This window comes from Phacochoerus africanus, chromosome 10 (assembly GCF_016906955.1).
Source record: "Phacochoerus africanus isolate WHEZ1 chromosome 10, ROS_Pafr_v1, whole genome shotgun sequence".
NCBI classification, from domain to species: domain Eukaryota; kingdom Metazoa; phylum Chordata; class Mammalia; order Artiodactyla; family Suidae; genus Phacochoerus; species Phacochoerus africanus.
This window is the reverse complement of record NC_062553.1, coordinates 72,567,458-72,639,546: the sequence shown is the minus strand read 5'-3', so window position 1 is coordinate 72,639,546 and position 72,089 is coordinate 72,567,458. Positions and strand designations below refer to the sequence as shown.

General features: G+C 41.3%; 1 protein-coding gene and 1 pseudogene across 2 annotated transcripts; both read left to right on the top strand.

Annotated features, from left to right (window-relative positions):
- The first annotated feature begins 8,509 nt into the window (after positions 1–8,509).
- Positions 8,510–8,811, top strand: LOC125137982 (peptidyl-prolyl cis-trans isomerase A-like; annotated as a pseudogene).
- Positions 8,812–37,224: 28,413 nt separating this feature from the next.
- CCNI (cyclin I) lies at positions 37,225–67,682 on the top strand. Of its 2 annotated transcripts, XM_047798780.1 has the most exons (7): positions 37,226–37,763; positions 46,613–46,769; positions 55,021–55,149; positions 58,016–58,090; positions 58,241–58,381; positions 58,671–58,901; positions 66,149–67,682. In XM_047798780.1, the coding sequence occupies exons 2-7, from the start codon at positions 46,656–46,658 to the stop codon at positions 66,590–66,592; spliced, it is 1,134 nt and encodes a 377-aa protein (XP_047654736.1). In that variant the 5' UTR covers positions 37,226–37,763; positions 46,613–46,655; the 3' UTR covers positions 66,593–67,682. The 2 variants fall into 2 exon arrangements, with proteins under 2 accessions (XP_047654737.1, XP_047654736.1); XM_047798781.1 differs by lacking the exon at positions 46,613–46,769 and having other exon boundaries at positions 37,225–37,763.
- Positions 67,683–72,089: the final 4,407 nt, after the last annotated feature.

Below are 72,089 nucleotides of genomic sequence, written 5' to 3'. Positions count from 1 at the left end.
TTAGGGGGAGAATTTCTGCCGTTGCACTGTGAGTGTGGATAACTGTGACGTCAGAGGGAAGTTGAGGTTGGGAGGCAGAATTACGAAGCAGAGGATACCTTTGAAATAAGCCAGCAGAAAGTTCACAGATCTCTAAACATAAATCTCAGAAAAATTTCCTACATTATTGTCTATTCTCTTCTCAAGGGCTAAGTTAGACATCAGAGTCTCTTCTTTAGAAACGGAGGCTCACAGGAGAAAACTGAACAATTCCCATTGTTACCCAGCAGCAGGACCAGATGGAGAGCTCTAGCACCCCATTTGTCAGACCACGGTAGGGCCACATGGCAAAGAGATTTAGGCAAAGAAAAACTGGTTTCTGGAGTTCCAGTCGTGGCTCAGTGGTTAACGAATCCGACTAGGAACGATGAGGTTGTGGGTTTGATCCCTGGCCTTGCTCAGTGGGTTAAGGATCCAGCGTTGCCATGAGCTGTGGTGTAGGTTGCAGACGCAGCTCGGATCTGGCATTGCCGTGACTGTGGCATAGGCCGGCGACTACAGCTCCCATTCGACCCCTAGCCTGGGAACCTCCATGTGCAGCAGGAGCGGCCCTGGAAAAGGCAAACCCCCCCCCCCCAAAAAAAAAGAAGAAGAAGAAGAAGAAAAAGAAAAACTGGTTTCTGCTGGCTTGCCCTGTCTCAAGCATGGAAATCTTACCCATGGAGAAATTTAGTTCCCTTCCTCATATCTCACCTACTATCTAGCCCTTCTCCTTTCTCAGGCTCTAACCTGCCTCAGAGAGCTTTCTCCTCAGGAAGGGGTATAGAGCTACCTACAGACTGCTCGAGGGTGTTCGCAGTCATTGATGCTGAGTGTAAGGGCTCCGGGGTAGAAAGAACACTAGGGAGAGATGGACGATGGTAGCATTGCAGCAGTGCTCATCCTCATGATTTTGCTTCTCATTCCTGGGCACACAGAACTCTTTCCAGCCTTCCTTGAAGTTATTTTGGGGCCACATGCAAGCTCGGGCCAATGAACTGGAAGTGGAAGTGATGCGTGTCATTTCTTTCTTTCTTTTTTTGTCTTTTTAGGACTGCACCCGCAGCATATGGATGTTCCCAGGCTAGGGGTTGAATCAGAGCTGTAGCTGCCAGCCTACCCTCCAGCCACAGCCACACCAGATCCTTAACCCACTGAGCAAGGCCAGGGATTGAACCTGCGTCCTCAGGGAGCCTAATCAGATTCGTTTCTGCTGAGCCTCGGTGGGAACTCTGATGTGTGTCATTTCTAGCCTACGGCAGTTGAAAGCACATAAAAATTCTCTTAAATTCTTCCTGCTTTAGACCCTGGAAGTCTCATATTTCCAGGTGGAGTAGCTGTAAGGTGAAAGCCACCTGAATTCCTAAGTCACCGCTTGGAAGGCGCTGCCCTGAAAAGCTGCTGAACCTCCAGCAGACTCTGCAAGAGTGAGCTGGGTGAGGCTCGAGGGTCTGTTCATCACTGTGACCCCGCAGATCCTCTCCTGCCTGATACAGGGAAGGATACAGAAAGGGATGTGAGCAGAAGCCCAGAGCCAGCCCTATTCTCCTCACCACTTCCAAGAGCCACAAAGAAATGGCCTCTGCTCTAGCAAAGGAGGTGGTCAAAAATCTTCAGGAAAGGCATCCTCCAAGTCTGTATGCTTCTGTATTGTCTTTGAAAATGACAGTGTATTTCTCATGTTATTTCTAAAAAGTTAGGAAGAAATAGGCTTTGGGCAAGTTTGAGGAGAAGGCTTGATGAGGAGGAGTTTGGAAGACCTTCACACCCCTCAGAAATGCTTCTTCCATTTTTAGAAGGATTTATTTGGGTTACCGAGTGCCCGTTTAAAAACAGTGACTCAGTGAGGCATCGTAAATGAGTGAATTCCTGCATTGGGATGATTTCAGCCACACATGCGGGTTGTTGCTGCCTGAAGACACTTGACCTGGGTCAGCTTCACGTGGCAGGTGGGTGGCGTAGAACACCAACCGGTTCTGTTGTCAAGCCTGACTTTTTTGTTCCCTCCCCATTGATGAGCAATAGGACCCAAGGCTCTTTCAGCAAAATAGGACGATTTCTGTTGATGAAGTGTGTTCCCTGCAAGAGCATGAAATGCTTTGTAGAAGGAGAATGTAAAGTAAAATAAGCAGAAACTAAAAAGTGCTGTTGGCTCCAAAAAATGCCCATGATCAGGAGTTCCCGTTGTGGCACAGTGGTTAACGAACCTGACTAGGAACCATGAAGTTGCAGGTTCGATCCCTGGCCTTGCTCAGTGGGTTAAGGATCTGGCGTTGCCGTGAGCTGTGGTGTAGGTTGCAGACTCAGCTTGGATCCCGAGTCACTCTGGCTCTGGAGTAGGCTGGCGGCTACAGCTCTGATTAGACCCCAGCCTGGGAACCTCCATATGCCCCAGGAGCGGCCCTGGAAAAGGCAAAAAGACAAAAACAAAACAACAACAACAACAACAACAAAAATGCCGATGATCACCCTTTTGAAGAAATCAGAGCAGTCAGTCTCATGCATCCATGAGATATCAGTCCACTGTCCTCTAAGAAAATGAGCTTTTTTTTGGGCTACATCTATGGCACATGGAAGCTCCCAGGTTAGAGGTCAAATAGGAGCTGCAGCTGCCAGGCACAGCCACAGCCACAGCCATGCCAGATCCAAGCTGCATCTGTGAACTACAACAGAGCTCACGGCAATGCCGGATCCTTAACCCACTGAGCAAGGCCAGGGATCGAACCTGCAACCTCATGGACATTAGTCAGGTTCATTACCACTGAGCCACAACAGGAACTCCAATGAGCTTCTTTAGCAATGTTGCTGGTGCCACTAGGAACTAAGACAATAAAATCTGCATCATAAATTCTGCTTTAAGACCTCATAGCACCATGGGGCTTAGCTGCTCTCATCAAGTCTCCTACATAAAAATACCTCCACAGAAACCTCTACTTGTCACCAAACACCAAGAGAAAGAGGCCCAGGCAGACTAGAGAAACTGGAGCTCTTCTCTCTCGCTCTGCTGCCTGCACTTCCCAAAAGTGAAAACCTCTCCCATGGGTCCCTGATTCTCCTCAGTGATAGACGCTTCCAGCGTGGGTGGGAACGCTCAGCTCATTTTCCCTGTAAGCCTTTTATCTCTCATTGTGGAACCGTGGCTCTTGGACCCACTGAAGGGATTTCACACATCAGCACTCAGACAGAATGTGCAGGGGATAAAGGGCCTATGAAATCATATGGGGATTATCAGCAGGTTGGTCTCCAAATGGAAACTAATCGAGATCATTTCATGCACTGAAGTGGGGTCAAAAAAATCACAGCTCTGCCCATTTCTCTTCTTTAAACGGTACCTGCTCTTCTAAAAGAAAGTTGAAAGTTAAAAGAAGGCTTCCGAGAGGCCTGTCTTCAAGAGCTCTCGGTGGGGGCCCTGGTTTTTGCTCCCACGCCACCCCTCCACCTGGCCTCTGCCTTGCCCCTGCATTGATTTCTCCAGAACACCCCTTCTCCCAGCTCCAGGCCCTCCCCTCTCTCAGATGCCTGAGCAGGAGTTTGGGCTCCCCAGCCTACTACCAAATTTCAATATTTCCCCTTCCTATGCTTAGAAGAACTGAGGCGAATACTTTACTTTTTCCACCAAAAAAAACCTTGATTTTATTTTCATTATAAAAGTATACTTTTATCCTGCCCCTTTTCTGAAATTTTGCTCTGATTTAATATGAAAATGTCCTTGGCTACTCAATATTAAAAAAATGAGTTTATTGTTATTATCTACCTATCTATCTATATAGATTTTTTTTTTTTTTTTTAGGGCCGCACCTGTGGCATATGGAAGATTCCAGGCTAGTGGTCAAATTGAAGCTGCAGCCTACACCAGTCACAGCCACACCAGATCTGAGCTGCGTCTGCCACCTACACCACAACTCACGGCAACACCAGATCATTAACCCACTGAGCAAGGCTAGGGATCGAACCTTCATCCTCATGGATACTAGTCAGATTCGCTTCTGCTGAGCCACGACGGGAACTCCAAAGTTTGTTATTATTTTTTAAAGCCCTGTTTTATTTTATTATTATTTTTTTTTTAATGGCTGCATCTGCAGAATATGGAAGTTCCCCTGCCAGGAACTGAATTTGAGCCACAGCTGCCATCTATGCCACAGCTACAGCAATGTTGGATCCTTTATCCTATTGCACTGGGCTGGGGATTGAACCCGTGCCTCTGCACCAACCTGAGATTCTTAACCTACTGCTCCACAGGGAGAACTCCTAAAGCCCATTTTAGCATCCATTCGTTATTGGAGGTCTCCAGAGCTCCCAAACACCTCAACCAAATGCGTATACATATCATCACACCTTTTTCACATATTGTGAGGTCTCCTTCATTAAGCCTGAGAAGTTAAATTGGTCTGAAAGAACAGAAACTGTGACTCACTCAGTGCTTAAATCCAATTCTTACTTTCATAAAACAAATATTTGTTTTTTGATTCTCCATCTGTTTCTGTGTTACATCTTCTTATCTCCAAAAATAATGTGAAAATTTTAGAAAAGTCTTCATAAGATTTCTATTGAGGAAATTTGATTTATTGCCTATGTTGTAAATTTTGAATTAATTGAAGCAACAAATCATGATTCCTTCAAGATTTCTAAGTATTTATGTTTGGAACTAAAATTCTCTAAATAAGATGGATTCATGGTTGAGTTGTTTGTTGGTTGGTTGGTTTTACTTAATGAATTGTATTACATTTATAGGTGTACAACAATCACCACAACCAAACCTACAGCATGTCCATCCTAAACCCTTAGTACATCCAATGGTTGGATTTTTAAACTTAAAATATCATAATAACCACTGAATGAATATAGCCACCCTGATGGTTTTCCTATTGTAGCTTTAAGTTGTTATGTTTATTTGAGTAGCTTAAAACCTTCATGAGTCTTAGGCAACATGCAATGCACTGTAGGTTGAACATTGATCTATGTAGTGTCATTTTAACCAAAAAGAGGCTGTGTTAAAATGTTTAGGGTCATGCAAAATAATACATATAGTTATGCAAGAACTTAGCCTAAAATTTCTTCCCCTCCAAAATCACACTAATAACCTGGAATGTTAATTAGGAGGTATAACAAAAGAACTGGATTTTAATACCTCTATGTCCCTCTCTTATTGTTTATGAGTATTAAAGAACATGAAATGGTCTAAAGGGAGATAGCAGGAGAGAAGTTAGAAGAAGCATAGAAGTCGCAAAAAATACAAATTGAATAGTCAGTCCCTTCGTGAATTGGTATTAATGATACTTTCAGCTATTGATTAACCAAATGAATGGAGTGGGGGGCCCTGTATTAGTTTGCTAGGGCTATCACACAAAATACCATAGACCAAGTGCCTTAAACAACAGAAAATTATTTTCTCACAGCCCTGGAGGCTAGATGTCTAAGATCCATGTTGGCAGGGCTGGTTTCTTTGGAGGCCCCTTTCCTTGGCTTGTACATGGCTGCCTCCTCCCTCTGTCTTCACACTGTTTCAGCTCTGTACATGTTTGTGTCCTCATTTCCCCCTTCTGAAAAGCACGCTAATAATACTTGATTAGAGCCCACTCTAATGACCTCATTTGAACAGTCACCCACTTAAAGACCTCTCTTTGAATACAGTCACATGTGAGGTACTGCAGCTTAGAACTTCAACATGTAAGTTTTAGGGGATCCTGAAATTCAGCCCATAACAGAGTTCTGACTAAGCCACCTGCTGAAAACCACCAAAAATTCCATTTATATTATAATATGCTTAGTATCTTTTTAAATGCATCAAAGAGCTGAGAGGGGGGAAAAAAAGATACACCCACAGGCCAAACCCAAGTTAAAATGGGAAACTAAGTAAATAAAGCAGTGAAACTGGTTATATTTTGAGGGCATTTGTCAAAACCTGGTGACCTTTTAAGCACATTAAATGTTTTTGTTTTTCTTTAGTTTGCAGAGAGCAGAGAACAGGAGATGAAACACAAGGTGAGGAATCTAATTAAAGCTCCCCTAAACCAGAGGGATCCACATTTAGGGTTAAGGGTGAGCTAGAAATAAGCCCATCCCCTACTCATACCACCAACCCTGGGATCACAAGAAAACTGTTACTCCTCAACCTTGGCATTGAGTAGAGGGAAAAATAGTCCTCTCAGTAATTCACAGACCAGCCTTGAGCAGATTTGTAGCCTGAATTTATACTGCTTTTGTTGCCCCCAAAGCCTTAAATCCCGGAATTTAAAGTAGTCTTGGAGTTCCCATTGTGGCTGAGTGGTAATGAACCCAACTAGTATCCATGAAGACAGGGGTTCGATCCATGGCCTCACTCAGTGAGTTAAGGATCCAGTGTTGCTGTGAGCTGCTGTGTGGGTCGCAGACATGGCTCGGATCTGGTGTTGCTGTGGCTGTGGTCTAGACTGGCAGCTACAGCTCTGATTTGACCCCTAGCCTGGGAACTTCCATAGGTCACAGACTTGGAGGTTAGGTGTGGGCCTAACAAGACAAAAAAATTAAAAAAAAAAAAAAATAGGAGTTCCCATCGTGGCTCAGTGGTTAACGAATCCGATAGGGAACCATGGGGTTGCAGGTTCGATCCCTGGCCTTGCTCAGTGGGTTGGGGATCTGGAGTTGCCATGGGCCGTGGTGTGGTTCACAGACACGGCTCAGATCCCACGTTGCTGTGGCTCTGGTGCGGGCCACCGTCTACGGCTCTGATTGGACCCCTAGCCTGGGAACCTCCGATATGCTGTGGGAAGCGGCCCTAGAAAAGGTAAAAAAAGACATAAATAAATAAATAAATAAAGTAGTCTTAGGTTGGTCTTGCCCCCAGGTATCTTTCAGAAGTGTTCTGGTTATTGACTGCTGGACAAAAAAAATCAATGCTCCCCCAAACTTAGCATCATAAAACAACAGGAATTTTATTATCCTCCTTGATTCTGTGGGTCAAGAATTTGGAAAGTGCATCACAGGGACAACGTATCTCTGTCCCAAGGTACTAGGTGCCTATCTGAGAAGACTTGAGGACTGGGAGGTGACTCAGGGGCTATAAGCTGTAATTACCTACAAGCTGGCTTACTCGCAGGGTGGTCAACACAGGCTGTTGGCTAGGACTGCAGCTTAGGCTATTGTGAGAAGACCCGCCATGACCTTTCCAGGTGGCTGCAAGGGCTTCCTCACAGCATGGTGGTGGTTCCAAGGGCAAAACATCTGAAGAGAAGTAGAGTTAAACTGCATGGCCTTTTATCTCCCAGCCTTGGAAACCTCTTCCATTCTAGTTACCAGCCCTCTCGGATTCGGGGAGCAGGAACACAGACCCCAGTTCTCCATGGGAGGAGCATCAAATCTACCTGTAAGAAGAGCATAGGGGGTGGGAGATGTGGTTGCCATATTGGAAACTACAATCCGCCATCCAGAAACATAGGCAAATTCTTTCTGGAAGAGGCTTTTTTCAACTCAGGTTTCAAAAATTTCACCCAGATATGGAGTTCTCATTGTGGCTCAGTGGTTAGTGAATCCGACTAGGAACCATGAGGTTGCAGGTTTGATTCCTGGCCTCACTCAGTGGGTAAGGATCTGGCTTTGCCGTGAGCTGTGGTGTAGGTCACAGACTCGCTCAGATTCGCCTTGCTGTGGCTGTGGTGTAGGCTGGCGGCTACAGTTCTGATTGGACCCCTACCCTGGGAACCTCCATATGCTACAGGTGTGGCTCTGAAAAGACAAAAAAAAAAAAAAAAAATTCCCCCCAGATAGAGTTTCAAAGTATAATAGCAGAAGAATCACAAAATACATAAAACTCATAAAGTAAGAAGGTATTTTATAAAACAGCCAGCAAAAACAACCAACAGAAGCATCAGACTCAAAAACCTTCAGATACTGGAATTATTAGTCACAGAAAATAACTATGCTTAACATGTTCAAAGGAATAGACATTTAAAAAGATGAATATGGAAGAAAAGACTCTAAAATTGACCAAGCAGATTTGAAAAAGAACCAGCAAGGATTCCAAATAATAAAAATAACAAGAATTAAAATTTAAAACTCAATGGATAAGCTAAACATAATCTGTTTAGCCACATTAAAGGAAAAAAATATGAACTGGACTATAGAACCAAGGAAATTATGTAGATTGCAGCACAGAGAGTCAAAGTGACAGAAAGTATGAACCAGAGATTAAATAACATGGAGGATCCCTGGCCTTGCTCAATGGGTTAAGTATCTGCTGTTGTCATGAGCATGTGGTGCAGGTCGCAGTCGAGGCTCGGATCTGGCATTGCTGTGGCTGTGGTGTAGGCCAGCAACTACAGCTCTGATTCAACTCCTAGGCTGGGGACTTGCACATGCCATGCATGCAGCCCTAAAAAGAAAAAAAAAAGTTATGCTCTGAATCTTATATCCATGCCATCCAAATCCCTCAGCATGACTTCCAAAGTGTTCTACAATCTGTCAAAAGAATTTGGTCATAAAGTTTCCTGTTTTTCACAGAATTATTCTGGGATTTATGTGCCAGGGTGGTGACTTCACATACCATAGTGGCACTGGCAGCAAGTCCACCTCTGAGGAGAAACTTGATGAGAGTTTCATCCTGAGTCATATTAGTCCTGGCATATTATCCATGCAAATGCTGGACCCAGCACCAATGGTTGCCAGGTTTTCATCTGCACTGCCAGGACTGAGCAGTTGAATGGCAAGCATGCCATCTTTGGCTAGATGAGCAAGAACATGAATATTGTGGAGGCCGTGGGGTGCAGGGAGAGGAAGCCCAGCAATAAAATTGCCATTGCTGACTGTGGACAAATCTAAGGCATTTGACTTATAGGAACAAACATTCTTCCACTTGTACAATTGTATATTTACAGGATTCTTCTGAGGATTAAAATAAAGACTCCATGTGAAAAAGAACTTAATATAGCAGCCAGCACAGAATATTCAGTGAATATTAATTGCTGATGTTGTGACTATTATTCATTGGAGCCACATTCTAAAACCACATGCTATTAGCAATATTCTAGAAATCTTTTTTTTTTTTTTTTTTTGGTCTTTTTGCCTTTTCTAGGGCCGCTCCTACAGCACATGGAGATTTCCAGGCTAGGGGTCTAATTGGAGCTGTAGCCCCTGGCCTACGTCAGAGCCACAGCAATGTGGGATCCGAGCCATGTCTGCAACCTACACCACAGCTCATGGCAACGCCGGATCCTTAACCCACTGAGCAAGGCCAGGGATCGAACCCGCAACCTCATGGTTCCTGGTCGGATTCGTTAACCACTGAGCCACGACAGGAACTCTGAGAACTCTTAATCCTTTTGTAGGAATGGGGAAACCTGAAATTTGAAGATAAGTTTGATAACTGTTGAAATAATCTTGGCCTATAGTGAAAAAAAAAGGATATTTGATTACAGCAGTGAGAATGGAAAGAACTCTAAGAAATGAGCTTAAGAAAAAAAATTAGAGAATTCAGAAAGTAATTACAGCTGTGGAGCACAGAAAATGGAGGCAGTAATACATAACTACAATCTTTTAAACTCTTGAGCTCAAGAAACAGATTCCATTGGGAAAAACACAGACACCAGGGGAAAAAAGATCTAATTGAAGGAAATGATATTAGATTTGAAGAGGAGATAATTGGAAATCCATGTAAAATATTTAGTCTGATTAGAGAGATAAAGGATTGGCTTAATTAAATGAATAGAAGAACAAGTAAATATTTGAAAAAGTATTTGAATATAAGCAATAAAGTAGTAAAAATTGATAAGCTTTCTTCTTTTAAAAAATTTTGTTGGAGTTCCAATTGTGGCTCAGTGGGTTAAGAACTCAACTAGTACCCACAAGGAGGTGGCTTCAATTCCTGGCCTCGACCAGTGGGTTTGGATCCAGTGTTGCCAAGAGCTGTGGTGTAGGTGAAGATGTGGCTTGGATCCGGCATTGCCATGGCGTGGTGGCCCTATTCGTCCCCTAGCCTGGGAACTTCCATCTGCCAAGGGTACGGTCCTAAAAAGAAAAGAAATTGTCATGGGGCAAAACCAAGATTTGACACATTGGGAATATCCAGTTAGATTATGGAAAGAAGTAGAAGAGCCAACAAAGGAAAACTGTTCTCAGAGGCAAGAGGACCTTAGGGTAGAGCCCTGAGATCCCCGATGTACGCTGAGAGGCAAGATGAGACATGAGAGCAGACTACTTGCAGGAACGTTGGCTAGACTACTTGCAGGAATGTGATAATGCATAGCAACCTGAGAAACTGTGGAGAAAGCTGGTACAAGAAGACCTTCTTAGTAAAAAATTAAAAAACGAATGAGGTGAGGTCATTTGCGGAGAGTGATGGAAGAAGGATGGGGCTAAGTGCTTCCCTGGGACCCTGGAAGAAAAGATATGGATCACTTGAACTGGGGGATTTGAGGAGAGTTTATAGCATTGTGGGCAAGGATTCGGAAGACCAAGGGAGGGTGCGTTATCCCAGGACTAGTGGTGGGAGAACTATTTCCACCCTTGGACCTGGAGAAGCAGGAGGAGGGACCACACTGTGGAATCTGGAGAAAGCTGTCTGGAGGGGACCATCTGGCAGGAGCTGTGGCCTTTTTGCCTTTTCTAGGGCCGCTCCCGTGGCATATGGAGGTTCCCAGACTAGGGGTCTAATTGGAGCTGTAGCTGTCAGCCTACACCAGAGCCACAGCAACGCGGGATCCGAGCCGCGTCTGCTGACCTACACCACAGCTCACCGCAATGCCAGATCCTTAACCCACTGACCAAGGCCAGGGATCGAACCCGCAACTTAATGGTTCCTAGTCGGATTCGTTAACCACTGCGCCACAATGGGAATTCCAAGCTGTGGCTTTTAGATGAAGGGACAGAGCCAATCTGCGGGGACTGGTAAGGCAGGTGCTGAGGGACTATGTAATCTGACTTAACTCTCCTCTTGTCTTCTAGATTTCAAAAAAGGCCACTAGCCACTAGCTGAACCAACTGGAAGCTAGAGGGCCGAAGCCAGATGGCTGCAAGCTCATGGAACAGCTTCCTATGGCACAGAGCAGGGTAGATACAATGGGGGATAGATCCAGCATGAGTGCTTAAAAAGAGTGGGAAAGGTTTGGCAATGCCACTGTCAGAAAAGGGGCGAGGAGCCAAGAGATGAAAAGGAAATGCCGAGCTTCTCTAGAAGATCTGCTTGAAGCTAGTCAGTACTTTAAAATAAAGGGACTTATTTTTATCTTATTACAAGGATCCTATGTAGTCATTGTAGAAAATTTCAGAATATTAAAATCAAAAAAGAAAATGAAAATTACCCCCAATCCCACTCTCCAATGGTAATCACTTCTAATTTTTCTTTAAATATACTTCTATTCTTTTTTATATGCACACACACACACACACACACACAAATCTTTTAAAAAACAAAATGAGATTACATTACACACGCCTGAAATTATCTAGGATTCTTTGGAAATAAGCAACGGAAACCAAATTGGATTAATTTAAGAATTAATAATTTTTGTTTTGGTTTGGTTTTTTGTTTTCCTATGGCCGTGCCCATGGCATATGGACATTTCTGGGCCCATGGATTGAATCTGAGCTGCAGCTGCGGCAATGCCAGATCCTTTAACACACTGTGCCAGCCAGGGACAGACCCCTCACCTCCGCAGCGACCCAAGCCACTACAGCCATCTTCTTAACCCAGTGCACCACAGTGGGAACTCCGATAATTATTTATTGACTGCCTACAATGTATAAGAATTTCATAGCACTTAAAACAGATTTAAGATTGTGACTTCATGGAATCTACATTCTAGTGTAAAGAGACAGGCAATAAGCAAATTATACATAATATTTTAGGGGGTCATAAATGCTGTAAAAAAATAAAGCTGGGTGAAGGGGTAGAGGCTAATGCAGTCATCTAGATGAGAAATAGTGGCTTGGATTAAGAAGGTACATATATAGAGAGAGTTGGATTCTGGATATATTTCAAGGCAGAGCTGACAAATTTGCCTGTGAGGGCACACAGGGATTCTGATTGTCTCTTTAGATCCACCCTCCACTCCTTCTAGGGACTTGTGAATTAAGAATATTGGAAGTTCCCTTTTGGCTCAGCGGTAACGAGCCCAACTAACATCCATGAGGATGAGGGTTCAATCCCTGGCCTCGATCAGTGGGTTAAGGATCTGGCATTGCCATGAGCTGTGGTGTAGGTCGCAGACTCGGCTTGGATCCCAAGTTGCTATGGCTGTGGTGTAGGCCGGCAGCCGTAGTTCTGAAGCCTTCACATTACAACTGCCCCAACCATGAGTTCTGAGGGAACCTCAGAACGGAAACAGGTTGCCTGCCATCTAGCAGTCAACTGCTGCAGTCCACCCTGATGGTGCACACTGAAGAGACTTCAGGATGAGAAAGCACGGGATACTGGTCCCAGGTAGCTGAGGTGCACATCAAAGGAATGATCTCAGTGAGCCCAGACACCTGGACCTTCTCATACATAGAAAAGAGCTGGAGTTCCCGTCATGGCTAAGTGGTTAAGGAATCCGACTAAGAACCATGAGGTTGTGGGTTCGATCCCTGGCCTCGCTCAGTGGGTTGGGGATCCAATGTTGCTGTGAGCTATGGTGTGGGTCGAAGACATGGCTCGGATCTTGCATTGCTGCGGCTCTGGCATAGGCCAGCAGCTACAGCTCTGATTAGACCCCTAGCCTGGGAACCTCCATATGCCGCAGGAAGCAGCCCTAGAAAAATACAAAAAAAAAAAAAAGTGCTATATTCTTCACTTGAGGTATTTGGTTTTCTCTTATTAACAGTAATCTTTTGACATATCTACTACCTGGTTTTTGTTGCAAAAACTCCCATATATCCTGTCCCCCCCCAACCCCAACCCCTACCTTCACCCCCACCGCCACCCCCTTGCCTTTTGAAACAGTTTCTCTGTGTTATCTGAGATGCTGTGTCCTGGGCTGAAGTTCTCAGATTTGTCCACTGAATAAAACATACTTCTCAACTTTTAGGTTGTGCCTATTTTTTTCAGTTGACAGCCTCACCTCCACAGACCACATGCCAGGATTCTTCTATTCTTGTTTGCTTGGGTCCAGTGAAATGAATGCACACAGGGGGAGCAAGACAGCAATATTTATTCTGGGCACCTGCCCCACAGGCTACAGCTTGACAATGGCTGCCCTCCTCTGTTGTCAGGCAGTGGTCTATTGTAGCTACTCTACAGCTCTTGGTGGTTCTGGTCAACCCTTCTCACCCCTGCCTCCTTCCAGCCTTGGAGTAGTAGTGGCTTCCCACTGTGATGACTTTTGGATATGCGTCACCATTTTTTACTGGTTTCCCTTAACCTGACCTCACATTTATAAATAATCCCTTGCATTTGCCTCAGATACCCGCTTCAGTGTGCCATCTGTATCCTGCTGGGACCCTAAGTAACACAGGATATGAGAAAAAAAAAGTCAAAGATGACTCCAAATTTCTGGTCTGAGCACCTGGAAGAATAGGGCTGCTATTTAGAGAATTGTATTGCGGGGTGGGGGGAAGGCACTTGAGAGTGTTCAATGAATTCATCAGAAGGATTTGGGATAGTTCACAGACTAGAATAAGAGGGATTTCAAGCGCCTGGCCTGCTGGGAGCTCAGGGTGGAATTTGGTGGTGACTGGTTAGAGCTTCTAAAGGGAAAATGGGCTCAAAGCCCTCTGTTGAAGGGAAGGGGCCAGAGATCACCAGGTGTTACTGCTGGAAGGTGGAAATAACCAAACTTTTGCTAGCTGCTGCCTGGGCTATAGCATTTAGTGTGCTTGAGGCCTCGGGGAACCAGCTATTGCTGAACGGCCTTCAATGCACAAGACAACTCTTTAACAAAGAATTGCTCAACGCCAAACCTCAACAGCACTGAGGCTGAGAAACCCTTCCCCGTGCGAAGTCTGCCTCATGCTTCAGTCTCTATCTTAGAAGACAAATCGGATTACACTAGATCCAGGGCCTCAGACTCTATGGGAAACCACTTTTTAAAATGACAGCGGCCCATGCATGGATACTGTCCCAACAGGCTCTGCAGGCACAGGCACGAGATTTGGAAATTTTTGTTTGCAAGCCTAGAGTTTAACTTGACGACACTACCACAAAGCGCAACTGTGGAAGGAACACAACTCCACTCAGTGCAGCCCAGGCTGACTCGGGGTTTAAACAGAGCATTCTGTATGTGCTCAAGTTTGCAACCAAAATTAATAAGGTTGTAAATCACGTTACAGCTTTAAAACTCAGGCAGGAATCTTTCCAGGACATGGAGAGCTATGGCATTGTCTAATGACAGGTTCTGAAGCAGCTGGCAAACAGGGCTGCATTCATTGGGCACAATGTGCTTTCTGTGTCCCGAAGATTCTCCTGGGACAACCTGACTTACCTGGCGTAGGTGGACAGACGCGCTGGAGAAGGTAGCCCACGCTCCAGACGTGCTTTTGTCCTCCGCACAAGGGGCAGGATCAGAACCCGGGTCTGGCCCGGGGTCAGGGAGGCGCGGAGAGCCAGCCAGTGAAGAGGCAATTAAGAAGGTGAACGTTGCAGAGGAGCCCCAGAGCCCCAGGGCTTGGATGGCTCAGTTGTTTCCTAACAGTCTGGCAGAGAGAAACATTTTTTTATAAAGTGAGAAGGATTTTTTTTTTTCTTTTTTCCATTTGGAGCTAGAAAGTTTTCGGTCTAAAATAAACATGATTCATGTCCCAAGAAAGCTCCGTTCTAGAGAACTCTGTATCCTTGGCTGACTTAACACCTCCCCAACCACTTAGAATTTGATTTCTGAGGGGGTAGCTTTTTATTTTCAAGGTCCAGGGAGACCAACGCCTTCTGGAGGAACCAGTCCTTCAGGGTAGAAATTATACAGCTCCAAGGAGTCTGAGTTCCATTTTCAGAAAAGTGAAAATTCTCTGGTTTTCCATACCTCATTTTGCTCCTTCTGGAAGTCCCATAAATGTATTGAACAGTATTTCCCTGGAGCTACAAAGTCAGACTATTTTTCTCCCTCAACTTGGGAATATTTTAATTGTAAATATGAATTCTACAGAGATGGTGTAGATGTCTATAAATTTTTTATTTTTGGAGTTCCCATTATGGCTCAGTGGTTAGCGAATCCAACTAGGAACCATGAGGTTGTGGGTTTGATCCTTGGCCTTGTTCAGAGGGTTAAGGATCCAGTGTTGCCGTGAGCTGTGGTGTAGGTCAAAGACATGGCTCGGATTCCGCCTTGCTGTGGCTGTGGTGTAGGCCGGGGGCTACAGCTCCGATTCCACCCCTAGCCTGGGAACCTCCATATGCCATGGGCGCGGTGTGAGAAAAGATAAAAAGACAAAAAAATTTTTTTTTCTTTCATACAGTGATGATAATTGATATTCCTAGGAAATGTACACACACAAAAATATATTAAAATCTTACCATAATTATTAAAAGACATTAATATTTTTTTAAAACCTTATTGATTCACGATAGTGTACACTTAGTTCATCTCAAAACATGGTTTTCATGAGGAAGGAGGTAGATGGGCTCCGGGAAAGACATTTGCCACTCTTATTTACACATCTTGAGGCAGGAGGTTGGTGGGCTCTGGGGCAAACATTTGCAACCAGCCACCTACCTACACTTCAAGGTAGAAATAGCAACAGGCACAAGGCAAGTAACTGGGACTTGCCTTCTGCGAACTTGTTAAACAATAGTAATGACAGGCTCAAAAGAGAGGCTGAGTCCCGCTTGGACAAAAGACCAAGAGGTCACGTACTCCCCATCCTCAGGATCGGGGAGACCCCCAACTACACAGGTGCAGAGAGACCCCTCTGGGTCAGAAAGGGTGGGGGTGCCAGACCATAATAAGTCTAGATAACCTTCCCGCCATGCTTTGCTTTGGAATCCATCTTGGCCAAAAGATGCTGCACACAGATCAGGGGAGGGCCCTGATAAAGGAAGACAAATTCCCAGAACTCTCCTATGTAAGAGAATTAAATCACTTCTCTGGTGTGCTTCTCATTGAGGGGCACGCCCACACCCTCAGTCCTTTCGGTTTGTATTCGTGCTTTGCTTCTGCCTTTAGTAAGTAAACTGCTTCTCTGTGTGCTCTCCTACATGTTGTACTGTGTTTCCAACAATAAACTTTGCACCTGTTTTTACAGTCTTCACCTCCTTGAGGCATTCTTGCTTTCAACAGGTGGCAAGAATCAGGGCAATCCGGCTTTCAGCCTCTAGCTAGTCTCGTGGCTAGGATTCTTGGTTTTCACTCAGGCTGCCCAGGTTCAATTCCTGAGCAGAGAATTAAGATCTTGCTTCAAGGAGACAGGATTAAGATGGCGGAATAGAAGGACTAGAGCTCACCTGCTCTCATAAAAACAACAAAATTACAACCAAATGCTGAACAACCTTCAACCAAATGGACTGGAAACTTTCAACAAGATATCCTACTCCAGAAGACAAAGAGGAGGCCACATCAAGAGGTAGGAGGGGTGATTACACTATATAAGCAACCTCATACCCACTGGGTGGGCAGCCCACAGACTGGAAAGTAACTGTATCACAGAGACTCACCTACAGGAGTGAGAGTTCTGAGCTCCACATTAGGTAGCTACACCTGGGGATCTAGCATTGGGAGAAAAAGCCCCCAGAGCATCTGGCATTGAAGGCCAGTGGGGCTTGTGTGCAGGAGCTCCACAGGACTGGGGAAACGGAGACCCCATTCTTTGAAAGATGCACACAGGCTTTCATGTGCACTGGGTCCCAGGGCAAAACAGAGGCTCCATAGGAATTTGGGCTGGACCTGACTTCAGTTCTTGGAGGATCTCCTGGGAAAATGGGGTGACTGTGGCTCATTGTGGGGGAAGAACATTGGAGTCAAAGCTCTCGGGAATATTCATCAGAGTATGTTCCTCTATAAGTGGCCGTTTTGGGAAAATCTGGCCCCACCCATCAGAACTAAGAAACCCAGAAAACAATAATCCTGGTGGGATCACAGCCCCACCCATCAGTAAACAGGCTGCCTAAAAAACCCCCCGGGCACACAGCTGCCTCTAATCTCACCCAGAGACAAAGCCCCACCTACCAATGGGCGGGCACTGGTCCCTCCCATCAGGAAGGCTACAGCAACCCCTGTAGCAACTTCAGCCACAAGGGGGGCAGACATTAGAAGTAAGAGAGGCTACAACTCTATTGCCTGCAAAAAAGAAGACCACACCAAAAACCCATAAAAATGAAAAGGCAGAGAACTCTAACTCAGATAAGGGAGCAAGAAAAAACCCCAGAAAAACAGCTAAGTGATCTGGAGATTATCAGCCTCCAGGAAAAAGACTTTAGACTGATGATGCAAGACACTGGAAATAACCTGGAGGCAAAGATGGATAATTTACAGCAAACATTGAGCAAAGAAATACAAGATATAAAACTTAAGCAGGCAGAGATGCAAAATACAATAACCGAAATAAAAAATTCATTAGAAGCAACCAACAGCAGAATACAGGAGGCAGAAGAATGAATAGGTGAGGTGGAGGACAGACTAGTGGAAGATACTGCTTCAAGCCATCACTCACTGCTGTCTCTCTGAAATCATTCAGACTACATGAGGATGCAGGTGCTATCCTGCAGGCTCTGGACCTCACTTAGAAATTCAGATTCAGTAGGTTGGGAGTGGACCCAAAAATCTCTTTTCTGGTTCCCCCCGCCTCCTCAATGTAATGCATGAATAGCACCCTTACAATGAGGATTTGTTTGTTCATTTTCCCAGCTTGGGGCATAAATGACACATAAAATTGTAATATAAAAGTGCAAGATATGATATACATTGTGAAAGGATTTCTACACTCAAGCAACACATCCATCACCTTACATATTCACCTTTTTCTGGCGGGGGAATGGGTAAGAACATTTAAGTCTCTTGGCAAATTTTAATTATACAATACAGTGTTTCAACTATGCTGGGCATGTTATAATTAGATCCTCACTCCATATTCATCTCATAACTGAACGTTTGGACTCTTTTACAAACTTCTCCTGTTTCCCCCACACTGAAGCCCCTGGCAACCACCATTCTACTCTCTGCTTCCATGGATTCGATTTTTATTTCTAGATTCCACAAAAAAATTATGCTATACAGTATTTGTCTTTCTCTACCTGGTTTATATCACTTAGCATAATTCCCTCTAGGTTCATTCAGGTTGTCACAAGCGGCAGAATCTCCCTTTTTTTTTTAAGGCTGAATAGTATTCCTCTGTGCGTGTGTGTGTGTGTCTGTGTGTGTGTTTATATTTTTATTACATATATAGTTATTTGAAGTATAGTTGATTTATAATGTGTTAATTTCTGCTGTATAGCAAAGTGATTCAGATATACATATGCATACACTCTTTTTTGAAAATATTCTTGGTTGGTGTTAGCAGATGTACGTACTACACATTTAAGGAGATAATCAAAAAGATCCTACAGAGAACTATATTAATTGTCCTATGATAATCCTCAATGGAAAAGAAGAAAAATACATTATATATTTGCATTTTCTTTATCCATCATCAGTTGATGGACACGTAGGTTGTTTCCGTACCTTGGCTATTGCAAAAAATGCTGAAATGCACATCAGAGGGCAGATACCTCTTCAAGATAGTGCTTTTGTTTCCTTTGCATATACATACCCAGAGTGGGATTGCTGGATCATATGGCAGTTCTATTTTTAATTTCTTGAGGAACCACCATTTTTGTTTTCTATATTAGTTGTACCAATTTAAATTCCCACCCATAGTGTACAAGCGTTCCCTTTTCTCCATACCCTCACTAGCATTTGTTATCTTGTCTTTTTTCTAATAACAGATGTCCTAACAGGTGTGAGATGATAGCTCACTGCGGTTTTGATTTGCATTTCCCTGATGATTAGTGATGCTGAATATGTTTTTCTCTACCTGTTGGCCATTTTTAGACCATTTCTTATTTGGAAAAAATATCTTTTTGGGTCTTTTGCCCATTTTTCAACTGGGTTATTTGGGGGGTTTCTTTCTTTTTTTCTTTTTTTTTTTTTTTGTCTTTTTAGGGCCACACCTGCAGCATATAGAGATTCCCAGGCTAGGGGTCAAATTGGAGCTGCGGCTGCTGGCCTACACTAAAGCCATAGCAGCACAGGATCTGAGCCGTGTCTGCGACCTACACCACAGTTCACAGCAACACCGGTTCCTTAACCCACTGAGCAAGGCCAGGGATTGAACCCGCAACCTCATGCTTCCTAGTCAGATTCTTCTCCACTGCACCACGAGGGGAACTCCATTGGGGGGGGGGTTCGATTGAGTTGAGTTCCTTATATATTTTGGATATTAATCCCTTATGCATAGGTACTTTACACGTATTTTCTCCCATTCTGTAGGTTGCCCTTTTATCTTGCTGCTGGTGTCTTTTGCTGTGAGGAAGCCTTTTAGTTTGATGCAGCCCCACTTGTTTATTTTTCCTTTTTTTGCCTTTGTTTTTGATATCAAATCACAAAATCATTGCCAAGACCGCCCTCAAGAAGATATCCCCCTATGTTTTCTTCTAAACGTTTTACAGTTTCAGCTCTTACATTTCAAGTCTTTAATCCCTCTTGAGTTGATTTTTGTGTGTGGTTTAAGAGAGTGGTCCAGTTTCACTCTTCTGCAAGTGGATATCCAGTTTTCCCAGCCTGACCTATTGAAAAACTACCCCTTTCCCATTCCACCATATTTTTAGTGACTTCAAGCCCCAGAGAAACTTCAATATACTCTTGCTGCAGGTATATTTGTAGTATCTATTTTTGTGGGGGGGTTTTTTTTTTTTTGGTCTTTTTTTTTGCTATTTCTTGGGCCGCTCCCTCGGCATATGGAGGTTCCCAGGCTAGGGGTCGAATTGGAGCTGGAGCCACCCGCCTACGCCAGAGCCACAGCAACGCAGGATCCGAGCCGCGTCTGCAACCTACACCACAGCTCACGGCAACGCCAGATCCTTAACCCACTGAGCAAGGGCAGGGACCGAACCCGCAACCTCATGGTTCCCAGTCGGATTCGTTAACCACTGCGCCACGACGGGAACTCCTATTTTTGTGTTTCTAAACGATGCCCACAGACTATGTAATGTAAAGGGATGTGATGGGAAACATGGAAAATTTCAAAAGTAGATGTGAAGATATGTCCCAAAGAAGATATAATCCAGGGATTTAAATACTCCATATTTCCAGAAGCTGATACCACTTTAGGAGAGTCTGCAGCTGCCAATCCTTATTTATTTATTTATTTATTTCTCTCTCTCTCTCTCTCTCTCTCTTTTTAGGGCTGCACTCACAGCAAACGGAGATTCCCAGGCTAGGGGTTGAACTGGAGCTGCGGCTGCCAGCCTACACCACAGCCACGGGTGGCAACGCAGGATCTAAGCCATGTCTGTGACCTACATACACTACAGCTCACAGCAATGCTGGATCCTTAACCCACTGAGCAAGGCCAGGGACCGAACCTACATCCTCATGGATACCAGTCAGATTCGTTTCCACTGAGCCACGACAGGAACTCCAGCTGCCAATCCTTGAACAAGAGAGCATGAAGGCAACAAGCAGCAAGTTATCTGGCTAGGGGAGCAGCTGACGTGCAATGCCCTTTGAGGGATCACCCCTGCTACCACTTATGGTATTTGGCCAGATAATATTTTGCAACTAACCAGTTGTTTATCTCTCATATCATTCCAGGACTAACTCTGCTCAGCCCAAATTTGGACTCAGGGTTAAAAACATGAAAAAGATTATATCTTTTCTAGATACATCAGTCATCTTCCCCCTCCCAGCCCATTTTAAGAGAATCTGCCCTCTATCCTTTGGGCATGTTTCCTGGTCACAACTAATTGGACCAGCAGTAAACACCTGATTCAGGCTGAGCCAATTAGATGTTCTCATTTCAGAAGCTGAGCCAAAATACAGAGGTTGAGGCTGTTCCTCTTGTTCAGAGGAGCTATCACCTATGGGAAGATTGGCGCAAACATGACACCATGGCCCATCAAAGCCTCAGGTGAGAATTGTGAGGAAGTGACCCTCACAAAGCCTGGGAAAAATCAGAAAGGGATGGAATGGAGGAGAAGGAACAAGTGGACACACCCAGAGAAGCAGAGATGAAGCTCATCCAGTCCCAGAAAGAGCAACTGTTGTACAAGTTTGTACTTCCCGTGAAATAGGACTCTGTGTTCTGAAATATCCCTTCAATAAATATCCTCTCCACCTCCACACCCCGGTGCTGAGTTGCAGAGATCCCTGGTGGAGACAATGGTGTACTTGTCAGCCACAGTTTTCAGAGTAGTTAAGGAAGGAAGCACACATCCTGTGGAATGTGCTGAAGACTGTAGGGCTTCCGGTGGGAGCAAGCAGCATGTTGAAGCTCAGCCCGATGGGCATCAAGGAAGCAGGAGGCTGAGGGTCAACAGGGTACGAAGCTAGAATGATGAGGACCCTGAACAGGAAGCCTCCCTAGCTCCAAAAGTTAAAGGGAGGAGCATTCAAAAGCATGGAGATTTTAGCTATACAGGAACGGGGCACCTTCAGCTTCACAGTCTTACTTGTATTGGTTATAGCTTTAATTTGTTTTTAAATTTAATCTGTTACAGTGTTCATGTACACCCAAGGTACGGTGACTCAAGAGTCATAATCTGGTTCTTTGTCACAGCGCAGAGGTTACACTCCTCGAGGGGAAGTCAGCATAGGCATAGCTCTGCGCAGTGGACTGAGAGCAGGTCAAATAGGTTTTCTTTACTTTCTTCTTGCTACCTGAATCTCTCTGCTCCAAGGACTAGTAAGACTCACAAGGAAACTTAAAAGTGATGCATCAACTAAAATACCAACTGCCAGCTGTTGCTTTTTAGAAACAATTTTTTAAGGGCTCTGGATCATGTCTCCTCAATATATGTTGTCTCCCATACTAATAACAATAATTTAAGCTGGATCCAAATATAGCCAAAGGCAAGCATAGTAAGTAGAGTGTAAGCAGAAGTGATGTATGCAAATTCTGGGTCAGGTGCTACCTTTTCCTTCCAAATGGGCTGGCATCAGAGGTGGTGGTGAGCTATTCTCAGGTCCAAAAATGAAGTCAACTTCCTAAGGATGGGAAAGCAACAAGATAGACATGGCTAGATTCTCTCAATTATAAGGCCACCACTTTGGTATCTGTGTTTTTGAGTCTATTGTTTTAAGAAGCTAACCTGGGAGTTCCCGTTGTGGCGCAGTGGTTAACGAATCCAACTAGGAACCATGAGGTTGCGGGTTCGGTCCCTGCCCTTGCTCAGTGGGTTAAGGATCTGGCGTTGCCGTGAGCTGTGGTATAGATCGCAGAAGCGGCTCGGATCCCGCATTGCTGTGGCTCTGGTGTAGGCTGGCAGCTATAGCTCCAATTCGACCCCTAGCCTGGGAGCCTCCATATGCCACGGAAGCGGCCCAAGAAATGGCAAAAAAAAAAGACAAAAAAAATTAAAAATTAAAAAAAAAATAAGAAGCTAACCTGTAACCTAAATAAGGCCATCATGATGCTGACCTTTCAAGTGATTCCACGTATATTGGAAGCTGACATAAATCTAGGAGACTAGCACAGCACACATTTAGGGAGATAATAGATATCCCACTGCAATTGGGGGCAATAAACAGAGGTGTGGGAGGTGAGATGGATCTGCTAAGCTCTCAGCAGGCCTCAGAATAAAAGAGAATGTTTAAGAATACTTAGGAATACAACCGCTATGGAAAACAGTACCAAGGTTCCTCAGAAAATTAAATATGGAACTACCATATGATCCAGCAATCCCATTCCTGGGCATATATCTGGACAAACTTTCGTTCAAAGATACATGCACCCCTATGTTCACTGCAGCACTATTCACAATAGCCAGGAAATGGAAACAACCTACATGTCCATCAACAGATGAATGGATTAAGAAGATGTGGTGCATATATATAATGCCATACCAGTCAGTCACAAAAAAAGGGGCAAAATAATGTCATTTGCAGCAACACGGATAGAACTAGATAGAGATTTTCATTTTAAGTCAGAAAGTTGAATACCATATGATATAACATATGTGGAGTCTAATATGGCACAATGAACCTATCTACAGAAAAGAAACAAATTCATGGACATGGAGAATAGACTTGTGGTTGCCAAGGGGAAGGGGGAGGGAGTGGGATGGACTTGGAGTTTGGGGTTAGTAGATGCAAATTATTGCATTTGGAGTAGATAAGCAATGAGATCCTGCTGTATAGCACAGGGAACTATATCCAATCACTTGTGATGGAACATGATGGAAGATAATATGGGAAAAAGAATGTATGTATATATATAACTGGGTTACTCTGCTGAACAGCAGAAATTGACAGAACACTGTAAATCCACAATAATAAAAATTTAAAAAATGAAAATAGCAGAAAAAAATTTAAAATAAACACTTAAAAAAAGAATACTTGGGAAAATGGGAACTCTTAAGTATTTCCTCAGAATATTTATGAAAGTGGGATGAGAGGTACAATTGTAAGTAAGTTCAATATGACTAAATAAGGAGAATAGGAAATAAGGAGAATAAAAGCACAAACAGTAGACAAGAGGCAGAGTTTCCTAATGATGATAGCAATTTGGTTTATTCCTAGCAGAAGAAATAATTGGGGAAGCTCCAAAAACCTATAACCTAGTAAAGACTAGAGGCTGAGGTCCTAGCTGTTAGAAAAAAAGTGGGAAGCATTTGCTCTACTTATGTCTGAAAAACTTCAAACCAGATCACTGGGAAATGGTAGCTTAGCATATGAATTTTGGGGCATTTGCTCCCTTTCCATCTGGTCTAGTCCAATCCTGAAGAATAGTAAATACAAGCCCAATATAACTTTGACTACATAGAAAATGTCCCTTGAATTAGGAACTCGATGACTTCCTGGGTAATCTCATTCCAAAGTATAAAGAAATTTCTAATTCCATTGCACAAAATATTTGCAGAGTTTTTCCAATTACCCCTTAAAATTGTGATCAGCGCATATTTCACAACTGGCATACTTGTGTTTGCTAAATTAGCTCCTGGTTTTGTGGTCAGCTTGATATTTTAATTCAGGCCAACGCCTTATAGACAACTGATGTTCAAAAACATTTGGCTATTTGTTTATTGAATCAGATAGAATCTCACATAACTCCGGCTTTCACAGGTAGATGTGACTGGCAAATTCAACTGATACCAGCATTTGGTCTGTACCACACAATGTACTATGTCGGGTTTAAATGTGCCTTTGAGAAGTAATTGCATTCTATGAGTGTTAAGGAATTTGCGAGTTACTTAAAATTTACTTATTTATTTTTACAGCTGCATCTATGGCTTATGAAATTTCCCAGGCTAAGGGTTTAATCAGACCTGCATCTGCCTGCCTACACCACAGCCACAGCAATGCCAGATCTGAGCTGCTTCTGTGACTTGTACCACAGCTCATGCCAACGGCAGATCCTTAACCCACTGAGCAAGGCAAGGGATCGAACCCACATCCTCATGGAGAGTATATCAGGTTCTTAACTCATTGAGCTGCAGTGGGAACTCCTAAAATTCACGTTTTAAAATGCTTACTCTTAGAAGAAGAAGAAACAGGAACTCTGATGAAAAGGCATCCTTTCATTGACTTACTGGCAAATACAACATGGAATGATGTTGCTCTGGCCATGATACTTCATCCAAGGAAATAATTCTTCCCAGGAGTTTCTCTGAGGGTTCTACTTAGAGAACCTACTTGTTTTGGCTTGCCAAAACAAACAAACAAATAAAACAAAAAAAAAACTATTAAATGATAGCAAATAACAGTTTATTATAAAAAACAGTTAACTCTGAAGAACTGAGTTGGTCGATCTAACGAAATACAAAAGTGTTTCTGATAAGAAAAATAAAATTTAGAAAACTGAATAATAATAAAGACTTGTCAAATGTAATCCTCAGGTACAAGGCTTTTTCCTCTCTTTCTCAACTAACCATAATATTAAGTGAAAAGTCAGAGTGTTATATTAATAATTCAATGAATGAATAATTATACCTATTGTAAATAAAATTTTATGTTTCTACTTTTCGGATGACAGAAAGTGAATGTTTCTCTTGAAAAGGAGAAGTTACGTTTAACATAGGGGTTTCTTTACTTTAAGGCACGTTAGGCAGTAGGGCTACCAGAGGTTCTACTGGGTCTTCAGAGAGAGAAAATACATTGGCATTTAGTGTAGCCTTCACAGGAAGGGAGCAGAGGAGGAACAGAGGCTTCCTTCCCCCTGATTTCTTCAGGGGGACCAGAGTGGGTAAGGAACTCACTTCCAACAGCTTAAAGTGTCCAGACACTTCAGGGGTTGATGAAGTCATATCACATTGACTGTGGCCTGATTCAGTATCCACAGAAGTTGATGAGAGACAGCTACAAACCCCAATGAAATGTATCAACATGAAATGTATCAACATAAAATATAACACTGTGAGCTCCATAACAACAGAAAGCAAGACCACCCTGTTTAATTCATGGAAAGGACTGTAGCACCAGCAGAGAGAGGGTCTCTGTTTTACTTCATTGCCTCCTTTACCTAGAATGAGGAAGACATTGATTGATCTCAAGGGACCTAATCTAACATCAATCAGCAGTTGGGCAGTGATGACAAGAAGCATAAGCTGTGAGGCAGTGATCCCCCAAGTGCCATGCCAAGGTCAGTACACCTCTGAAAAGAGCCAGCAGGGCAGCTGTGCCAAAGCAACCAGGCAGAGAACAAAGAGATGGGATTCTTTTAAAGACTGTCAAAGAGGTCAAGTTAACTCTTCTAAGACCTGCCAAGGGAAGAGAGGAGCTTGAAGTGCTGGAAGATTTGAGGCGCCAGCGACTACACAGGGAGAGCTCAGAGCCAGAAATTCCTGCTGTCCTAACATTTACCCCTTGGGGTATACCCCTGAAGCTTCTGTGGAAGATGAGGGCACATACTGATTGCAGCATAATTTACTGAACTTTTTAAAGGTAAAATGATTGACTCAATACAATAAAGCCCTCTACTCAAAAAAATCTTTTGCAAATCTTGCCTATTCCTAATTTTTACTCTAATTTAACTCCTGACATTAGGGATAATCTTAGTATGATGATAAAGGATCCTGGTGTCAGTAGCATAGGAAATTACATTTTTCTTGGCTCCTTTGTTTCATGTATATCAAACTTACAAAAGGCAACATACACTCTGTGACATGAGCACTTTTAAAAATCCAATTTGAATTCAGCGACTGATGAGAACTTAGTGATTAACTCCTTGACTTTTGAACAGTTTTAAAAACCGAAGCTGTAATGTATTTTTAAAGGCAACGGCAAAGAGCAAGATACTTATACACACAAGATATACGTATAAACATAAAAGACTATTAGTAACAGGCAGACTAGTTTTTTTTTATATATATGGACGAGATTCAGTTTCTATGACCTTAACTGTAACATTCTACAGGAATATGGTGCATATATTATAAGGTATGTGGGAGGAGCTGTTAAAGGAAGTCTGACCTATTCAACAATTCTCTGGGTGAAAAAAAAACCAAACAACTGACTTTGCATTCAAATCAGAGTTTTAATATTCATTACCTATTTATATGCATATTGTAAATTCCTGATAGTGGCCAGTTTCAGTGGACCTATGAAAATTGATCAGTGGGCCCCTCAGAGGCTTGAGGGAGAAAACCGGATGTTGTGGGGGGAGGGGATGGTCCCACAGGATGCTGCAATGTCTTTAGCATAACGCTCGATTTCTCTCACCTTATTTCTCCAGCATTATTTTTCTTCCTTCCCCAATATTATCCTTAAGCACTCACAAGACATTTTGGATTGAAGAATGGAAATTATAGAGTAGTGGATTTCAGGTATGCATTTTTTTCACTTTAAAATGCAAGTGTGGCATTCCCATTGTGCTCAGTGGTAATGACCCTGACTAGCATCCATGAGGATGTGGGTTCGGTCCCTGGGCTTGCTCAGTGCTTTAAGGATCCAGTGTTGCTGTGAGCTGTGGTTCAGGTTGCAGATATGGCTCAGATCTGGTGTTGCTCCGGCTGTGGTGTAGGCTGGCAGCGATAGCTCCAATTTGATCCCTAGCCTGGGAACTTCCATATGTTGTAGATGTGGCCCTTAAAAGACAAAATAAATAAGTAAATAAATAAAATGCAAGTGCTTATACGTATGAACAAGATTTAACTCGAAGTTAGCTGATCATTTTCTAAGATTTAAGTCAAAATTAGCTGGGTTGATCCAAAGAGTGCTTTGAATGGTTGGATCTTTGGGTCTTAGTTTCTGCTATCACAGAGTTCAAATGAATAGCATATTAAGAATAGCCTTCTGAAATATGCAAAGGAACATAACTAAAAGGAGATTATTCCTTTGGAATGGATTACTTAGAGAATTTATAAATATCTCTTACTGGCAATCTTTCAAGGTAAAATACGAAAGCTGTTTTTCCAAGATGGTTTAGGTTTAATTTTATTAAAGATAGAAAGATAAATAAACTGTCAAAATGTCTCTGCTATATCATTGACATAATATTTGTGTTGATACATTAGAAAAGAAAAGAAACTGATTTTGGTAAAAACCTTTATTTGTTCTGTCCTGCTATTAATGAAGCTCTTTTTTAAGAGCCCTAAAGATGGAAATCACACTTGATTGAGCTTGTAGGATGCTCAGTATAGCAACAGGAGATAGCAGGGAGAGAGAAAGGAACACAGAAGAGCACTGACTGATGCATTCAATGTTCCTTTTTTAGGAAACCAGCTTCTCCTTTGAATGGTGTTGATGTCTTCTTCACTCACACAAAATCTGACCATCTGCTAGAACTCACCAAACCACCTAGTGGTGTTATCCACCCCCTGGGTGTTTTGAAACACAAATTACATCATGCTGTTCTGAAGAAGGAAAGCTGAAAATGGGCTGTATCCAAGGCCCAAACTTTAGCTCTCAAACCCTCTTACCTTGTTTTATGCTTTACCACTGTGTCTCAGCCCCACTTATTCTGCAAGTCCAGTTCTGCCTTTATTTCCAGCTGGTTGTATCTTCTACTCTATGGGTTTTCTAGATTTTGCTCCCTGTTCTCTCCTGGTAAGGTATAGCCATCAATTTATACTCCAGATCACTTCTCAGGTGGCCTCACAATACTCTCCAGCCCACCCTTTATCTGTGTCATGTCTTCAAGGGGGACTCAGACTGGAGTGGGCCAAAAGAACATGCTGGGACCACTGCAAATTTAAATTCTGAGGCCCCATGAAAAAAGTTGGGTTTCCTGCTCTTTGTAAGTGACAAAGAGAAAGATCTCCAGCAGCTAGATTAAAACAGCTTTTCTTGGAGTTCCCTGGTAGCTTAGTGGGTTAAGGATCTGACATTATCACTGCTGTGACTCAGGTCACTGCTGTGGTGTGGCTTCGATCCCTGGCCTGGAACTTCCAAATGCCATGGGCATGGCCAAAAAAAAAAAAACCCCAAAAGACAAAACCCACAAGCCACTTTTTTGTGCACCATCAACAAAAAAATGATGCTAATATTTACACTATTAGAATTGCCGAGTCCAGCTGGTCTACAAACTGAGTTCCTTAGTTCTCACCTACATTTTTGTCTTCCTCCCTAATTTCACATTTCATTCTGGTAGGAGGCATGACTCAGAGGAAGACTTGAAACAAGGCATCAAAGTGAAAGAAAAAGTTAAGAGGAAAAAGGTCCAAATAGAGGAGAATAAATAATAGAGGAATATATTTTTGAAATGAAAATCATTTTGAAATATGTGAAAAGCTAATTACTAAAAATATGTGTGGATTGAAAAGGAAAGCATTGGAAGGAAAAAATACAGTGTTAATAACAACCATATTGGTCATTCGTCAAAGCAGGACTGAAGATCAAGCATGATAGACCAAGATTCCAAGATACATTTCCTAAAGGAGTTACAATATTCTATGGGAACATTCCAGCCAATATCAATTACTCAAGGTTATGTCTCTCAGAGCTAGCCACTCGTTAATTTTCATAACTACTTTTCCAAGAAACTGCTTAGTATGCTATCCAGGGCCCTGTGCAGTCTGGACCAAACAGTCACTATTGCAGAGGGTACTACCATTTCACGTGTTCATTTCATGTGTCATCTTGGCTGAGCCATGGTGCCCAGATACTCCATCAACAATTATTTTAGAGGGAGCTCCTGTCGTGGCTCAGTGGAAACGAATCTGACTAGCATCCATGAGGATGTAGGTTCAATCCCTGGCCTCCCTCAGTTGGTTAAAGATCCAGCTTTGCCATGAGCTGTGGTGTAGGTCGAAGACGTGGCTCAGATCCTGCATTGCTGTGGTTGTGGCGTAGGCCAGCAGCTGCAGCTCTGATTCGACCCCCAGCCTGGGAGCTGCCATATGCCATGGTGAGGCCGGAAAAAGAAAAAGAAAAAGAAAAACCCAAAGCAATTATTTTGGATATTTCTATGAAAGTGTTTTTTTGGATGAGATTTAACATTTAAATTTGGTAAAGCAGATGTGCACCATGATGTGCACAGATCTTATCCAACCAACTTTTGATGTCTTAATAGAAACAAAGCCTGAGCAAGAAGGAGTTGAGCCAGCAGACTGCATCTGGATTTGAACTACAGTTCTTCCATAGGTCTGCAGTATGCCAGCCTCTGCAGCTTTTGGACTTACCAAGCCTCTACAATCCTGAGATCATTTCTTTCTCCAGTTCCTTCTTGACTTGAACTCCAGCCAACAATGTCATTGTAACCTCATGAGACACCCTGAACCAGAACCACCCAGCTGAAATACTCACAGTTCTTGAGCCTCAGAAACTGTGTGAGATACTAACTGCCTATTGTTTTTCACAGGTAAGTTTGGAGGTAATTTGTTCAACAGCAAATAATGAATGCGACATGCAAGACTATAAAAGCCTTGGGAGTTCCCGTCCTGGCTCAGTGGTTAACGAATCAGACTAGGAACCATGAGGTTGTGGGTTCGATCCCTGGCCTTGCTTAGTGAGTTAAGGATCCTGCATTGCCGTGAGCTGTGGTGTAGGTCACAGACGTGGCTTGGATCCTGAATTGCTGTGGCTGTGGCATAGGCCAGCAGCTACAGCTCTGATTAGACCCCTAGCCTGGGAACCTCCATATGCCATAGGAGCAGCCCAAGAAATGGCAAAAAGACAAAAAAAAAAAAAGACTATAAAAGCCTTCTCTGACCAACACACAGAATTTCCCCTCTCTTTGTTTCTTCCCCTGTTCGAGGCTGAGAGCTGATGGAGGGTGGGCCATTTTTAACTGCATTAAGTGAAAAAAAAAAAATCAAAGTCAAACCTGACTCATAAAGGACTGTTACAATAGTTAAGCTAACTGTTAGTGTTTTCTATGTGTCAGACATTGTTCTCAGCCTTTTGCAAATATTATTCCATTTAAATGTCCTCATAAAACCTAGGAGAGACACTATTTTTATCCTGTTTTACAGTGGATGAAACTGAGGTCACGCTACAGAGAAGCTGGTTAACTTGCCCATGGTCACACAGCTAGTAAACGTTGAATTAAGAAATGAATGAATGGAAAAGTCTCTTACAAACAGGACCATATATGACTCACCTTAGAATCTCATACAGCGCCTAGCCCACCATGCAATTGGGACTCAGATAGTTACTGAATCATTTTGGTAAGAAAAGCAGCTTATGTATGTGAGAAAGAAGTCTTGGAAACACTGATTGTGGATAATTTCAATTGATTCCCCAAACATGATTCTTTTCCTCCAGTGAGTAGAAATAAGGATTACAGTAATCATGTTGTGAGGAGACTAAAAATACAATTTGGAAGATGTTTACCTTTCTCTCCACACCTCCCGCATACATGTTTGACAAGAAATAAAATGTGTTCGTAGTTTGGTTACGTAAGATATATAAAAAAATATTTTTCCTTTACTAAATTTGGGAGTTCAGGATTCAAGACAGTTTGTGAGAGTAAAATGGTGTTATTTTAATGGTGTATTTTTCTCCCAAGAACAACACTGAAAGAATGTTTCCACTGAAGCCTTTCTGATTTACACATTTCAAAGAGTGGCTATTTGGAATTCCCATTGTGGCTCAGTGGTTAACGAATCTGACTAGGAATCATGAAGTTGCAGGTTCGATCCCTGACCTTGCTCAGTGGGTTAAGGATCCAGTGTTGCCGTGAGCTGTGGTGTAGGTTGCGGATGTGGCTCAGATCCCGCATTGCTGTGGCTGTGGCATAGGCCGGCGGCTACAGCTCCAATTAGACCCCTTGCCTGGGAACCTCCATATGCCTTGGGTGCAGCCCTTAAAAAAAAAAAAATGACAAATTACACAGCACAGGGAACTGCATTCAATATCTTGTAATACACTATAATGAAAAATAATCTAAAAAGATTTATATGTATATGCATGTATATATGTATGTATATGTGTATGTATATATATGTGTGTATAACTGAACCGCTGTGCTGAACACCTGAAACTGACACAACACTGTAAATCAAATATACTTCAATTAAACAGAAATAGTAAGTAGGAGGTCTTTACATTATTTGGTGAACTTAGACTCCTGTTTCATTTTTTTTTTTAAGGGCCAAACCCACAGCATATGGAGGTTCCCAGGCTAGGGGTCTAATCAGAGCTGTAGCCCCCTCCAACACCAGAGCCACAGCAACACTGGATCCAAAGCCACACCTTCGACCTACACCACAGCTCACCACAACCCTGGATCCTTAACCCACCGATCAAGGGCCAGGGATTGAACCCTCGTCCTCATGGATACTGGTCTGGTTCATTAACCTCTGAGCCATGACGGAAACTACTAGACTCCTTTTCTCTTAATGTGACAGCTTTACTCATCTTACATTCTGTTCTCTAGAAATTAAATAAACCAAGCGTTTTGGAAGCTGTAAAAAGGATCCTTAAGCATAGATAAACATTAAAGCTAAGTGATAATGACAATAAATCATGTTCTTTGTTCCTGTAGGCCTCAGTATCCCTCCAACAAGATAGTGCCTTTGTAAATTGTCTGCTGGGAACATTACCTAGAAATTTAAGACAAAGGAGACTAGAGGGAGTTCCCGTCGTGGAGCAGTGGTTAACGAATCCGACTAAGAACCACAAGGTTTCGGGTTCGTTCCCTGCCCTTGCTCAGTGGGTTAACGATCTGTCATTGCCGTGAGTCGAAGAGTCGCAGATGCGGCTCGGATCCCATGTTGCTGTGGCTCTGGCGTAGGCTGGCAGCTACAGCTCTGATTAGACCCCTAGCCTGGGAACCTCCATATGCTGTGGGAGCAGCCCAAGAAATGGCAAAAAAACAAAAAAACAAAAAAACAAAAAAAAAACCAAACAAAAAAAGGGAGACTAGAAATTTGTCATTAAAGATTGAATAGCCTTATCATCCATCTATACTCAAACATGTAAGCAGTCCATTTCTGATTATTTTTCTTGAAAGATTTCAGATAGCAAACCACTTTGTTCATCAACCTGATCCCCCTTAAGCAGTCCAAAGACTTCTGAAGGGGTCTCACTACATTGCATTTCAGAACAGAGCTTTTAGTCTGAGAGCACATAGCTTCTCAGCTTCCTCCTTACTCTACCACTCTGCATTTGAAGCAAGGCGTGTTTATATTTCAAGATTCAGTATTCCAGTCATGAGATAAAACAAGTGTAAGAAAATTTTAATGACCGGTTTTCAAGCAAAAATCAACTCTCCAGAAATTCAAATATGAACTACTCACTAAAAACTTTCTTTGGAATATTTGTCCTAAAATTAAAGGCAAGCCAAAAATAACCACAGGGTGAGTATTTTGGTTCAAAGACTTTAGTGCAAGCCAGATATACCCACAGGGTTAGACAGTAAAGGGTAGTGACTAAAAACACATCTCTAGAGCAACACCAGGTGGGTTTGAATCCTGACTGTGCCCCTCTGGGCTATGTGATCAGCCTTGAGGATTTACTTTACCTCTTTATCTTCTGGAAAATAAGATGACAAAAACACCTACAGTAGAGGAATGCTATAGGAACAAACACAAGAGAAAGCGATAAAAGTGCTCAGTGCAATGCATGGTACACAGTGAGTAGTCAATAAATTTAAGTTTTTTTTAGTCCCAAATACCATGAGAAAGGTAGTTTATTTTTCATTTATTGGTCTTTTTGCCTTTTCTAGGGCCGCTCCCTTGGCATATGGAGGTTCCCAGGCTAGGGGTCCACTCGGAGCTATAGCCGCCGGCCTACGCCACAGCCACAGCCACAGCAACGCGGGATCCGAGCCGCATCTGCAACCTACACCACAGCTAATGGCAACACTGGATACTTAACCCACTGAGCAAGGCCAGGGATCGAACCTGCAACCTCATGGTTCCTAGTCTGATTCGTTAACCACTGAGCCACTATGGGAACTCCTGAAAGATACTTTATTTTTAGTATATAGGACAAAATATTCCTAAAATATATTTTTAAAATGAAAAAATATGAATTCCTTACCAACACAGGGATATTAATATTTTCTTTAATGCCTTCTTTATTGTCTCAGGGAATTGCAAAGACTTTCTATTTGCTACAACTAAAACAACTTCTTTTTAAAAAAATAATACTCCACTTATAAAAAGATGTTGATTAAAAGTAAGGTCTTTTGGAGTTCCCCTTGTGGTGCAACAGAAACGAATCCGACTAGTAACCATGAAGTTTCTAGTTCGATCCCTGGCCTTGCTCAGTGGGTTAAGGATCCAGTGTTGCCGTGAGCTGTGGTGTAGGTTGCAGACGCGGCTTGGATCCCGTGTTGCTGTGGCTGTGGCGTAGGCCTGTAGCTGTAGCTCCGAGTGGACCCCTAGCCTGGGCAATTCCATATGCTGCAGGAGCAGCCCTAAAAAACAACAAAAAAGGAAGATCTTTCCAGTGAATGGTGAAAAAGAATATCCATATTTTTGGTTAGGATAACTGGAACAGTTCCTTACCCACCTATTAATTACTTGTACTTATATTTATAGTATTCTAGACTAAATTGCCACTGGCGACCTCATGGGCAGTAAGAGTTTTAATAAAACTAAGTTTCAAAAAGGGTAAGTATGTACGTATGTAATGGAGAGGTTTTTTTTGTTTTGTTTTGTTTTTGACTTTCAGTGTCACCTGTTGTATAAAGAATTGCCCTTGTCCCTGTCCTTGACCACTTGGGCCTCTGTTCTCCCACTTCAGAGATCCTGGCTAGCCGAGGTAGCATTCAGGCGAGGCCCCTGGGGGCAGATGCTGAAACCAGCTATTTAGGCGACCCTTCACCATCTCTGTCGAGGAGAGTCCTGGGTTGGAGGACCACAAGACATTGTAGCTGCCATACTTGGGGGTGGTATCCCCTGGACTGGTTGGTGCCTGTAATGGAGAGCTCTTAAAAACTCTTGGTTATATTTTAATTGATTCAAATCCTCTGCCAAGCAATTTGGAAAATTGGTATTTATCAAACACCATAAAAATGTAAATGCTGTTGCATCCAGGAATAACCCAGAAAATGTTACACAGGAAGTCATTAATTGTATTATTTTTGTTTTTTCTTTCATTTTTTTGGTAATAGCTTTGAGATCTTACATCTCATGCAATTCATCTTTTTAATGTGCACACTTCAATTGTTTTTAGTATAGAGTTTACAACCATCACAATTAACTGTAAAATATTTTCATCAAAAAGAAACCCCAAAACTCTTACCTATTATTCTCCAATCCTTTCTCCGTCTTTGGTCTTAAGCAACCACTAACCTACTTCCTATAGATTTGCCTATTCTGAACATTTCATATAAATGGAATCATTATGCTAAGTGAAGGAAGCCAGCCACAAAAGACTGCAATTGTTTTCAAGGGTCATCCATGTTACACCGTATATCAATACCTCCTTATTACGGCCAAATAACATTCCGTTGTGTAGATATGCCACATTTGACTTATGCATTCATCAGCTGGTGGATATTTGTGTTGTTTCGTCTTTTTCCCCATTATGAATAATGCTGTTGTGAAGATTCAAGTACAAGTTTCTGCATGGACATGTTCACATTTCACTTGACTACATATCTGGGAATGGAATTGGTATGATTTCTCCCTTCCTTCCTTCCTTCCTTCCTATCTTTCTCTTTCTAAATGGCCTCACAGCGTATGGAAGTTCCCGGGCCAGGGGTTTAATCAGAGCTGCAGCAACCCACCGTGCTGGGCCAGGGATTGAACCTGCACCTCCACAATGACTGGAGCAGCTGCAGATGGATTCTTAACCCATCTGGCCACAACAGGAACTCCAGTATGAGTCTTTTTTTTCTTTATTAAAGTGTAGTTGATTTACAATGTTGTGCCCCAGTATGATTCTCATAGTAAGTGAAAACCAGAAGTAATTTCATGGTCCAACAATGAATGGTATTATGCAGAAAAATGTTGCCTATATAGAAGGAAGACCATATAGCAATAAAGGTCATTTAAGAAAAAGCTACATGAAGTGGAAAAAAAAGCAAAATATGATCCACTTAAAACCCTTCCTGGGCTTCCCTTCCCTATTCTGTTTTAGGGACCTGTCCCCTGCCCCTGGTCTCACTTCTCTCCCCCTGAATTCTCTGAGGACCTGCTATATAAACTTTCAGAGATTTTTACAATGTCTCAGCTCTAGAGCCTTTGCAAGGTTGTTTCCTCTTGTATATCACTCTTTCCCCACTTCTTTGCCCAGTGGTTTCAAGTCTCATCTTACATGTCTCTTCCTCACAGAACTTCTCTGATATCCCTAACTAGACTGGGAGTAAATGTTTCCATAGCAGCCTGCATCTTAATACATTTGATACTGGTAATTGTTTATTCAGTCAGTAATCAAATATTGAAAACCTTTTACATGCAGGAATACTGGGTGAAATAAAACATGTAAGATCCCTGCCAACCTAGAGATATTCTAGGGAGAGAATACAATGTTCAAGTACGCAGATCAATGTGCTTGGTGATTTTACATAGTGATAATTAGCTCAAGGGTTACTTTTGGTGTTTGAATTGTAAACTCCAGGAAGGTAGAAGCCATTTCTTAGTTATTTAGTTGCTAGAGCTTAGCACCTGGTCTGGCTCTATGAATAAGCTCAAGACAAATTTAAGACTGTTAAAACAGGCATATAACAGAGATGGAAAACACAAACATGACAACTTCTGTAAAAGGTTGAGTTTGAGGGTTTTTTTCCTTACAAAACTTTCTGTAATTTTACATATTCTTTTAATAACCAAAATAATTAAAAGATGAGCAAATGGCCAAAAAAAAAAAAAAGTCCCATTTTGGCATTTCCTGGTGGCTCAGTGTGTTAAGGATTCGGAGTTGTCACTGCTGTGGCACAGGTTTGATTCCTGTCCAGTGAAGGAACCCCAAATAAAACACTTATGTCACCAGACAGTCTTTAAAGACCTGGTAATAAAACCTACTCTGAAATACTCAGCCGTGTCAGTTAAGTAGATAGAATTCCCTTGGCACGTTACCAAGAAGGTACCCATGGCGGCCAGCAGTATCATTTCGTTTTAAAAGAGGTGTTTACTATTTACCCCTTAACTTCCCGATTTCTAATGCGCTTTAGAATCTCCCTCCACCCACGACGTGGCAGCGGAAAAAACCCGCAATTCTATTTACACGTCAATTGCAAGAAGAGAACAAGGAACTTTTCGCGAGGGCAACAAAGAATGCATGATCCTTACACAACAGACGTCAACCCTTTCCCAATAAACCCTTTTACAAGCCCTAGACAAAGATAGGCTGGATCAAAAACAAAAACACCCCCAAAACCCCACAAAAAAAAAAAAACCAAAAAACAAACAAAGAAAAAAACCAGGTAGCGCTTCGCTCGGCCAGAAAAGCATCCACAGAACCCACCCCCCCAAACGGAGCGCTCCGTCGCGTCTTTCTTCTTCGGCGCGCATGCGCAGATTACTCTCCGGCCACCTCACTCCTCTTTCTGAGCCAAGGAGGCACTTACGTCACCGTGAGGTCGAAGAGGAGCCCTTCCGCTCCTCCACGGAAAATGAGTCCATGCACCTTTAGCTTTTCTTAGCCCACAAAAAGCCTTCCCTCCTCCCACCCCGGTGTCAACGACTTCTCCAGCCCATTTCCAACAGTCCAGCTTTTTTCCAGACCTCTCCGTGGTTTCGTTGGACGGAGAAGGCGCAAAAGAGGAAAAAAGGGGAAACCAATTCACTCTTGTTTACAAGGAGTGAGCAAGTCTAGGGATCGGTCCGCGAGGGCGGAGCCGAGGGAGCCGGCGCTTCTTCATCCTTTCCCCTCCCTCCCCTGCCTTCCCCGCGAGCGGACGCGGCAGCGCCTCTGTCTCGCTTTTTCTTATTTTCCCCCCCTTTTCCCCTTCCTTTTTTTTTTTTTTCTTTTTCCTCCCCTTCCCCCCTTTCACCATTTCCCCTCGGAGGTGCTTCCCCCGGGCAGGGGCAGAGCCGGTCTCACCCCCCGCCTCTCCCCGGCCCCCGCCGCCCTATGGCGAGAGGGAACCCCCTCCCCACCCGGGCACAAGCGGCGGTTGGAGGAGCGGGACCCGCGGCGGCGGCTTCAGGTCCGGGGGCGTCATGGAACTAATTCGCTGACCGACCCACCGGCCGCAGCCGTGCGTCCCGCTCGAGCGCCAGCGCCCTCCGGCCCAATTCCCCCTCTTCTCCCTCCTCAGTCGGCCCGGTCCTCCTCACGCGCGCCCCGCCTCCGCGCGCTGAGAAAAATGAGGTGGTAACGGGCCCCCGGATGACCCCGCGTCACCACTGTGAGGCCTACAGCTCTGCCGGGGAGGAGGAGGAGGAGGAGGAAGAGGAGGAGAAGGTGAGGGGGCGGGGGCGGGGGGCTCGACGCGTCCCCGCGACCCCTGTGCGCGCGCCTTCCCCTGTTCCGCGTCGCCGCGCTCCCCACCTCGCCACCCCAGAAACCTTTCGGACGCCCGCCTGGTCAACTCGGCCCCTTCCCAGTTTGGAAAGGGCTCCGCTGGTTTCCCCTTTCGGGCCTTTTTTTGTGTGTGTCTGCAAGTAACTTTTTTGTAGCACCAGCAAATTGCCTACTAGTGAGAGTTCTAGGCTCCGGAGCCCGTGGGATGCACAAAGACGGGGACACACCCCCACCCTTAGACCTCGGTGCTCGGGCGGGAGTGAGGGGAAGATGCTTTATAGTGCAGAACCGGGGGCAGGCCAGATGAATGGGGTGACCCGCCAGCGCGGCGGGAGCTTGTGGGAGAGGGACGTTACCTAGGGTTTGGATGGGTTCGGGGATCTGGAGAGGTGAGCTTTGAGTTACACCCCGAAGGGCGGATAAGAATACTCCAAAATTGAAAAGAAGGCCCTCTGCCGAGCCAGGGGTTCCATTGCAGATCATTTTGGCAGGAGTTGAGAATTGAGTAGCAAAATAGTGGAAGGTATCTCTTCCGAGGGCGGATGGAACGTGAAGCTCTTTGAATGTCAGACCAAGGTATTCAGCTTTTATTCTGTCACTGGGAGCCATCAGCGTTTGAGCTGCAGCAATGTGACATGATGATGATAACACTTGGAGGGGCTCATTATCGGACAGGCATCATTCTGAGTGGCTTGCAACCTATTGAATCTTCACAAGAGCAGATAGTTGAGCGTTTTTACAGATGAGGGAAACTGAGGCTAGGCTTCATAAGATTGACTTTCCCATTAGGTGACTGCTGGAACCCAGTGGCCAGAATTCCAGCCCCAACAGCCTGCTGAAATGAGAATAGCGTTAGCTGTCTCTAGCCATTCCAGGTCATTTGTGGCAGATGAAATACAAGGGAACTGGCAAATAGATGATGGATAGGATTTAGATTCGCTAGTCTGGGACCAGACACATCAGAGATTCTGAGGAGGAGAAGTTTCTTAATACTGATGAAGAGCAGACTGGTAGTGATAATCACCTTGTGTTGGGAAGGTGCAGTGGGGATGATTTGCAGTTACTCTTAGATAAGTGAGTTTATCTAGCAGTGTGACATCCTAGTTGTTTAGAATGGAATTTAAGATTGGAAGCTTAATATGTGTGCACATGTTTTATTCTGATTGTATAATACTTTAAAAATGAAAAGCATTCACCTTTGTGTATGAATACATCTTTAAAAGGGGCTTGAAAATAATACTATCCTTTGTGTTCGAGTATTAAATGAGGTAATATGGTGTAGTACTTTGAACAATGCCTGGCCCGGTAGTAAGCATTCATTGTTTTTAGTTGTTAAGCTCTTAACAAGTGTAAGCTACCAGGCACAGGGCTCAACTCTGGAGAATGTCTGCCATCAAGGAACTCATAGTAGGAGAAACCAGACTACAAATAATCAGTTATCATGGAGCAATTAAATGCAAAGGTAGAATTATGTCCAAGTACATATAATGCAAACCATTGCTCTGTAGAAAGGAGAGTGAAAGCTGGAGAAGGACATTTCAGTTGAGAAACAATGTGGCAAGGTGTGGAGATTGGGAAAGAGCAGGCTATTTTGGAATTACAGGTACCTCTAATTCATTATTAGGTTAAGGGCTTAAAGTCAGGGAGGTGATACTAGAACATGAGACTTTTGTATGGTCATATTAATCCCTCTTTTTAGAAGTGAAGTGAAGATCTGGAAACAGCACCGGCATCAGTATTATTAGTGGAATTGGTATTAGATCATAATAGATAAAGTAATTCCATATTAATGAAGTTGTTTCTGTTGTATAACCAGTACTGTGCAGCAGTTTTCCTCAGAAGAGCAAGAGGCCCTTTATGTAGATCTGTAATATAGTTTATGCTGTTCAATAAGCATTTTATAAACTATTTGCCCAGACAGTAAGCTATTTGATAAGCAGAAGCAGACACAGAAATTAAAAGAATGGAAGGAGAAATGTGAAACACATCAAGTTCAAAGTGTGTGGAATATACCAACCAAAATACAGTCAAATTTTTGTTTTTTAGTTACTAGAGACTTTTCTATCTGAGCAGTCAGAATTCTGAATATGACCAGTAATAGGCATTAAATAATAATCTGCATCTACAAAGTTTTGTTACTTAAAACAGTCAAGTTACTTTTTTTTTGTCTTTTTAGCTATTTCTTGGGCCGCTCCCGAGGCATATGGAGGTTCCCAGGCTAGGGGTTGAATCGGAGCTGTAGCCACCGGCCTACGCCAGAGCCACAGCAACGCGGGATCCGAGCCTCGTCTGCAACCTACACCACAGCTCACAGCAATGCCGGATCGTTAACCCATTGAGCAAGGGCAGGGACCGAACCTGAAACCTCATGGTTCCTAGTCGTATTCGTTAACCACTGCGCCACAAAGGGAACTCTTTTTTTTTTTTTTTTTTGTCTTTTCTAGGGCTGCACCTGCGGCATATGGAGGTTCCCAGGCTAGGGGTCGAATTGGAGCTGTGGCCGCCACAGCAATGCCAGATCCAAAGAACCGCGACTGTGACCTACACAACAGCTGACAGCAAAGCTGGATGCTTAACCCACTGAGCAAGGCAAGGGATCATACCCGCACCCTCATGGTTCCTAGTTGGATTCGTTTCCACTGTGCCACAACGGAACTCCTCAAGTTACATTTTTAGTGTTTAGTGTTTTATTCCTTAGGATTCATTAGTCATCTAACTCAGACTGTTTTAGACATTAGGAAACAGGCTTGTGGACTAGGAACCATGAGGTTGTGGGTTCGATCCCTGGCCTTGCTCAGTGGGTTAAGGATCTGGTGTTGCCCTGAGCTGTGGTGTAGGTTGACTTGGATCCTGCGTTGCTATGGCTCTGGCGTAGGCCGGTGGCTACAGCTCCGATTCAACCCCTGGCCTGGGAACCTCCATATGCCGAGGGAGCAGCCCAAAAAATGGCAAAAAAAAAAAAAAAGGAATGTAAAAAATACCCCAGTAATACAAGCACTTTCTCATAAATTACAGTTTTTATTTTGCTTTTTCTGTATTCTTGTTAACAACTGTAAAAAGAAATTACCTGGATTCATCTTTTGTTAACCTTTTACTCAATTTGTTTTATCAAATCTTCCTTCCCCCAATCCTTCCCCTCTCCCCCGCATTCATTTTGGCCCTTTATACCTGAACTTTTCAGTGTCGATTTCCTGAGAATAGAGATTTTCTTTTATGATCACAGTAATCAATTTTAGTAAATTTAACATTGATACATTTACTTTTGTCAAATATGTCCAAATTCTTATTATGTCAAATGACCTTTATAGGGTTTTTCTCTCCAGGACAGGATCCGGTCTAGGGTCAGGTATTGCACTTCAATTTTTCTGTAGCTTGGAAAATGTGTAACATCCCCGTAGGTGTCCGCTATTCTTATTGTCTCATTTACATTATTTATACTCCATTTTTTAAGGGAATTTGAACTTTTTTTCCCCTTTGTCTATTTCCCTATTGTGACCAAAAAATGGTACTTTTCTTCTATCGAGATGATGTATTACATCAGTTTCTGAATGTTAAACCAACTTTGCGTTCCTGGGCTAAATTCCACTTGGTTATGGTGTATAATCCTTTATGTTACCAGATTCAGTTTACTAATATTTTGCTGAGGAATTCTTTATTTAAAAGAGATATTGGTCTATGGTTTTTAGTGTTGTTGTCTTTGGATTTGGTAGCGGGATAATAACTGACCTCAAAATGAGTTGAAAAGTGCCCTCTTTATTTTTTGGAGAACTTTGTGAAGAATTTCTATTAATTTTTCTGTGAACATTTGGTAGAATTCACCAGTGAAGCCATTGGGCATGGGCTTTTCTTTGACATTAGTTTACTGATTGAATTTCTTTACTTGCTATCTGGCTATTCAGCTTTTTCTATTTCTTAGGTCAATTTTGATAGTTTGTTTCTAGATGTTTGTTTCATGCAAATTGTCCAGTGTATTTGGATACAAGTGTTAATAGAATTTCTTTGTGGAGTTCTCCTGGGACAGTGGTTAATGAATCGGACTAGGAACCATGGGTTGTGGGTTCATTCCCTGGCCTTGCTCAGTGGGTTGAGGATCTGGCGTTGCTGTGAGCTGTGGTGTAGGTCACAGATCCCGCATTGCTGTGGCTTAGGCTGTCAGCTACAGCTCTTATTAGACGCCTAGCCTGGGAACCTCCATATGCCTGGGGAAGTGGCCCTAGAAAAGGCAAAAAGACAAAAAAAAATTTCTTTGTAGTTCTTTTTATTTCTATAACATAGGTGGTAATGTCCCCTCTTTATTCCTGATTTTAGTACTTTATCTTTTCTGTTTTTTCTTGACCAGTGCAGCTTAAGGTTTGCCAATTTTGTTGCTCTTTTCAAAGAATCAGCTTCTGGTTTCATTGACTTTTCTCTCTTTTTTGTGTTCTCTAGTTCATTAATTTCCACTCTGATATTTATTTTCTTTCTTCTGACTTGCTTTAGACATAATATGGTCTACTTTTTCCAGTGTTTTAAGGTAGGAGGTTAGAAAATTGACCTTATCTCTTTTTTATTTGTATTTATCAAAATCTAGTTGATTTACCATATTGTGTTAGTTTCAGGCATACAGCATAGTGATTTGGTTATACATATGAGATCTGTTTTAATATAGGCACTTACAGGTATTTCATTGTTTCCCGTAAGTTTTAGCATGTTTGGTCTTTTTTATTCATTTCAAAGTATTTTCTAATTTCCCTTTGTTTTAAGAAAGTTGTTATAGCATGTAAATATTTGAAAGTGTTGTTAGGGGCCTTAATTATAGGAGATTGAAAAATAGGAATCCCTTGAATCTTATAGTTCTTTTTATGATTCTATTTTGCATGTCACTCTCTGTCCCTCACGCATCCTCCCCTAAAAATAATCTTCAGAGGAAGCATGTGAAGGAAGTAGTTACCAGCGGTAGCCAGCTATTGAGGTGTGCTGAGGCAGATCCTGGTGAGCCACTCTGTTGAGTGTAGCTCAAGGAATGGAATAATTAAATTTTAACAAAAGTTAATCAATTGTAGACTAAAATTAGAAGAAGCCTTAGAACCAATGAAGTTCAATCTCCATCCAGTATAGGTGTTTCTTCTAAATACTTTTGGGCAGGTGATCATATAGTTTACACTCTGTTTCTGAGGTTGATATGTATTTATGTTGCTTTAGATGAAATTACAGTGAGTATGTTTATCTGATTGTGGAGAATTTGAGAAAAGTACCAAGGCAACAAAATTGGAATCTCAGAACATCTCAGCAGAATATAACAATAGATGGAATTTAACAAGATGATTTTTTTTAGGAGTTACTGTCATGGCTCAGCGGAAACGAATCTGACAAGGATCCATGAGGACGCAGGTTCAATCCCTGGCCTTGCTCAGTGGATTAAGGATCTGGTGTTGCCATGAACTGTGGTGTAGGTCACAGACATAGCATGGGTCCTCAGTTGCTACGGCTGTGGTATAGGCTGGCAGCTGCAGCTCCAGTTCAACCCCTGGCCTGGGAACTTCCATATGCCACAGGCTGCAGCCCTAACAAAAGCAAAAAACAAGATGACTTTTTTCAAAAGAATGAATGCATTTAAGGTTTTGAACAGGGAATATACACTACCCCGCCCCCCGCAGGGCACCCAAACCCTACACACAATGTCATGGGGCAGGTTAGGGGGAAGTTTGTTTAGGAGTGTACCTTAGTCTATATGGGAGTTCCCGTTGTGGCGCAGTGGTTAACGAGTCCGACTAGGAACCGTGAGGTTTCGGGTTGGATCCCTACCCTTGCTCAGTGGGTCAAGGTTCCAGCATTGCCGTGAGCTGTGGTGTAGATCGCAGACGCGGCTCGGATCCCACGTTGCTGTGGCTCTGGCGTAGGCTGGTGGCTGCAGCTCCGATTCAACCCCTAGCCTGGGAACCTCCGTATGCCGCAGGAGTGGCCCAAGAAATGGCAAAAAGACAAAAAAAAAAAAGTCTATCTGAATTGGTAATGTGCTGGCTTTTTAAGAAAAGCTGATGAGTTTCCGTTGAGGTGCAGTGGAAATGAATCTGACTAGTAACCACGAGGTTGTGGGTTTGAACCCTGGCCTTGCTCAGTGGGTTAACGGTCCGGCGTTGCCTTGAGCTGTGGTGTAGGTCACAGACACGGCTCGGATCCCACGTTGCTGTGGCTCTGGTGTAGGGCGGCGGCTACAGCTTCGATTGGACCCCTAGCCTGGGAATCTTCATATGCCGCAGGTGTGGCCCTAAAAAGGACGGGGAAAAAAAACAAAAACAAAAACCATGAATCCAACTAGGAACCATGAGGTTGCAGGTTCGATCCCTGGCCTCACTCAGTGGGTTAATAAGGATCTGACGTTGCCGTGAGCTGTTGGTGTAGGTTTCAGACGTGGCTCAGATCTGGCGTGGCTGTGGCTGTGGCTGTGGCATAGGCCTGCAGCTGTAGCTCTGATTAGACCCCTAGCCTGGGAACCTCCTTATGCCATGTGTGTAGCCCTAAAAATAAATACATAAATAAAGTAAAATAAAGCTAATGATCTTAGACTGCATTAATAAACTGGTGCCAACTTAGAACAGCAAAAATCATGTCATGTGAGGAACTCTTGGACAGTTTTTCAGCTTACAAAAGATAAACTTGTGAGCATGATAGCAGCCTTCAAACATTTGAAAGATTGGCCTGTGACAGAGATTGGACTTGAGTATTTGTTTTTGGTTATGGTTTTTTGTTTTTGGCCCCAAGGGTTGAAACGAGCCTTTGTTTGCATCCCTGTTTCATCAGGATACTGTTCTGTGGGCAATGTTAGTAATAAAAACATGATATTAGTAGATACGACTACAAAGGGATTTATAATTTATTAGGGGAGATGGTGAGAAGCTACTTTCAGAAGGGAGAGAAATCACCAGATTAGATGGAACTTTCAGGGTAGTTATTATTTTCCCTTTCTGAGTTATTTTTTTCTTCTGAGTGTGAAAAGTGCTTCATGCTCAATATAGAGAATTTGTAAAAGCCCAGAATTTTAAAGAAGCAAAAAAAAATTCTAGTTAACCAGAGGTAATTTGCAGTAGGTTGCAGTTAAGTGAAGTATGTGGTGTGATTAATAGGAAAGAGGATGGTAGCTGGAGTTGGGGTGGGAGGAACATGGCAATTGAAGATTAGGTTTGTGGGTTTTTTGTTTTTTTCAAATTTTAAATTTTTATCAAAAATTAGGGACTTCTCATATATTCTAGACTTAAAAAATGTTTTAAGACTCCCTGGAATCTAAAGCTGATACGTAATACAGGTAAAAGGAAATAGTTATATGAGGTCTGTAATGAAAAACACGTTCCCCTGGTGCAGGGCTTCCCCACCCTTTCTCACTCGCTAGAGGTTCATCACTCTCAGCTCTTACCTGTTTTTCTTGTTATTTTATATCATATTTTCAAATAACTTGACCTATTGCTATTTTTAGATAATTTCACTTTTAGATATTATTTATAGTTTTCCTCTGAAATATAAAGATGAGGCTTTCATTCTACCTCTCCCCGTGCCCCACATCCTCCCAGTGTAGTTTTATCACAGAGTTTGTGTTGAAATCTCTCTTCAGTATTTTCATTCTTAATGCTATGTAAATATTGTGGTATATTATATTTACCTTCTTGCAAAATTTTTTTCTGAATTTAATAAACTTTTCAGTTGCGTAGCTTTCATCAAATCTAGTAAGGTCTTATTCTTCAGCAGCTTCTCAGTTCAATTTTTTATACATGTTCAAACTTCTATAGTTTTCCTTAAAAAAACAAACAAACAAACAAACAAACAAAAACCCCGGAGTCCCCGTCGTGGCTCAGGGGTTAACAAATCTGACTAGGAACCATGAGGTTTTGGGTTCGATCCCTGGCCTTGCTCAGTTGGTTAAGGATCCAACGTTGCTGTGAGCTGTGGTGTAGGTTGCAGACGTGGCTCGGATCCCGCGATGCTGTGGCTCTGGCTCCTATTGGACCCCTAGCCTGGGAACCTCCATATGCTCCGGGAGCAGCCCCAGAAAAGGCAAAAATACAAAAAAAAAAAAAAACCGTAGAAACATCTCTAGGATTCTCAGTAGTCTTGCACTGATTTAGCCTGTTGGTCTTTAGACTTGGCTGCTCATTTTAGAGTGCTGGTTACCTTACTGTTGAGCTTTCTAGATCAACATTGTCCAATAGAATTTCTTGAATTGATAGAAGTATTCCTTTCTGCACTGTACAGTGGCATAACCACTTGCCATGTGGGGCTGTCGAGCACTTGAAGTGGGGTTAGTGTGACTAAGAAATTGTATTTTAACTTTATTAAATTCTACTGTAATAGCTACATGTGTAGCTAGTGGACACTATTGAAAGCACAGTTTCATACTGAATAAGTGGAAATGGGTGAGATTTAGTGTAGTTGATGTGACAACTTTTTTTGATAAAGAGAGAGATTAGCCCTTATCTGGCTAGATTTTTAAGAGGAATATTTGGAACAAGTACTTTAAAGTATTTCTAGTCAAAAAAGCCTATGACTTAAAAATTTTCGATATAATAATATTCTGGCCAGGGTCCAAAAGTTCTATCAGTTACATGATCATGTTTTTATTCTCTTTGAAGTGAGCATATTTAGATAACTGATGATTATTGTAACGTTTTAATATGTATTCTAAAAAGCTGCTAAATCGTTTATTGTCTCATAACATTTTTATTTTGTTTTATAAATTGCTTAAGTATCAATATATTTATATAATGCTATACTTACTATATAATTAAATACAGAGCACTGCTTTATATTTGATTTTATAGGTAGCTACATCAAGCTGGGTGGCAGGCAGATCCCAAGGATATCATGAAGTTTCTAGGGCCTTTGGAAAACCAGAGATTGTCTTTCCTGTTGGAAAAGGCAATCTCTAGGGAAGCCCAGATGTGGAAGGTGAATGTGCCGAAGATGCCTACAAGTCAGGTAACAATTTCTCTCTTCACTCTAGATAGATGACTTTTATTAGAAATAAGCGTACTGCTCTCATGTGTAATAGTATCTTGACACTGCATTGGAGAAAAATGTGCCATTAAAGGGTATGCTTCTTTAAGAATTAACATCTCTTCGTTTCATTCTCAAAACAAAAGTGAACTGTTTTTGTTTGCTTGTTTTATCTGAGTTACATATTTAAGAAGATAGGTCCCTTCATTCCTCGTAGTCCAATACTTTTAGTAAGCCATCTTTATTACTAGGTAAAAAGTTTGCCATAGAGGTTGAACATAGTCAAATTGTCTTCAGTGAGCAAAAAAATTGCTCTTTCATGAATATATAAGGAATTCATGTAAACTAAGGCAGTGCCATATTGAGAGCTTCCAGAGAGATAATGAGCAGCTGACCTCTCAGTTACTGTTGGCTATATGTCTTTTCTTTGAGAAATTTCATATAATTAGTTATTTTTTACAAATAACTATGACATTTATCTACTCCAGAAGCATACTATGTGAGATGTCTTACACATCTTTTTATCCCTAGTACTTAGCACTGTGCTTGAGATAAAGAATGATGGCCAAGAAATTTTTGATGTACGTAGGCAAATGACAATATCTAAATTCTTCCTGTGTTGGTTTAGGTTAACCTTTGCTCATAGGTTCTAATTTTCCAACCTGTTTCTATCATTCTGTCCCACAGAAAGCTGAAGAAATATGTTTTGCATTTATTGTTGTCATTTAGTGAATTGAAGATTAGTTTACTTGAATGAGTGCCTTTTGTACTAGGAACATTTGCATGTGTGGTCACATTTAATATCTCATTTAATCCATTGAAATAGGTAGAAGTCTCAGTATGCTCAAGACAGCAAATTAGTAGTAGAGTTATAACTTTGAACCTGAAGCAGTTTTCTTCCCATTATTCTTTGTTTTTTATTTTTTACTCATATTTGCTTGTGTGATTTTTTTTTTTAGATGACTGGGGTTTCAGTTTTTCAGTAAATGTTTATTAAGTATCTGCTGTATTCTGAGCACTGTTCTAGCATTGGGAATACAAGAATGAGAAAAATAAAAATTCTGACATTCTAGTAAGCCTCAAAGCTTTATTACACCTCTTTTAGAACCATTTCTTTTTTTTTCCTTTTTTTTTTTTTTTGTCTTTTTAGAACCACACCCGCGGCATATGGAGGTTCCCAGGCTGGGGGGGTCTAATGGGAGCTGTTGCCGCCAGCCTACGCCAGAGCCACAGCAACGCAGGATCTGAGCTGCGTCTACAACCCACACCACAGCTCACGGCAACGCCGGATCGTTAACCCACTGAGCAAGGGCAGGGACCGAACCCGCAACCTCATGGTTCCTAGTCAGATTCGTTAACCACTGCGCCACGACGGGAACTCCTTTTTATATAATTCTATATGCTGGTATATATACTTTCTTGTTTTACAGAATTAGCTACAGAACACTGCTGAAGTCTTAAATTGAGGAGAGAGCTTTCAATGTTTCACCGTTAACTAATATTTGCTATATGTATAGTTCTTAGTTATACAGATTAAGAAATTCCTTTCTCTGTCTTAGTTTGCTAACAGATTTTTTTCATAAGTAGGTGTTGAATTTTGCTAACATTTTGGATAGGAGTTTCACATCTGTGTTCATGGGTGAGATTCATTTGTAATGCCTTTGTTAGGTTTTCATGATAAAGTTATGCTGGCTTTGTAAAATGATTTGGGAAGTGTTCCTGTTTTTTTGAAAATATGCTCTCAGTTTGTTTAGATTGTTACTATTTCTTTCTTTCTTTTCTTTTCTTTTTTTTTTTTTTTTTTTGTCTTCTTGCCATTTCTTGGGCCGCTCCCATGGCATGTGGAGGTTCCCAGGCTAGGGGTCCAATTGGAGCTGTAGCCGCTGGCCTGCACCACAGCCACAACCACAGCCACACGGGATCCGAGCCGTGTCTGCGACCTACACCACAGCTCAGGGCGACGCTGGATCCTTAACCCACTGAGTGAGGCCAGGGATCGAACCTGCAACCTCATGGTTCCCAGTCGGATTCGTTAACCCCTGAGCCACGATGGGAACTCCATTACTATTTCTTTCTTAAATGTTGAAAGGTTTCACAGCAAAGCCACCTTGAGATTTATCTATAGGAAAATATTTAATAATCCAATTTCTTTGGTAAATATGAGGCTAATCAGGTCTTCATCTAAATCTGATCTCAGTTTTGGTGTTTTTTAAGGGGTTTTTTCACTTTATTGAAAATATCAAATTATTTGTGTAAAGTTACTCATAATAATCTCTTTTTAACATTGAAAGGGTCCATAGTGATGTTTCCTTTTTCATCTTAGTTGATTTGTGCTTTTTCTTTCTTGATCAGTCTTGCTAGAGGTCTGTCAGTCTTTTAGTTCTGTTGATTTTCCCTATTGTACCTTTGTTTTTAGTTTTGCTCTTACTTTCACTATTTCTGTTTTCTTTGTGTAATTTACTGTTCTTTATCCTGATATATGCTTAAATAATTGATTTTCCAGTTTTCTTCTTTTTTAACATATGCATTTAGAGTTATAAATTTTCCTCAAAGCATGACTGCCACCCTTGCCTAATTTGTTATTAGATCCAGTATTGGGTTCTTACGTTGATTTGTTATATTTTTTCAGTTTTAGAATTTTTCTTTGGATTTTTTATATGTTTCATTTCTCTAGTGAAAATTTTCATCTTTTCATCTATTTTCCTTCCTCTATTTGCCTTTATATTAAGTCCTTTTCTGATAACTCAAAGTCTGAGATCTTTTTACTTTTTTTTCCCCCTCTTGGATTTTGATCACTTGGTTTTCTCTCTTGTCATGCCTGGTTATTTTTGATTGGTTGCTGAACTTTAGGAAAAATTGTAGGTGCCTAGATGTTATCTTTCTGCAGCTGGGTTCAGTCTTACCTCTGGTAGGCAAACTGAATAGATTACACTTTAATCCACTGAGGGCCTGTACTGATTGGAGGCAGTGTTGCTGTTGCGTATGGCTTCCTGCACTTCTGGTTGCCCCCAACTCCTAGAGGGTAGCCCAGGATTCCAGCTGAGAGCTTGGGGTGTTTACCAGCTCCCCTTATTCCTGAAGGGTGCTAATAAACTCTCTTCTCAACACTGTTTTGCTTTTCACTCGCTCTCTGCTTAGTCTCTTAGATTCTTGTCCTTTCTAACTTCATAATTTCATTTAGAAAATGTTTAAAGAGGACAATCAGCTGAGGGTCACATTAAGAGCTCTCTGACTCTTCCTCTTCCCACTAGGTTCTTGGCTCTTCAAGTCTCCATATTTTGTCTCTTTCCTTGTAAGACTCCCCAAAGCTCTCTTCATTTCTTTGCTCAACTTTAAGCCTTTTGCTGTACTCACAGGATGGGCGAATGCCCAAAAGGGAAAGCTATGCAGAGTGTTGACTCATCTCTTTTTGTTACCTACTCTATAGATTCTTGGCCCCTCAAAGCCTGGTTGTCCTAGAAGTTCTGATACCTTCCTCTTGTTGTTGTTGTTAATAGCTTTTCTAGTTGTTCTCAGCTAGAGTGAAGACTTGCTGCTAACTATTCAGTTGTGGCCAGAAGTGAAAAGGTAATTTTTTAAAAAGTGTTGATCTGTTTAGCAGGTGTGACAAGAGATGCTGTGGGAGCACAGGAAAATACTTTAGCCCAACTAGAGTTATCAGGGAAAGTACCTGGTTGGGAATGACCACTGAAATAGCTCTTAAAGGATAAATAATGGGGTAAAAGAGAGGAAAGTGTGTTCCAACCAGAGGGAGCAGTGATAGAAGATGACATGGCAGGAGTAAGGAAGGACCGTAAATACAAGCACTGCTCTTATGAATTTTAAGGTGGAAAGTGATGAAACGTAAGTGAGGCTAGAGAGGTAAGTCATAGAGGGATTTGTATACCATCCCTGGGGGATTATAGTTAATCTTTTAGGTAATGGTGAACCTTTTAGATTTTAAAGCTGGGAAGGATTTGTGTTTTAATGATCAGAATAGCAGTAGGTGGAATATAAAGCCCTGTGTTTTACCAGGTTGAATCAAACCATCATAAATTCTCTTTGGGGTTAGTTCAACAGTTTACTGAACCCTTTAACCCCATTTGAGCAACCCATATGAGAGAAAACAGATCCTTTGATCAGGAAAGACTCTTAGGGGTAGGCAGACTCTGCCCTCCTTCTCCCTTCCCTCCTGAGTGGGATTAGGCATATACCTAATTTTTTAAAGGTATTCTGATAATATTACTGTTCAGTACATGTTTGAAATGATTGGAAAAAATGATCTTAGGATCAGTATCACTTCAGTTAAGAGTGAGTCTTCTCATGGGGCTCTCATCATGGCTTGGCGGAAATGAATCCAACTAGTATCCATGAGCATGCAGATTCAATCCCTGACCTCACTCAGGTTAAGGATCTGGTGTTGCTGTGGGCTGTGGTGTGCAGAAGGGGCTCAAATCCCGAGTGGCTGTGGTGTAGGCTGGAGGCTACGGTTCCAGCTCCAATTTGACCACTAGCCTGGTATGCCCTGGTATGACCCATAAGCCGTGGGTATGCCCTCCCCACCCCCAGAAAAGAGTAAATATTCTCAGACTGTTATCTTTTGTGGAGTTTTTTTGGTTATCATTAGTTTTAGCTAGTGATAATACTAGCCACGCAAGAATGCTCTTTTGGCCCTAGTTTCAAATTTTAAAATAGAGGTTATGTTAAATTTCCAAAGATTTTTGTTAACTAATTGTATTATAATTGGTATAAAAGAATTATTTATATGTAATTTACATGTGTTTTGTAAATGTTTTTTCTGGCATCACTAAAGCATCAGGTATTTCTAGATGTGGGAAGGACAAAACTAGTATTTAAGTGCCTTTTGCATTCTATGTGCTCTACACACATTATATCATTTAGTTATAAATATGGTATGGAAATCTATTTAACTGTGTTCCCCTGTGTTAAACCCATAGTTAGAGCACATTATGTCTATCTTTTGTAGGACTTCTTAACAGTTATATGTTTGTATTAATTGTTTAATGTCAAATACCAAGTCACATTATGTAATGCAATCTGTCATTTAGGGATTTTTTTTTTTTCTCCTTACTAACCTGAAGGTGGAATTAATGGTGTTTTTGATCCTCATTGCTGCTCTTGATCTGTGTTCTTTCACCCTACTAAAAGCCTCCCCAGTTGTATCCGATTGTATCACCATCTACAGTTTATTTCCTTGTTCTCGACTTGTTTGGATGGCTTACTTAATATTACTTTCTTTGGACATTTTTAAAAATAAAAGCTCATCTTGGTAGAAGTTTAATTTTTCTTGAATGCTTAACTCTCTCCATGTGCAAGTTTTGTGACTGCTTCACTTGGTTCCTAGGGACCCTTAGGGCCCCTAGTTCATGCCTTAAAGGCTTTATGGAGAATGGAATATTGTAAAACCAGTGACCGTGCTAAGAACTGTTTGACCCAGGGACCAGCTATGGGGCTGTGTCTGCTTTCCTCCCATCTCTGGAAAGCCATAGCTCCAGATAGTATTTTGGTGCCTTTTTCAGATTCCTTTTGTGTGTGTGTGTGAGAGAGAGAGAGAGAGAAAATCCAACTCCTGGCTTTAATAGCCTAACTCCACAGTTTCCTCTGTCAAGTTGGACAGTAGTCTCTGCAGGACATAAATTTCCCTGCTACTCCAAGTACCCAAAACCTGTCAAGCCCACGACTTCATTACCGTGAACAACCTTGTGTTCCTTCCCTTCCTCCCTCCCTTCCCTGCCCCCATGCATATGGAAGTTCCCAGGCCAAGGATTGAATCCAGGCTGCATCTGTGACAACACTGCATCCTTTAACCCACTGTGTTCAGTTGTGGATTGAACCTGTGCTTTCAGAGCAACCAAGTCTCTACAGTCAGGTTCTTAACCCACTGTGCCACGATGGGACTCCATCCCTATGTTTCTTTATGATTCATGGGATTGTATCACTGATTCTCAGCGTATCTGTTTATAGCAGTCTTTTCCATCCATCTTGATTATTTACAAGACAGAGGAGTTTAACAATAGGTTATTGCCTCCAGGTTGACATGGTTCTTATCCTTCAGAGTAAAGTTCACAGGTTTAAAATACTTGGTTCTTTTCCTTGCCTCACAAATAGTCACCCTCTCCCCTCACTCTTAAAATGCGTCAGCTGCTGTCTCCTCTAAGAACTTTTTATTCCCCTCCCACAATGGGCCAGGTGCCCTTCCACTGGGTGCTCCTCTAGCACCCTGTTACATACATCTGTTTTGGTTTCGCTTTTAGTTTTAGGATTTTGGGCTACAGCGGCTTGATGTAGGATCTCAGTTCCCAGACCAGAAACTGAACCTGGGCTGCAGTGCCATTAGATCACCAGAGTGCCCTACATTTGTTTTAATGCTTACCATATTTTATTGATATTTTTTGATTATTTGCCTCACCATGAGACTTAAGTTTTGAAGTTTAAACAGGGAGTTTTTCATTCTTCGTTGTATTCCCATGACATATTATAACGATCAACACTTAATATCATTTGATTTACATTTGAACTAAACTAAATTTTTTTATAGTCAGATATTTTCAGATTATTGTTCATGGTCTTCACATCATCTTGGTGGTGAGATGTAAATATAAGAGGTTGTAAATCATCTTTATTTCATTTTCTTGTCAGTATTTCTTTTCTAGGGTCAGTCTTTATTTGACAAAGGGTATTGACCAGAAGGTGAATGTATGGCAGTTATAAACGACCAGTTATAACTGAGTTTTGAGCTAAATGTAAAAATTATGTGTATGATTAGTTTGGCCAACACAGAAACACTTGACTTTGTTGTGCCAAAGCCGAAAACTGACAGAAAGAGGAGTTGGAATAAAATAAGGGCAACTTGTCAGTGCAATGAGGGAGGAGAGAAGAAATTCCAGCTGAAATACTGTTTGAGGAGATATATGCTCAAGATCTACATCTCAAGCTCTTAATGCATCTTTCTGTGATAATAGCAATCAGTCTCATAAAGTTGACCCTGTGGTTCCTATACATTCTGAGGAATGAGATAAAAGAGATTTCTATCCAAAATGGTTATGGTGATGATAAATCCTGCAGTGTTTAAACCTTTACTTGTCTGAAACCCTCACTTACTGAAAATAATCTTTTCCATTAATCACGGAGTCATTTCTGTACTTTTTTGTGTTTACCATGCAGAAGTAGTACTTATGTGGAAATGTTTCATGTATTAGTAGAAGATTAAGTATTACTAGATTCGTTTTGTTTTTTTTATGGTGCCTGCAAAACTCAAGAGTAAAGGTATCTAAATCATTAACTGTTGCTTTAAAATGCGCACCTTTTAAAAACTAAACCCATACTCAGCAATTAAAAATAACATGTAGGAAGATTAAAACATCAATAATCTTTAGTGTTTGTATTGTATCCATACAACTTGTGATGATAAGTTGGTTCAGGTTCAGTTCTCCTTCGGTATTCTTTCATCATTTTTAAATGTATAGTTCGTCTGTTGTTCATATCTTTAATTTATTCCTATTGACTTTTGTTTTTAATAAGCTGTTATCCCATTTGTATTTCCCGAGGTAGTTTAAGGGCTATTTGCTTCATTGGAAAGAAATTCACTATATTTTTTTATTCTCAAGACTTGAGAGGCGTTCCTGTTGTGGCGCAATGGAAACGAATCCGACTAGGAACCATGAGGTTTCAGGTTCGATCCCTGGCCTTGCTCAGTGGCTCAAGGATCCAGAGTTGCTGTGAGCTGTGGTGTAGGTCGCAGACACGGCTTGGATCTGACGTAGCTGTGGCTGTGGCGTAGGCCGGCAGCCGTAGCTCCAATTAGACCCCTAGTCTGGGAACCTCCAGGTGCCCTAAAACAAACAAACAAAACAAAACAACAAAAAGAATTGAGAAAACTTAGTTCTAAAATTACTATCAGTTGATAATAATGTTACCTAAACTCTAAAATGTTATATTCCCTGAAAACCTCAATTAAAGTATAGGTGTATGATGAGGTGACAATGTGAAAGTTTTATTTAATAAGTATGAAGAAAATTGATATTAAATGCTATAACATAGTACATAAGGTTTTACCTTCATTTATCTCATTTGACAGATTTTGAATAAACTTAAAAGTATTTTTGAACATATAAACACTTATTCCATAGCATTTGCTAACCTTTTATAGGCAATAATTATAAACTATCCTTGTTAATAACTTGAAACTTTACTTGTTCTCTTTTATTTTTATTTTTTAATTGTTCCCTTGTAGAATGTTTCTCCATCCCAGAGAGATGAAGTGATTCAGTGGCTGGCCAAACTCAAGTACCAATTCAACCTTTACCCAGAAACATTTGCTCTGGCTAGCAGTCTTTTGGACAGGTTCTTAGCTACTGTAAAGGTAAATATTTTAGAATACACTTACATACAGCTTCTTTATTGAGGGTTTATATGCTACACTAGGGGCTATTAGTAGAGCATTCTACAAAGTGGATGGAGTGGAAAACCTGATGATAGATATATACCTATAAAAAGACGTGATGTCTTCTGCTATTGCTATAAGTTTTCAGAAATGTTTCTAATTCTGTAATTTTCTTTTGGCTACCAGTATTCGTAACTTACACTTAATCTATGAGAGTTTTGATCCTTTGATTTTAATACCTATCATAGCATTGGCAGAATGTTTAGTCATCTTTTTAACACACTGAGGTCTAGTTGTGAATGGCAAATCAGACTAGTATAAGCCTACTGTATATTTTTCTGTCACTACTTAATTATTGAATCCCTTTTGTGTAGCTTTCTGAACAATATATAAATACTTTCTAGAGGCATACATTTGGAGTATAACAAGATGAACTGTCATAAAATAACTTTGGTGTATTTTTGTTAAATGGCATTGTTAGAAATAAGTTTTATGTTGTCCCTGTTGGTATAATGTAGCATTGGTTATATTATGTGAAATCAATCATAGTAGCCTTCAACAGATTTAGAGCAGAAAGTCAGCATTTATTCAATGGCAAGATGAAAAAGCAGAAGAGCTATCCATTTTTCATTTGAATGCCAGGAAAATGTAAGCTGGGGGAACTATGAATTCAGTGCTAAAGGTACTGTATACTTTGTTATTAGGTATAAAAAAAAAAAGAAGCCAAAAAAATTATGGAGTGGAAGAATTTGGATGGTTACTCAGTTACCTTTCTGTGTTTCAAACTTCTACTTTTGAGAAATTTAAAGAAACTTTAATTATAGTGATATTGATTTCCTGAAGTTTGGGTTACTGAGATGCCTGCATTTTCCCCAGCACCAAGTCCCTTCCCCCTTCTCCCTATTCCTTGACTGTAGCTAATCCCACTTTCATAGGAAAGATGAATTGGAAGTCAATGTCCTGTCTTGGGTTATGTGTTTTTTCAAAAAATTTAATGGGCTTACTTAGCATCTATCATAGAAAAGATTTTTACTGACCTTATTGTTAAATGAAGTTTCTGTAACAGAGAATTTTGCCAAGTAAAATATCATTATTTTCATGTTTCTTATTTAATGGGTCCTGTTATGTTACTAGCCTCAGATACTCTTACTTAGAGATGATTAATCTATATTGAAATTAATCTATATCAATATAATTAATCTATATTATAGAGATGTTTAATCTGTATCGTTCAGTATAGAAATATCTCTATGATTATATTGTTCAATATAGAAACTATTAAATGCATTAGAGTTTAAAGGTGCTTAAAGCAGACCTTCAACGGGCTGCAACAGTGCTTCTCAATCCCAGCTGTGCAGAAGAAGGTACTCTGAAGTTCTTTAAAAGTGTAGACCCTGAGCCCTATCCCAGACCTACTCAATATGAATCTCTGACAGGTGAGATCTGGATATCTGTATTTAAAAAAAACTACACAGATGATTCTGATGTACATCCAGGATTGAGAACTGATGTTTGTTAAAAATACACACACACGCATTTGCTGTTGGGATTCTTTTTAGCACTAAATTGATTATTGGTGTCCTTGATTTGAGAGTTGCATTGCCTACCCAAAGTTGTTAACTTTTGGACCCTTTTCTTTGTAATGAACCCTGATTACCTCAGGGATATGGTTTTGATGTGTTGTATACATGGGGAAATAAGGGAACCTGGAAAACTGTCTTAGCAACAAAATCTGACTTCACTTTCTGGATCACTGTATGGTGTCTGTTAACCGCTGAGACTGTTTTCTCACCTGTAAAAGAAGATGTAACGCATAATATTTATGAAAGTGCTTTCTAAACCATAGTATTCTGATTAACATTAATGATTATTTTAAAATATTGGTAGTATTGAACTAGCTTTTATTTCTCATTCAGGTAGAGGATTGGAAGATTCCTAGACAGTATGCCATTTATAATGAGTCAGTGGTCTTTGGCATGTTTATTAAATGATTAATCAAAGCTATACTCTGGTCATTAGAAGCCTTCCCCAGTTTCATGGGAATATAGTATTTAAATACAAAGTAAATGTCGAAACATTAAATAACTTATTTCTGTGTCAGTATAACTGGACTGAATTGTCCTAATTATTTAATACTGGATTCTGATGTTGGGTTGGCAAAACCCTTATTCTACCAATAAGGTAGAAAGTGGGCCTACCTTATTACAGATAAGGGAAATAGGCAAATTCAAGCCCTCCTATGGTTGTCAAACCCAGGAGAGGTTTTTTCCCCCCACTGATTGATTCTGTATATATTTAGGGGTCTTTCATTCTTATCATGGAACCTGAATATATAATTTTGGAGATGAAAATTTTAATTAGAAATTTTCATCTGCTAGCATCCTATAATTTTTTAAAGCATATGAAACATAAATAGCCTTCCTTTTATAGTCGTCTTTCTCTATAATTCCTCTAACATCTAGTATGTTAATCTGACAGGTAAAGAGAATAAAACTAACTTAAAAAAATACACAAGTATATTTTTAATTGAAGGAATTTTTAAAAATAAAAAAAATGTCTTCTGAAAACAAGCCTATCTCTGCTGGATAGAAATTGACTTTGGCTAACTAGCATTAGTTGAATGTCCAGCAATGGAATGATCTTAGTATTTCCACAGAGAGTAATATAGCTAGGGTTATGAAGGTAAGAGTTCTGATCTTAGAAAGCAGTGGGTGGGAATCAAATTAATTGATACCATGGAATTGTGGGCATACTTGTCTCATCTGCATATCTAGTTTTAAAAAATAAAGTCTTAACTTTTTGAAGAATCATTGAAGTTGCTCTCTTTCCCTTTTCCCCATTTTAGGCCCACCCAAAATACTTGAGTTGTATTGCAATCAGCTGTTTTTTCCTAGCTGCCAAGACTGTTGAGGAGGATGAGGTAAATATTTTCCTTTAAAGATTAGTCATGTTTCTTTTTTGAAATTTCTGTTTATTAACTTGCTTTCTGTTTATCAAAACAAAAACTGAAAATGAGTTTTTTGGTTTTTTGTCCTGTCCTCCCTGCCCCATCCCCCTTTGCTTTGGATAGAGAATTCCAGTACTGAAGGTGTTGGCAAGAGATAGCTTCTGTGGATGTTCTTCATCTGAAATTTTAAGGATGGAGAGAATTATTCTGGATAAGTTGAATTGGGATCTTCACACAGCCACACCATTGGATTTTCTTCACATTGTAAATATACCTGAAGTCTTTATATGAATATGTGGTCCTATTTCAATAGCTTCAAAAGTAGATTGCCCTCTCTTTTTTTATTTTTGTTCTGATTTTTAGGAAAAGGAAAATTATTGCAATTAGCCAGGAAAATTTAGAAATTAGGATACGTCAAGTCACTGAAGCTAAAATTGCAAACTTAGAAATTGAGTAACACCTGTGGAGGTTACATCAATTTTTGTTATAACTTATCTAGACATTTAAGTAAAACTAGAATGATGTTCTTGTGATTTTTTTTTTTTTTTTTTAGTTCCATGCCATTGCAGTGTCAACTAGGCCTCAGTTACTTTTTAGTTTGCCCAAATTGAGCCCATCTCAACATTTGGCGGTCCTTACCAAGCAACTACTTCACTGTATGGCCTGCAACCAACTTCTGCAGTTCAAAGGATCTATGCTTGCTCTGGCCATGGTTAGTTTGGAAATGGAGAAACTCATTCCTGATTGGCTTCCTCTTACAATTGAACTGCTTCAGAAAGCACAGGTAGGTGTCAGTCTAATTAAATAGTGTTCATTTAAAATTTTTTCTTTTACCGTGATACATAAAGGTTAGAAGATTATTATAAAACTAAGAGACCTTTTAATCTTACAGTGGCAACCTTTTTTTTTTTTTTTTGCTTTTTAGGGCCACAGCCACAGCATATGGACGTTCTCAGGCTAGTGGTCCAATCAGAGTTACAGCTGCCAGCCACAGCCACAGCCATGCCAGATCCAAGCCATATCTTCTACCTACAGCACAGCTCACAGCAACGCCGGATCTTTAACCCACTAAGCAAGGCCAGGGATCGAACCCCAAACCTCATGGTTCCTAGTTGGATTCGTTTCCACTGTGCCATGACGGGGATTCCTGGCAATGTATTTTTAAGAGTAGACATTCTATGGGTTAGATGTCTCTTTTCTCTCTCTTTCTTTTTTTTTTTTTTTTTTCCTTCTTAGGGCCACACATGTGGCATATGGAAGTTCCCAGGCCAAGGGTCATATCAGAGCTGTAGCTGCTGACCTACACTACAGCCACAGCAACATAGGATCCGAAGCAGGTCTGCAACCTATATCACAGTTCATGGCAATGCCGGATCCTTAACCCACTGAGTGAGACCAGGGATCAAACCTGCATCCTCATGGTTATTAGTTGGGTTTTAACCCTCTAAGCCGCAACTGGAACTCCCTCTTTTTTTCTCTTACAAAGCTTAGTTAGTGTTTTCTTAATTCTTTTTACCTCTTCTTCTAGATTACTTAAGGTGGAATGGACTGGGAGTTTGGGTTTAGTAGATGCAAACTATTACATTTAGAATGGATAAACAATAAGGTCCTACTGTATCTCCTGGGATAGACCATGATGGGAAAATATTTTTTAAAAGGATGTATGTGTATGTATAACTGAGTCATTTTGCTGTACAGCAGAAATTGGCACAACATTGTAAATCAACTATACTTTAATAAAAAATGGAATTAATAAGATTTTTGATAAATATACTTCATTAGTTTTATATGAAGAACATTCCTAGTTATATTTGTAGGTTTCATTATAGTACTTCTCTACTTTACTCATTTTATGAAAGAGAAGTCAAAAATATAAATTGCAAAAAGTTGCTTTTTAGACAAGCAAATAATTTACTGCTGGGTGGAGATGGAAGTATTTTATAAATAGAGACTATTTTCTGAAGTTTCAGGACGTTTTTTGAAGTCCTGGTAGTGCTCATTCTTGCCTAAGACTGGCTTATAACTTGTATCAGCAGATTGATATAAAATGTTACAGGCCAGTGAAATTTTTATCAGCCATCTATATAAAATGTAAAGGTTTGGTAGAAAAAATTCACATTCAAACGAAAAGTAAGAGTGCTGTGTGTTAGCAACCACTCAGAGTCCTTATTGATTCCATTCATGTCACCAACCAAATATAACTTAAAATTTAGATCTGCCTCAAATCATATTCTTTGGCCAGCTGAGTGCATAAAGGAGTTATGAACCCATTTTCCCTTTCTATGTCCCTGTTTCTTCTCATTTGGCAATAGTTACTCTGATTTGTTTTACTGAATGTCATTTAGAGAAGACTTCAATTCTAAGCTTAAAGTATTTTATAATGGAAAAAGAACTGATTTTAGCAAAGGGCTGAAGTTATTGAGCTAATAAAATTATAAAAAGAACTCTATAAAAGAAAAATGAGAATAATGCTTGAATTTGGTGTTTTGTAAGATAGTTTTAATTGACAATCTTATTAGCAGACACGTAAGGTATACTTATGTGCAACCTCTCAGGTCTGAGAATTTCAGGCCCTAGTTTGTGAGCAGAGAAGGGCTGCAAATCTTTGCATAAAAAGAATGATGACGATGGTCAGAGCAATATATCAACTAGAATGCCATCCCTCTTTTATATGTGTTTTGTTCCACTGTTTTTAGCATAGCTTAGCTTATTCTACTTCCCTAGGACACATAGTGTTAATGTGAAACAAATTATTTCTCCTTTACAAGGGAGATATGTTCTTTTGATTGCATATCTTGGATTGAAATAATTGAGAAGTGTTTCTGTTGAAATAAATGCTATAATGAAAATAAACCCTAGGAGATAGATAATTACTATTTAGTGAGCATTTCTAGAAACTCACCCAGACCACCACATAAGTGAATGGTGTGGCACAGAAGATTTTCTTTGCCTACCTAGAGTGTTGGAAAATGAAGTCGAATGTTAACCATTTACATTAGACTGTGGAAGTGGGGGAAGGGGCGTTAAGATTACCTCCTATCTTCTACATTTTTTAGTTTATCAGAACAAAGGACATATCTCTAAATGCCTCCATGACTTCGTCTCTGTGCCTGTTTCTAAGCTAGTACAGAGAAAACCTGCTGTATGAAGAGTTACTCTCCCAGAAAGGACAGACTCTGAAGCTTAAGCGAGAATGTAAATAGCGTGGATATTCTGTAGCTTTGATGGCTTGTTCTGTACTGAAGAACACAGGAGAATCTGCTTATTCTCTTGCATAAATTTTCTGTTGCTGGAATAAAATGTTCACAGAAACTGTTTCCCTCAAGTGTTATAAGCTTGGAATTTGAAGGAATCTTCTTAGAAATGATGTCATTCAGCTCCTTTATTTTATAACTGCAGTCCAGGGAACTTAGAACTTTCTCAGAGACACACAGAACTCAGTAGTAAAGAAGACTAAAAAAACCCCAGTGGCACACAAACCTTGAGGATTCTAGCCCAGTGGTTTTCAGAGTTTCCTTTAGAATTGGAACCCTTCCCTCACCCCCAATAAAATCTTATATATACACAATTCCAAAATACTAAGTAGAGTATTACCTTGTATTATGTGTTTGGGGCAGAGGCCTATCAGATGCATTCTACTCAGCTTGGCCTCTTCCCTTTCATAATCTGTTTGTACATAGTTTGAAAACCACTCTCTCATTCTCTTGTATATGTATATAGTTATATTCTACAAACATTTATTAAGAATTCTGCGATCTAGGCACTGAGCACATAGTGATTCTAGAAAAAAAAATTTTTTTTAAAGTCTCTGCTCCATGTAGTAGTCAGGTTATAATGAGGAAGATCGTTAATAACAAGGTTGGTCACAAAACTTTGAAGAGTTTGGGACTTGGTCTCAGCAGTTCTTTGAAACTCTTGTGCCCCAAATCTGGGAGGCTCATGATTCATCAAGATTTAATTGTCTTTGCAAAGTTCACCTGTGTTCAGGTAGGAGCAGCAGGTTGACTGTCTTTGTAATTTGACTGTGATGGGCCATAGTAATATCAGATTTCTAGTTCTAGTCTAGGAAATTCTTGCATCAGATTGGTAAGATCATGCTGGAATTCTGACATGTTTCCCAGGTCCTGGTTTGAGAGGACTTCTAATGGTCCATCATAGACATATCTTGCTGTGAGGGGCCCACTATCACCAGCTCTGCCTGTGTTCCCTCAGAACTTCAAAGTACAGTGAGTGTTCCTTGGTTTGAAAGGCAAGCTGCCTCTTGCCCCTCCTAGTCCCATCACCAACTGCTCCACTGTCCCCACCCCTCTTATCTCTTGTACTACCTGGTGGTTATGATTCTGGGATGGCTAATCCTGTCTTTGTTCTTAGCCCTTCTCTCACTGCTATGCTTCTGGGGCTTTACTCATGTTCTCCTCTTTCTGATGTGGTCCACCTCGATCATCTCAGGATCTTAACTTTACCCAGGTTAGTGTGGTGGTCTTCCTAGTCCCTATCCAGGCACTGTAGTCTCAGTAGATGTTTCCTGCCATGGCGTATTTAAAATTAGAATATGAAGTTAAAGAAGCAGGCCCTCCCCACCTGTAGTTCTTCTCAAAGGTGCCTAAAGTCAGACTACTTACTGCGCTGGGTATTTGTCGTGCGTCATGCTGTCTTCTTAGGCCTCCTGAACAATTAGATCATGCTGTTCTGCTCTGTAACCTTTTAATGCTATTTACCCTACTTCCTTGTTGAGCTAAATTACAGTTCTCTTTGCTTTTTTAGCAAGGAATATGATTATCATATTTGAATTTGGGGGAGATAGTCATGAAAAATAATGGATATTCTCTTGACACTCTAAGTTAGAACAAGTTCATTTCAAATTTTCTGTAACAGTTTCATTAGAGGACATATCTGGTGTCTAAAGTTGCAATAATCCAGTATTTGTGCCTATTTTGTTTTCTCCACTGTATCTCAACGAGGGCCATGTTATTTTCTTACAGCAAATTCAGGTTATTAGTAGAGTAGAAGAAATTGATTTTGATGCATTACTTTAGCCAAAGGACTTAGGTGGAAGTACGGTTCATTAAATGGTATTGGTTTGCATAATCTTCAGTGTCTTTCTAGTTCCATTTTCTGCCAGTTGTCACCTCTAAAATGTAACTCCCTGTTTATTTACTACTTTAACAGAGAAAAATTATAGTGGCATAATACTTCTGTTTGAATACATATCTTTTTTTCAGGGTTCTGCTGTGTTACTTTGCCCAATGACCAAGGCATTTTTACTTTTCTAGGCTACTAAATATCATTCATTTGTTAAAAAACACTTCATTAAATTAGGTACTTAAATTTTAAAAATAATTGTTATACTATAGCCTTCTTTTCACTTCCCAGTTCCTGTTTTCACTTCTGTTACCTCTCTTTTGTAGGCTTTTTGAAGAAGCCTGGTACCTGGCCTAGGGTACCAGTTGCCGTAAAGAACTTTGAAGCCTCATCTCGTGTGCTTTGTTCCACTGTTTTTAGCTTAGCTTAGCTTGTTTCTCTAGCCTACAGTTGCAAGCTTGATAGTTGGGGACCATCTTAAGTATTGTATAATTTTTCTTTTCTTTCTAAAAGAGGAAGAGAAATTCTAATACTAGTTAATAGTATCTTGCCCATTTCAAACTAGGCAAGAATAGTGAACATAATAGTAGATAATAAAAGTCATTTTCACGTATTGTTTCTGACACTTTCACACATTTTTACATTTGTACTGTTTCGTCTTCTTCTTCTTCTTTTTGGTTTTTTAGGGATGCACCCACGGCATATGGAGTTTCCCAGGCTAAGGGTCCAGCCGAAGCTATAGCTGCTGGCCTGTGCCAGAGCCATGGTAATGCTGGATCCGAGCCGCCTCTGTGACCTGCACCACAGCTCATGGCAACGCCGGATCCTTAACCCACTGAGCAAGGCCAGGGATCAAACCCTTGTCTTCATGGATGCTAGTTGGGTTCATTAACTGCCGAGCCACGATGGGAACTCCTACATTTGTGATGACTAACTCCTACATTTGTACTATGTGATGACTAATGGCAGCCTTTCCTCTTCCTTTCCACTGATACACTTTCCTGGGTAACAAGCAATGAGACTATTTAGAGATAAAGATAATTTTGCCATCAGCAGAAATAATTTTGCTGATAATTTTTGGCTTTTTAGGGCTGCACCTGTGACACATGGACGTTCCCAGGCCAGGGGTCGAATCAGAACTACAGCTGCTGGCCTGTGCCACAGCAATGTGGGATCTGAGCCTCGTCTGTGACCTACACCAGAGCTCAGGGCAGCATCAGATCCCCAAGCCACTGAGCAAGACTAGGGATTGAACCCACATCCTCATGGATACTAGTCCATGAGGATTCACTTCTGCTGTGCCACAACGGGAACTCCAGCAAATATATTCTTGTAGCGCGTGTTATTTTCCTTTATTTTCTCTGTGGTATTGCAAACAGTCATGCTGTGTGCTGCAAGTTTTAAAGTTATGAATAAGAATTGGTAAAGGAATGTCTAAAAATACCTATAGAATATAAGACTAGAAAGTGATCTCTGATAGTTAAATAGTCACGATAGGCTTCCTGGAGGTGGAAGGAATAGGTAATAGAATTTCAGCAGGTAGAAATAAGGTGAGCAGAGTACAGTGAGAAAGGGCAAGATTGGTGCAAAGGACAGAGCAGGCCTGTTTGGCGGGAATGTAGAGCACAAATTGGGATGTGCTAGCAACTAAGGCTGGTCACATTGTGGAGAGCCGTCTTAATACCAAATTAAAGTGGTTCGATTCTTTCTGGTAGGTACTTGGGGTGCCGCTAAAGAAACCTGAATAGGGAGAACTGTATGTTGCTAGAGGAATTTTGACTAGCACTGTAATTGCTGGGAAAGTAAAGCAGAAACTAATTAGACTATCACAGATAAGATTTTGAAGGCCTTCCGTGTATAGTCATCGGTGCTGGAAACTTAGGGAATAAGAATGAATATGATACAATGCCTTGGGATCTTGTAGTTTATAGTATCAAAGCATAAATGTTAAATAGATTATTCTAATATAGTGTGGTAAGCATGATGACTGGTTGACACAAAAACATGACCCTGGAATTCACGTTTGTAGGGCCTTAGGGGTGTCAAGGGTAGCTTTAGAAAGGACTGATAGTTGAACTATCCTGAAGGAAACTCCCAAATTAAACAGAAAATATCAGCAAAAACATTCTTTTCCATTATTGTCAAGTGTGCTATTTTCTACAGAAGTAAAACTTGTCAAAGGTTATCATTTACTGTTTGAAAAACAAAATACTTTAGTTCTAAATTCTTAGCCTTCTCCATCCCTTTAAATTTTTTCTTGTCTCTGACTTCTATACATTTTTAATGGATTTTACATTTATCTGTACCTTGGTCAACATTTTTTTTTTTTGGCCTTTTGGGGCTGCACCTGTGGTATGTGGACGTTCCCAGGCTAGAGGTGCGACTGGAGCTGTAGCTCCCGACATACACCACAACCACAGCAGCTCTGGATCCAAGCCGCATCTGCACCTTGCACCACAGCTCACAGTAATGCTGGCTCCTTAACCCACTAAGTGAAGCAGGGATCGAACCCGCATCTTCATGGATAACAGTTGGTTCATTACTGCTGAGCCACAATGGGAACGCCTACCTTGGTCTTCTCAAGAGATTGGAAGAGGCAAAGAGAGTGGAGTGAAAGGCCTTCTATCTAGACAGGGGAGAGAGCCTAAAACAAGAGCAGATAGCGGATATGTAGCAGTGAACAAGAGAGTAGTTTCTGCTGTCATGAAGATGTCCTGCATACAGTTGCACACACATAATTCAAGTTCCAAAAAGGTTTACATTAGAAATAGAGATTTGGACACAATTTCTAAGATGATGGGTAGGCTGGTGGGAATAGATGAGTGTGAGGTAAAAGATGTGGGGAAAGACATTTGTGGGGACAGAGGGCAGGGGGAGAAGAAGTGGCCAGCAGAGCTGATAGAGCAGCCTACGCTGATCATCTCCTTGTGCTTTCTTCCCCTGGTGCAGATGGAGAGCTCCCAGTTGATCCACTGTCGGGAGCTTGTGGCACATCACCTTTCTGCTCTGCAGTCTGCCCTGCCTCTAAACTCCGTTTATGTCTACCGTCCCCTCAAGCACACCCTGGTGACCTGTGACAAAGGAGTGTTCAGATTACATCCCTCCTCTGCCCCAGGCCCAGATTTCGCCAAGGACAAGAGCAAACCAGAAGTGCCAGTCAGAGGTACAGCAGCCTTCTACCATCACCTCCCAGCTGCCAGTGGGTGCAAGCTTACCTCTGCTAAACGCAAAGTGGAGGAAATGGAAGTGGATGACTTCTATGACGGGATCAAAAGGCTTTATAATGAAGATAACGCTGCAGAAAACGTGGGCTCTGTATGTGGCGCCGATTTGTCAAGGCAGGAGGGACACGCTTCCCCTTGTCCACCTTTGCAGCCTGTTTCTGTCATGTAGCTTCAGTGTTACCTTCAGGTGCAAACTAAGGTAGCCTACTCTGGGAAAGGGAATGTGGGAAACCAGGAGAGGCTATATAAAGATGCATGTATACCTTATCAGGCTGATTCAGAATGAGCCAGAAAAAACCATTTACTTGTATGGCTAATTCTAATTCAATATTATGTAACCAGTTAAAGACCAAAAAAAGTGTAAAATTCAAGATCAAGAAAAAATTTTAAGTAAATCTTTGTAGTGTTCTACCCTTTTCTCTGCTAAAATGTAGATTACCCCGTCAGAAATTCACATTCAGTGTTTAAGTTCCAAAATTCCTAGCTAGCAAACCTTGTCCCAGAATCCTGATTTAATTCTCCTCTTGCTTTTGCTTGTGTCGTTTTTGAATACTTAATGAATTTTATGCATGTTGATCTATAGCCTGACTTCCACTGATGAGGAAACCTTCAAAATTTTTTAGCAATTTAGTGAACAGATTATTTCAGTGTTGACATTCATGTTTAATCCATGATTCAAATTAAAAACTAATCTGAAAAAGATACCTGAAAACTGCCCCATACAAATCAGAGGTGATAACAGAAAAAGGACTTCCATCACCTTGTTGATTTTTGTTTGTCTCCTTTCAGTTTCTAGAGTTTAGAAACAAAATTATTTCATTTTTATCTTAAATTGAAGCTTAAAAGTGGCATGTGATTAGGACACTCTTAGATTTGTTGAAAGCATTTTTGACAATTGTATAAAAGCATTTGTGATAAAGTTAATATGTCCAGGTGCTCACCAAAGAAACATGTAACAACTAAAATTAGATTTTTAAAAAAACTGATCACTCATTTATAATCAGTAGGACTGTCTAAATGTTGGGGCAGCTCTATGATTTGGGTCTGTAACATGTAATAACTGAATTCAGTCTCCTAGTTTTACGTTAAGCTATTAGGATTTTCTGGATAAAAGTTCATCCCCCCACCTCCCCAGCCTACCTGTATTTCTGTTAATGACTTCTGGATCCTGAGTCCCTGTGCAGTCTGAAGAAGGTATTGCAGTCAGAACCATGTACTGAAGATAAAAAGCCTCTGGTAGCAATAAAAGTTGTCCTTAACCTTTGTATCTCCTTTTTCTGCTTGTGAAGAAGTGCAAGTACTTGATTGGTTAGGCATTGCTATTTGAACTGTGGAAGATGATGAAAACCCTTATATGCTTGCAGAAGATGAAACACGAAGAGGGATTTAATTGTGATTGAGTTTAGGCTTGACTGAAAATTTTTTCCTTTATTATTTTCTAACTGGTGACTGTGATCTTCCACACAGTAAATTCTCATCCTTAGGAACCATGAAACCAGGCATAGACCCATATCTTAATAACTTAATAACTTGGCCTTTTTAGCTCACTTGTTTTGTTCTGGTTTTAGCAGACCAAGAGTGGGTTTATTTTTTTAAGCTGCGCCCAGAGCATGCAGAAACTCCCTGGCCAGGGATGGAACCCATGTCACAGCCCAATCCTTAACCCACTAAACCACCAGGGAACTCTTAAAGAAATCTTAGGATCCCGTGTTGCTGTGGCTCTGGCGTAGGTTGGTGGCTACAGCTCCGATTGGATCCCAAGCCTTGGAACCTCCATATGCTGCGGGTATGGCCCTGGAAAGGGGAAAAATAAAACAAAAAAATAAAAAAATAAAAATCTTAGGAGTTGGCAACCTACAACTTATGACCTCATAGTCCAATCAAATGGGAGACATCTATTTACATTTAAGTGCAGGGAGTGGAAGGAATATAAAAGAATGAATTTGAGGTAAAGAGCACATGAGGCTTTGCAGCTACATGTTAAAAAAAAAAAATTCCATTTACCCTAATGTTCATCTGGTTCTGTTAATTCTCCTGCATTGTGGGACCTCCAGTAAGTGACACTGAGCTCTGCTTCCCCTACCCCCACTTAACAAATGAACTTTTTTGTCATGTAGAAAGCTAGGGATGAAATTGAGTCTAGAGTCAGAGTATTTCATTTGTGGTCAAGTTGCTACAGATTGTATAGAAGTTAGAAATGATTATTTTAAGGAGTTCCCATCTTGGCTCATTGGAAACCAACTCAACTAGTATCCTTGATGAAGTGGTTCAATCCCTGGCCTCACTCAGTGAGTTAGGGATCTGGCGTTGGCTGTGGCTGTGGTGTAGGCTGGCAGCTGCAGCTCCAATTCAGCCCCTAGCCTGGGAGCTTCCATATGCCATGGATGTGGCCCTAAAAAGACAGTAAAAATAGTAACATTTTAACTTCTTGATCCTGAGGCTAAGCTGAAATTGATGGTAAATAAGTTTGAAAAAAACTTTTGTTTTCATGGGAAACTGAATTGGAATGGTTGCACTGCTAGGTTCCATGCCTTGAAACATAAACTATAGTTCAGTTAAATGCCAGAACCTTGGAGACTAGAACCTCCTGAGCAGGCTTTCAGTTATCTCTCTCTGCCACTGTCCCCAAGACCTGAGTTACCATGAGCTCTTGGGGAACTTTGGTTCTCTAGGGCCTGAATTCATGGGACTGAAGCAGAAAAAAGCAAAACATTCTCAATAGCGTGGATCTTTTCATGAGTATTCTTACTGTTATAGTAGATCCTATGTTACCTGAAACGATTCTTTCTCATTGGTCTGCCCCAAGATACATGTCTTAAGGCTTTGCATCACATCACAAGTATGGTCTTCCAACTTGGAAACTTGAACTGAGAGATCACAATCGCCTGGTGCCTCTTGGTGGTTAGAAGACCTATCATTCCATGAAGGCTCAGCAAAGGCAAAGGATAAACTTGATGGGATAAGTTAGTTATTCTCTAATCCTCCACTCAACAGAAGTGTAAGTGCATGTTCTAGCTTTCCACGATCATACCAAGACTGGCCAAATATTTCATTCTCTTTGAAGAACTATGAAGCTGGTTATCTGTGAGAACCGAATATCTTTTTCTACAGACAGTGGCGGGGGGGGGGGGGCAGGTGTTACTGGAAAGAAGCGTGCTCTCAAATGCCAATTAAAAAGACTGACCTAAATGATGTGCCAGAAATGTTCCTGACATCTGCCTTTGGCTCTGAGGGAAGCTAGAGCGTAGCTCCTCACTCAGCTAAGCTGATGAGAATCTGAGCCTACATTTCTGCTGGGTTAAGACAAGGATGTCTGTTCCCTAAGAATATTTCTTTTCTCCCGTATTGTTAGAACCAACACATAATGTGCATCCTCTCTATTCTCTTTACATACCTGGATTTTCAAGATTGCTAATTCGTTCATTCTGGAGTTCCTGAAACAAGAAAATTGGTTGTCCTTGAGCTTTAGTGCCCAAAGCTTCACAATGGTCTTTCGCTTACAGTGTGATTAAGCCACTGATGCTCAGCCGACATAATGGGGAGTCCTGTTATCTTCATCCTTAAGGTAGTTTGTACATTTTCAACTGGAAAGGGAAGAGAACGAGCCACATGTCCCCACAACCATCCTGGGAGATAGCAGGTTGAGGATTAGAGAATCGTTCAATGCCACATAGGTAAAAATTTTTAGCAAGGTTAAACTTTTAAATATAAAAGATAAAGCTTTGAGAGATCACTAAGTTTTGTCTAACATGTAATTGTTACTCCTAAAGCCTCCAAAATTCGTCTAATTTGTCTTAACCTCTTAACAGGAGAATGTCTCCTGTGCCCATGAATAGGTTTTGAGCTTTGGCCACTAGATGGCGCTTTTAGGAAAACATCTTTTTAAGTTTCTGGGAGAAATTAAGCTTACTGTGTGGGGATGAGCAGCTGAGCACTCACCTCTTGTTGCTAAGCAGTAAATGTGCCAGCATCGTTTGCAGACTCAAGTTCCTATCACTTCAGGCACAGGCGGCCTGCGCCTGTGGACTGAGGGAGAATTAGCAAGATCTGCCGTGGTTTGGGACAGATGTGTGGCGAGGTATGTCTCATTCCAAAACAAGTGTCACAGATGAAAAATCTTAATATTTGTGAGTTGTGCAAAATAACCTAGAATTATAATTGAGAATACCTGAAAACAGCCAAGTCCCAAAAGCTTGTGCTTTCATTTTAAGTCGGATTTGACCGATCATTAGGACAGTAGTATGAAGTACAGGCTGGCCTCAAGGAGTTAAAAGGAAAGCTTTCCCTCACCATATCGATGATTTTACAGACCCTCCTCTATTTATGACAGGGTTACATCCCAAAAAACTCAGAAAATATCCTTGAGTTGAAAATGCATTTAATGCACCTCATCTGCTAAACATTGTCAGGCGGCCTATGTTAAACATGCTCAGGGTATTTACATTAGTTGGACAAAATCATCTAACAGCCTCTTCTATAGTAAAGTGTCAGACATCTTCTAGAATTTATTCAAGTGAAAAACAGAACGGTTCTAAGTGTATCAGCTGTTTACCCTCATGACTGCAGGGCTGACTGGGAGCTGCAGCTCGCTGCCATTGCCCAGCAAAACCAGAGTATCCATACTGCATACTGCTAGCTCAAGAAAGGAGCCAAATCAGAATTACAGTTTCTACTGAATGTGTGTCACTTTCACATTATAATAAAGTAAAAAAACCCCAAGTCAAACTATCTTACATCAGAGACGATCTGTAGTGATGCTGATGATGGAAGACGTATGTGTAATAGACATAACTCTCCCTGGGCCACCTCTTACTGAAAAGTCATCATTCGAGGGAAACAATTACATCTTAGTGCTTTGAGAATGGCACACAACTTTGGTTTTTTAAGTTTTCAGGAGCTTCTGAGTTAAGGCTGAACCTCTCCTTTTCTCAACTCGTAAAAAGTACAACCTTGGCAGCAGGTCAGATACCAAAACTGTTGGCCTTATTGAGGGATACAACCAAGCAGGTCAGTGGGAAAGCATAGGCTCAGTGAACTGGTTTCTCATTTCTCAGAAGCAACTGATTTTGTTAGGCAAGAGGACACTCCAGAAGGGTGACCTTAAGAAAGATATCACTGAAAAGCAATGGGGGCTGGGGGTGGGCTTTGCTCTCCACAATTCAGTAACTCAGTGGGGCTTCCCTTTTCTTTCACTCCACAAATGTGCTGTGCACGAGGCACATAGAGAGATGAGTGCAACTCGTAGTGACTAACTGCATGCCCAGCACCTGGGCCTGGTGCACCATAGAGAAAAAAAAGTATTCGGAGACAGGGCAGGGTGGGGAAGATGGATGGGTTTAAAGAGCAGACAGAGCGAGAACTGCAACTCTTCAGAGGTTTAAAAGCACTGTGCCCAGAAGACAAGGTGAAGCAGGCAGTTCTTTGTAGAATGTTCTCTTGCATCTCCCCTTACACATTTTTTGCTGGGACAGGGACCAACCTTGTAATAATAGCCTCTGCCTCCTCTGATCTGTGTGCCAGGATTTTGAAAGGAAGTTTCCATAGTGGACTGAAACGCCATTCAACTCCCAACACTGCAAATAACTGATTTGAGGCAGATGTGAAATCTGTCCTCTGTACCTCTCACAATGTTCCACTAACAACCAAAAAATTTCATTGATATACAG

What these genes read in the sequence shown, in the direction of transcription:
- CCNI (XM_047798780.1), top strand. Translation starts at nt 46,656, where the DNA reads ATGAAGTTTCTAGGGCCTTTGGAAAACCAGAGATTGTCTTTCCTGTTG. An exon ending in GGTTCTTAGCTACTGTAAAG is followed by an intron (nt 55,150 to 58,015) that starts GTAAATATTTTA and finishes TCCCCATTTTAG; the next exon opens with GCCCACCCAAAATACTTGAG. An exon ending in CATTGGATTTTCTTCACATT is followed by an intron (nt 58,382 to 58,670) that starts GTAAATATACCT and finishes TTTTTTTTTTAG; the next exon opens with TTCCATGCCATTGCAGTGTC.